General features: G+C 43.7%; 2 long non-coding RNA genes across 2 annotated transcripts; both read right to left on the bottom strand.

Moving 5' to 3' along the window:
* Positions 1–40,297: 40,297 nt before the first annotated feature.
* LOC133816539 (uncharacterized) lies at positions 40,298–40,930 on the bottom strand. The gene is made up of 3 exons (XR_009885313.1): positions 40,878–40,930; positions 40,574–40,763; positions 40,298–40,371 (listed from the first exon to the last, which is right to left on the bottom strand). It is a non-coding gene; the product is annotated as an uncharacterized LOC133816539 (long non-coding RNA).
* Positions 40,931–41,094: 164 nt separating this feature from the next.
* On the bottom strand, positions 41,095–42,623 carry LOC133816538 (uncharacterized). Its single transcript, XR_009885312.1, has 2 exons — positions 41,779–42,623; positions 41,095–41,146 (listed from the first exon to the last, which is right to left on the bottom strand). It is a non-coding gene; the product is annotated as an uncharacterized LOC133816538 (long non-coding RNA).
* Positions 42,624–72,089: the final 29,466 nt, after the last annotated feature.

Genomic DNA, 72,089 nt, shown 5'->3' with positions numbered 1-72,089 from the left:
CTAGAGGATCGTTATGCGGGAATTGGATATGGCTAGCATCTTCTTCAGTAAAACTGATTGGTTGTTTCTTCAATCATTGTTGCTTGGATAAACGTTGCTCCGGGAAAAAGTCAACTCCATTGTGAGATCTCAGCTCATTGATATACCTCTTTTGGGCATCTCTACTCGTGCCGGCCAGAAGAGGGCCTCCGGAGATGGTTGTTATCTTTCCCCTGTTATCAGAGGAGGGGTATCCTGATTCACCTGAGCTCCGGTCTGATTTGCTGGGGCCTCTAGAGCTAATGGAATGTTTTGTCCAGCGAGCTGACCAAGAGTTATTCGATTATGGGCATACTGAGCCAAAGGTCCAGCCCTGATGAGTGTCTCGATCTCATCCTTCAAGTGCTTGCAATCATCAGTGTTGTGACCGATGTTGTTGTGGAATCAAAAAAATTTCAAAGGATCTCTCTTCGCCCTTTGATTTTTTAAAGGCTCTGGATTTTTCCACGGAAGGCGAGCATAATTCTCCAGGAAAATGCGCTCTCTAGTATCCATGAGGTCGCCATAAGTCATATAGATCGACTTAAGCTTCTCCACGGGCTTGTTTTTCTTTAAACCGCTCTGGCCGCCCTCACCATTTCCCTTCCTCTTGTTTTTTCTCCTTGGTTATTCTGGGTAACAGTTTGAGTCGTAGCTGCAACATCCGTTACTGCTCCAACGGGCTGGGTAGGGACTTGGCTAGTTCCTGAGACTGAAGCTCATGCCTCTTCTAGGTTGATCCACCTTTGAGCCTTGTTTAGGAACTCATCTACGGTGTTGACCCCCTTTCTTTGGAGTTCTTGCCAAAGGTCGCCCCCAATAAGAAATCATGTCCTCATCGCCATGAGCCTAGAACTTTCATCGGTGTCTCTAACTCGCGCAGCAACATTGGCAAACCTACTCAGATATGCTTTCAGAGGCTCTCTGGGCTGTTGCTTTACATTCACAAGGGAGTCTGCCTTAATGCGAGCCACCTGAGAATCCCAGAATGCTCTCTTGAAATCAGCGGAGAAACTCTTCCACGAGCTGATAGAATGCTTTTTGTATTGCTTGAACCATTGTCTAGCCTGCCCGACCAGAGTCGAGGGGAATACCAGGCACCTCAGCTCGGGTCCAATATTGTGGGCCATCATCAAGGTTTTGAACATTCCCAAGTGGTCTGACGGATCTCCATCTCCATCAAATTTTGACAAATGGGGCATCCTGAAACCCGATGAGTATGCTGTTGCCGCGATGCTTGGGGCGAAAAGTTCGAGCTCATCCCCTGAGTCATATTCATCTTTTTCCTTCTTTGATAGGATTCTTTTCACCAGCTCCTCCATCTGGGCTAACCTTTCTAGGGTTTGGTCCTTGGTTCCCTGGTTGTTATGGGGCTATTCAACAGCTCCCATTCGGTTGTACGCGTTCGGTGGGTTATTGTCCCTCCAAGTTTGAGCTTGGTTTGGTGGGACATTCCCGTTATCACGTACTTCAGAAGGACCTCTCTCGTGGTGAGTGCCACTGACTTCATCGTGAGCTGGATTTCTCCTTTGTGAATTTAGTCGATCTCGTAGATCGGTCTGTGGATCGACCCGAAGGCTCTGAACCGAACTCAGCTGGTTTCTCAAATCTGCGCCAGACCTACAACTTAGATGGCCCTCAGTCCAATAACTTTCATTAGAGAAACTCAGAGCTTCCAGTTGAGGATGAGGATCGGGGATATTCCCGCGTGCCCGTGGGGCATAAGTAGGGGCAGCGGGAGGAGGATTTCTCCCGCTGTCCCCATAGGCAGGAACGTTTCACACAGAACGAGGTGGTGTTGGATGCCTTATGGGCGACGGGGGATGCCTAATTGGCGATCCAATTCTTGTCCCGTCAGGGTGAACCAAATTAGCCCGCGGTTTCTCTGCTCCTCCATTTCTAACTCTCTGCGTCTGGCGATCTGAATGTGACGCAGGGGGGTCGGCCGGAACATGCCGTCTTTGCGATTTTTCCCTAGACCTTCCACGTGGGTTTCCATGGGCATTTCCAGGCGCATTTGATGGTGGTACTAAACTTGGGGTGGAGGTCCTAACCGACCGGCTAACTTGCCGATGGCCTCTGGGAAGGGCATCAAACGGTGTTTCTTGGTGATCTTGTGCCATGGGCGCAGAACTCGGGGTCGAGACCTGTCTCACACTAATTATAATTATTACAATTTATTCTAAGGTATGCTCTAATCATCAGGTAAAATTGATCATGGATCCTCAGGGATAATTCGGACATGCGATGTCTGATCATGCACGATTATATTACGTGTCTGGGATTTCAGGGATACGCGGACATGTAATGTTTGACCATGCACGTCTATATAACGTACCCAGGTTTACAAAGATCCAAGGATGCGGTAGATCTCTATCGTTCCCCGAGCTGAGTGCAGCACCAGCTCGTATCTCGGATGCTATGCTTTATCAACGTTTTCAGTTCGTGCCTATTGCATTGTATTCACCAGCTCGTGTTATAGACCCGAGGAATCGTGCTACCTTTACAGAGGAAATATGGATTTGTGGATCATCTATTACAGTTCTTGGCTAGCTAGTTGTATCCAAGTTGGCTAAAAGACTCATGCTGAATTTTAGGACGTACAATATATATACATATATATATATGTTCAGAATTGAGTGTTTCCATCAGGGTAACTGGTTACCCATTCTCGTTTTCATATCTATATTTTTATTTCAAAATTTGGATGTTCCTATCAGAGTTACTGGTTACCTATTCAAGTTTTCATATATTTTTTTCCATATTTGGATGTTCTTACTAGGGTAACCAATTACACATTTACGTTTTCATCAAAAAAAAAAAAATTCTTCTGATTTAAATGTTCTCATTAGAGTAACTAGTTACTCATTCACGTTTTCATATCTACTTTTTTTCTTTCCAATTTTGGATGTTCTTATCAGGATTACTGGTTGCCCATTCAAGATTTGCATGTTCCCACTAGAGTAACCGGTTAACCATTTACGTTTTTATATTAGATTTGTTTTCTTCCATATTTGAATGTTCTCATCAGAGTAACTAGTTATCCATTCATGTTTTTATATCTATTTTTTTTCTTTCTAAATTTGGATGTTCCTCACTTTAAAAAGAAAAGGCGGGAAACATTTTATTAGAATTTTTCTACATATAGTAGAAAAAGTACAATAATAAATAGTAAAACAATTATGTAATATTAAAATATATGTGAAAAAAAAAAGAAAATGGAAGGAGAAAATAATAAGTAGAAAAAATAGAAGGAAAAAATAGAAAGAAAAAGAAAGAGAAAAAAAAAAGAACAAAGAAAAATTAATAAATATATATAAAAAACAAATTATGAAAGAAAAGAAAAAGATAAAGGAAAAAAAAGGAAAGAAAACAGAATAAATAAATAAAACAAATGATGAAAGAAAAAAATAAAGGAAAAAAAGGAAAGAAAAAAACGATAAAGGGAAGAAATGGCCGGAAAAAAAAGACGAAAAAAAAAGGAAAAAATTTGAAGAAAAATAAAGAAGGAATAACATGAAAAAATATAAAGGAAAAAAGTAATGAAAAAAAGAAAAAAAATTGGAAAAATAATAAAAAATGAAAGAAAAAAATAGAAAAAAAAAAAACAAGGGATATTTGCACCATAAATTCTTTATGTTTTCGCGTTGATGCACTTATATACCCAAACTTTTTTTTACGGTAAAAATACCCAACGTTAAATTTTTCTTGCATCTGTTACCACCAAGTCCATTAAGTGTTGATTGGGCTAACTAAGCTCGTAGGTGTCATCAGATTATTGGTCCAAGTTATATTTATTTTAAACAATAATTTGAATATTTTTTTAAAATAAAAATAATATTTTAAATTATAAAAATTAATTTAAATAATCAAATAAATAAATTTAAAAACAAAATTAAATCCTAATATATCTTTAATAATAATTTAAAAAGTTAAAATTTATTTAAATATCTTAATTAATTAAGAAAATTAAGTTATAACAAAAAATTAAAATCGGTAATATTCTCTTCCATAATTCTTCTTCTTCTACCCAGTCAATTCATACTCAAGTATTCAATCCTAAGACAAAACTAGATCCAAACTGAAGCATTCAAAACCCATAATCCTAAATCTATATAAAAATTCACAAAAAAAAAAATATAAACATAAAAAATCATTGTTTCAGACTCAGGTATAAAGAAAATTAAACAAACATTGTTGCACATCCTTGCCCAGACTAAATTTACCGACATATTTAGCACCCCTGAGCTGGAAGAGGGGTAGTGAAACACTCAGATAGGCCAGCAAGGCGATGGTGAGGATTGGAAACTTTACCCGGAATGCGCTCGATGCAGGAGGCGCTATCTGGGAGAGTGCCGAGCAAGGGCATGTTTCTTATGTGGGATGATTGGGCACCTCATGAGGGATTGCCCAAGGCTAAGCAAGAAAGAATCTAAGGGGGCGGGCAGCTTGACTCCAACTCGAGTGTTCGCTCTCACGCAGTCAAAGACTGAGACGGGTCCCTCGATAGTGAAAGATCAGCCTCCTAGTTCTGATTCTTATGATATGTTGATTGGTTCTGGTGCAATGTTTTTATTTGTTTGTCTTGTTGCATCTGGTAGAGGTATAGACTCAGTATGTAGACTACGTAATTATGTTGTGATGAGAATTTGGAACCCTATTGCCTACCGGGGAAACTGGTAACTTCTTAAGAGATGGGTCAGATCATTACCAGTGACAGTGGATGGTATAGAGTGTCAATTGATTTGATTAAGCTAGTCATGACCGACTTTGATATGACCTTGGGTATGGAATGGTTAGCATAGTATGGGGCAACAATAGATTGCAAATGGAAGATGGTAGCCTTTGAGCCTGAGGGTGAGGATCCCTTGAATTTATTGGCAATGTGCATGGACCCCGTATACCTATGATATATGTACTTAGAGCTAGAGACCTATTGCAGGTTGTGCATAGGATTCTTAGCTAGCATGGTAGATACCACTCAGGTTGTGCCAGTGGGACTAGGACAGACCAGATTGGTTTGTGAGTTTCTAGATGTGTTTCCAAAGGATCTACCAGGGTTACCTCCTCACCGGGAGATAAAGTGTGTGATTGAATTGGCGCCAGGGACAGAGCCATTGTCTAGGGTGCCTTATAGGATGGCTCCAGCTGAGATGAAGGAACTAAAGGTTCAATTACAATAATTACTAGACTTGGGTTTTATCAGGCCCAGTTTCTCGCCATGGGGTGCACCAGTTCTCTTCATGAGTTGGAGCATGAGCAACATCTGAGATTGGTTCTACAGAGACTGAGAGAACACAGGCTGTTTGCTAAATTCAAGAAATGTGAGTTCTAGTTGTCTCAGGTATCCTTTCTTGGACACATTGTCAGTAAGGAGGGGATTAAGGTAGATCCAGAAAAGATCGAAGCGGTCAGAGATTGGCCAAGGCCAAAGAATGCTTCTGAGGTTAGAAGTTTCCTTGGGTTGGCAGGTTACTACATGCGTTTCGTGGAAGGGTTCTCGAAGATTTCCATTGCTTTGACTGAGCTGACACGCAAGAGTCAGAAATTTGTGTGGTCAGATAAATGTGAGATCAGCTTCCAGGAACTGAAGCAGAGATTGATTACAGCTCCGATTCTGAGTCTTCCGGCAGACCATGAGAAGTTTGTGATTTACTGTGATGCTTCTCATCAGGGTTTGCGCTGTGTTTTGATGCAATCAGAGAAGGTAATTGCTTATGCTTCCCGTCAGTTGAAGGAGTATGAAAAGAGGTATCCCACTCATGATTTAGAGTTGGTGGCTGTGGTTTTTGCTTTGAAGATATGGAGGCATTATCTCTATGGAGAAAAGTACGAGATCTATACAGACCACAAGAGCCTGAAGTACTTCTTCACCCAGAAAGACCTGAACATGAGGCAAAGGCGTTGGCTAGAGTTGGTAAACGATTATGATTGCGAAATTCTGTATCATCCAGGAAAAGCCAACGTGGTAGCTGATGCTTTAAGCCGGAAGGGTCCGGGGCAGATTCATGGTATGAGGCTGATAGCCAGAGAGTTAGCAGATGATATGACCAGAGCTGGTATAGAGTTGCTGGTGGGCCAGTTGGCTAACATTACGCTACAGTCTACGCTGTTGGAGAGAATCAAAGAGGGTCAGTTGAGTGATCCACAGCTGATCAAGATTAGAGAGGATGTTCTGGCTGGAGCGTCCAGAGATTATTCAGTGTCTGAGACAGGCTTGTTGAGATACAAAGGGCAAATATGTGTTCCGTTAGACACTGCATTGAGGCGAGAGATTCTGGATGAATCTCATACTACACCCAACTCTTTTCATCCAGGCACCACGAAGATGTATCAGGATGTGAGATCGTTATATTGGTGGCCGGGGATGAAGAGAGATGTAGTAGAGTATGTGGCTAAGTGCTTGACATGTCAACAGGTCAAGGCTAAGCATCAGAGGCCGACAGGGTCATTACAGCCTCTGGATATCCCAGAGTGGAAGTGGGAAGACATCACAATGGATTTTGTGGTGGGCTTACCCAGGACTACTGGTCAGCATGATTCTATTTGGGTGATAGTGGATCGCTACACCAAGTCAGCTCACTTTCTGCCAGTGAGGAGTACATATACAGTTGATCAGTATGCAGATCTCTATGTGAGGGAGATCGTGCGCCTCCATGGAGCACCTAGGTCGATCGTGTCAGATCGGGACCCCACTTTTACTTCTAAGTTTTGGGGGAGTTTGCAGAAAGCCATGGGGACACAGTTGAAGTTTAGTACAGCTTATCATCCTCAGACAGATGGGCAATCTGAGAGGACGATCCAGATTTTAGAAGACATGCTGAGAGCATGTGTGCTGGACTTTGGTGGTTCTTGGAGTAAGTATCTGCCTTTGATAGAATTCTCCTACAATAATAGTTATCAATCTACCATTGGAGTTGCACCTTATGAGATGTTTTATGGTAGGAAGTGTAGATCTCCCATTCATTGGGATGATACAGGTGAAAGGAGATACTTAGGTCCTGAGACAGTTCAGAGGACCAGTAATGCTATTGAGAAGATTAGGGCAAGAATGCTCGCTTCTTAGAGTAGGCAGAAGAGCTATGCAGATCCCAAGCGCAGTAACGTGGAATTCTAGGTAGGAGACTATGTTTCCTCAGAGTCTCGCCATGGAAAGGGGTGAGAAGGTTTGGGAAGAAAGGCAAGTTGAGCCCTAGATTTGTAGGTCCATTTGAGATCCTAGAGAGGGTTGGTCGGTGGCTTACAGATTGCCCTTGCCTCCGGCGTTGTCTGCTGTGCATAATGTGTTCCATGTATTAGCTCTTCGGAGGTATGTATCTGATGTGAGTCATATTTTGAGTTATGAGGATTTGGAGCTTGAACCAGATCTCTCCTTTGAGGAGCAGCCAGTTCAGATACTTGACAGGAAAGATAAGGTCCTCAGGAATAAAATGATACCTTTGGTTAAGGTATTGTGGAGGAACAGCAAGGTCGAGGAAGCGACCTGGGAGCTGGAGTCAGATATGCAGAGTCAGTATCCCGAGCTGTTCAGGTAAATTTTGAGGACGAAATTTTAGTAAAGAGGGGATAGTTGTAATGCCCCGAATTCTCCGATATTGTTTAGTGGCGGTTTAGTAGGCCGGGAGGGTCGTAACTATTTAATTACGCCATTAAATGAATATATGCATGTTTACGTGAATTATATTATGATATAATGATATATGCATGCATGTGGGTTCACATTTGATATATTATGATGTTTTGATAATTTGGCCCATTAAGGGTAAATTTGTGTATTTGGGTGCATGATGTGATTTGTGAATGAGATTCCATTATTATGGAGATATATTCGAGCTATTCGGCATGAGACGGTCATATTTAATGGATTAGCGGTTCTGTTATAACGGGGTCAATTTTGGGGTAATAGGAATGTTTATTTGATGATAAATTGGGAATATTTGAGATCAGGGTGAAATTCTGGAAGTTTTGACTATAATGTCCCCGGGGGTGTTTTCGGGACCCCGAGCATTAGGTTTTATTTGAGGTTACTTAAGCTTGAAGTAGCTGTCAGATAGAACGTACGATAAGAAAACCTCTCGTTCTCCTCCGTTAGTTCATTTTTGTCACCCGATGCATATTTGAAGAAACCTTGAGTTCTAGGAGTCGGAATCGAGCGAGGATCGAGGCATAGCGATCCTAGGAAAGATTAGAAGCTTCTTGATCGAAGGATTTGACAGAAAACAACCTAATCGAAGGTAATCTAAGTTTAAAGTTTTGAGTTTTTAGAGTTTCTAAGCTTTGAATTGGACTTTGTGAATTGTTGAGTTTTTGATTCGTTTGAACCTTGGGTTTTGAGGTTTTTGATGCATTGGGAAGCTTGGGAACCTTGTTTTGATGATTGGGAAATGTTTAAGTATGATTTTGGAGGTTTTGAGAAGTTGAAAACGCGTTTGGGAATGGCCCAGGGTTGGGGGCCACGGCTCTGTTCTTGGGCGCCGCAGCCCTAGCTCGAGGTTGGGGGAGAGGTTCTGTTTGCGCTGGGCACCGCGGCCCTTGGGTTGGGCGCCACGGTGCTTGCCTCTGGAATTCCTGGGGGCCGCGGCTCAAGTGCAGGGTTGAGCCCATTTACATGTTTTCACCCCGGGATCATGGTTTTAGGCCTTGGGATCACTCTTACTACCCGGATTAGTGAGGATTGATGTCTCGGAGGCTAAATCTTGGTTTGAGGACCCTTGATTATCATGTTATTGACGGTATCCTATAATGTGTTATGATTAGGTAACCGCTAAAGGACTAAAGGCTAAACCGTTCTCAAGGGTCGTTCTTTTGTTCATTCTAGCTCGAATCAAAGGTAAGAAAACTGCACCCCAAATGTGACATGCATGGTTATTCATGAGGCATGTTGGTTGTAAAAATGTTGACATGAATTGAATGTGGAATACTTAGCAAATGTTGCTCACCTGCGCATGGTACTGACTCATTAGTCAGATTTGGCAACGGTGCTAGTGTCAACTGTGAAGCTGTGACTTATTAATCAGGTTCGGCAGTGGTACTAAGCACTGGTCACATTGCGCTGACTCATTAGTCAGGACGGCCTTAGCGTGTTCAACGCAAGCCAATAAAGATTAGATCTACTTGACTTTCTGCATTGAATGACTCAAAGAGCATTAATGCCGCACCCATCGACCTCAAGTTCGATGAGTATTATAAGCGCTTGAAGGCTAGTGGCTTACCTAGCAGCCACTCTTCCATTTGAATTAGTGACCTGCTTATCAGTCACTCAGTATGGTTTACCAGGACCTCAAAGTGATATTCACTCATCTGTTTGAAAGCTATGAGCTCTGTGTGATCATAATGATAATCATTTGATGATGTTTACATATAATGTTATGTTTTCTTGTTGGGCTTTGGCTCATGGGTGCTATGTGGTGCAGGTAAAGGAAAAGAAAAGGTCACCCAGCCTTGAGTGGAGAGCTGAGGTGGTGATGTGTACATATGCAGCCGCTTGACCACCACGGCCAAGGAGTTCTTAGAGGAACTAGGGGGTTTACCCTATTTTTGCCACTTAGGTCAACGGGGTTTGAAATTTTGGAACAGTAATGACCTTTTTGAGTTGTAAATAACTTGTAAATGTTCTTGTGGGCCCATGAACAGTTTTATGTATCAAATAAAACATATCCTTTCCTTTTTATTGGTTTTCACCTTAACCTGTTAATAACACTTAGAACACGTTTTTAACCAAAGGACTCAGGCAATGAGTCAAATTTCTGATTCACCGTTCACCGTAACTATTCTGGGGTAACCAGGGCATTACACTTGTCAGCAGGTCAAGGCAAAGCATCAGAGACCAGTAGGGCTATTGCAACCTCTAGATATCCTAGAGTTTAAGTGGGAGGACATCACGATGGATTTCGTGGTAGGGTTGCCTAGGATAGTGGGCCAACACGATTCAGTCTGGGTCATTGTGGATCGATATATGAAATCAGCTCACTTTCTACCAGTGATGAGTAATTACCCGGTTGAGCAGTATGCAAATCTTTATGTGAGAGAGATATTTAGCCTTCATGGGACTATGAGGTCTATTGTGTGTGATAGGGACCCTATCTTTACTTCCAAGTTTTGAGGAAGTTTACAGAGGGCGATGGGTACACAGCTGAAGTTCAGTACAACTTATCATCCTCAGACCGATGGTCAGTCTGAGAGGATTATCCAGATATTGGAGGACATGCTGAGAGCATGTGTATTGGACTTTGAAGGGTCATGGAGTCAATATTTGCCTGTGATAAAGTTTTCCTATAATAACAACTACCAGTCAACTATTGGAGTGGCACCTCATAAGAAGTTGTATGGTAGGAAGTGCAGATCACCCATTCACTGGGATGAGAATGGTGAGAGGAAATATTTGGGTCTTGAAGCAGTTCAAAGGATCACTGCGGCTATTGAGAAGATTAGATCTCGGATACTCGCGTCTCAGAGTAAACATAAGAGTTATTCAGACCCAAAACGGAGGAACGTGGAGTTCCAAGTGGGAGACTGTGTCTTCCTTAAGGTTTCACCACTGAGAGGGGGGAAGAGATTTTGGAAGAAGGGCAAGTTGAGCCCTAGGTTTGTGAAACCATTTGAGATCCTGGAGAAGATCAATCAGGTGGCCTATAGGTTGGCCTTACCCCCCTGCACGGTCTAGTTTGCACAACATATTTCATATTTCCATGCTGAGGAAGTATGTATCAGATGGTACTCATGTATTGAGTTATGAGGATCTGGAACTGGAGACAAATTTTTCCTATGAGGAGCTGTTAGGGTCATTTTAGGTTTGTTTTAGAGATCATTTTAGGTTGTGTTTTTAGTTATTTAGGATTGATTATCGCAGATTTACGCTTGTTTTCTTCTTGTTTCAGGTTTTAATGGTCAAGTACATAATATGGAGTGAAATGAGAATAAACATGTTAAATATGATGAATAAGATGGATTTAGTGTTGATTGTAGAGCTTCAGTGTGGAAAATACTACATTAAAGATGCTCAACACACGTCGTTTATGTTCTATAAGCAAGTCTGAGACTTTAAGCCGCATTTTTACTAGGATTTATTCACTTTCTGGAAACAATTTTAGAAATATACGTTTTAGATATTTCTCTTAGCTTTCCATAGCTTTTTTAATCATTCAATTTGGAGTTATATTGAAGGAGTTATGATCAAAATACGATGAGATGACGCTGTAGGTTGTTTGAAATGAGTTCAGTGTTTTTCTGTGCAAAACCAGCGCCCCAGCGCTGCCGAGAAACATAGACCATGATTTGATGCGGGTTATAGCACCTAAGCGCCACACACCAGCACCCCAGCGCTATCAGTTTTCCAGAAGCGTGTTTTTAGACTTAATTTCAGCGCCTCAGCGCTATCCCGTGGCGCCCCAGTGCTATCCAGTGGCGCCCCAGCGCTAGGGTCCGTACGGAAACACAATTTAAGGGAATTTTAAGGGATAATCTTGCTTTTTCATGAAAAAATGAATTAGGGTCTATAAAAGCTTCTTTAATGACGTTTTTAGAGGGGAGATCAGATTAAGCAAGGAGGCTAGAGAAGAAACAAAAACCTAGAGTTCTTTTTCTTTATCATTTGATTCTATGTTTATGTTTGATTTAGTCATGTTTATGAACTAAATTTCTGTTTAGGTTTTCTAATTGACTCTCTTGAAACTCTATTATGATTTAATGCATTTATCTATTTCTTCTTCATCTGAAATCTATTCAGTTTGTGTTTATTGTGTATGTGATTGATTGATCACCTTTTACATACGATTTATGAATTTGAATCAAAATCTGAAAAGTGAGATTTAAATATGCTAAAATTGAATATACATAGATTTCAATTTAGAACGAGAGTATCAAATTTGTTTATGTGATTTAGGGATGTATTCATTACTTCCTATTGTTTGAATTGACCATAGAAATATAGGGAATTCACATTAGGTCGAGTTTTCTATTTCTTAACTCGAATAGTTAACACTTTTGCATGTCTATCATTTCAGTGAGAAGAGTTTCAATAGTACTTGCATTAAAGAATAATAGAGTGGATAGTAGAGAAGATTAGGAATCCTAATTATTTTACAGTGAATTTAATCCTTGTGTTCTTGTTATTATTTGATTTCTGCAATTTTCATTTATTTCTGTTTTCTTGTTTTCAAAATTCACACATCCAGTTTTCATTAGTCAAATCGAAACTAAAAATGAATTACTTGGTAATTGATAAATCAGTCTCCGTGGGAACGATATCGGTCTTACCGAAATAAACTACAAAAGCGATTACGTATACTTGCGTAGCTTAAATTCTCGCAACAAGTTTTCGGCGCCGTTGCCGGAGACAAGGTCCTGAGGAACAAGACTATACCTTTAGTTAAGGGATTATGGAGGAACAGCAAGGTCGAGGAAGTGACATAGAAGCTGGAGGCAGATATGCAGACTCAGTATCCCGAGTTGTTCAGGTAAAATTTTGAGGACGAAATTTCTATAAGGAGAAGATAGTTATAACGTCCCAAATTACCTAATCAGGCTTAGGGCCTTGATTAGGGGGGTAGGAGGGCAAATTATGGAATTATATGTTTATGTGAGATATATTTGTGTGTAATTATGTGATGTATGTGAGAGACCACATTATTAGGTGGGTTTATTTGGGTTACTCGGCACGAGACGATCCCAGGGAGCAAGTTAACGGGAAAGTCACAACAGGACCCAATACCCGACTTGGGGCAAGTCAATGGGTATTTTGGGTAATTAGTACATTACCGGGTTATCGAGTAACAGGAGTAAATATTTGAGGATATATTTGGAGTTAGCGAGATTATGAGGGAATATCGGGGATTTTGACCATTATGCCCTCAGGGACGTTTTTGGTACCCCGAGCCTCAGGATTAGCTTAAGTTACTTGAACCTTAAGAAACAGAACACAAAAAACAAAAAACATTGTTAGCAGCTCTCCCAACCGACTCTCTCTCTCTCTCTCACTCTCTCTCAATTGTGAGTGAATTGCTTGAGAAAACTAAGGAGATTTTTGGCTGAAAGCTTGGGAATTAAAGGCTTGAACTTGGGATTGGATTTGTTGCAGCTAGGGGAATTTATTTTCCAGCTGAGGTAAGCTTTAGACTTTGTTTTTCCATTGGAATCTATTGTAGTTTGGCTGTTCTTGAGCTTTAGGACTCAAGGTTTTAAATTTGAGTTTTGGGTGAAATTTTGAGTGTATTGAGCTGGGGTTTTGTTGCTGGTATTATGTGGAATCTGTTCTGGGGATTGAATTGTTGTTCTAGGATTGATTTGGGGTGGTTTTTGGTTGAGTTTGGCTAAAGAAAAAATAGAGAATTCTGGGTTCATAGGGTCGAGCCGCGACCTTGTCCTTGGGGCATCGCGACCTATTCTAACCCAGGGCCAGACGGGGCTTCTGTTTCAGAGGCGCGTCGCGGCCCTATGGGGCAATTCGCAACCCGCGTCTTGTCCCCAGGTAGGGGTAGGGCTCGGTTCTAAGGGGCGCACCGTGGCCCTTAGGGGCAGGTCGCGGCCCGCCTGGGCAGCTTTGGCTACTGTAGGGTTTTAATGACGCGAATTCAAACCTAAGGGTTCGGGATTGATTCTACTACCCGGTTTAGTAGAATTCAAAGTCCCAGAGGCTAGGACTCGATCTGGAAGCCTTTATTTGCTTGTTATTGACTAGAACCTACATTATGGTTGTGACTAGGTTACCGCTAGGGGCTCGGAACCGGGATCGTGCTCGAGGGTCGTTCTTATTATTATGTTATACTCGGGCCTGAGGTAAGAAAATTGCACCCAATACGTGATATATGTGATTAGGGGTTGACCTGGTTATTGATTATAACTGTGAATAAGGCTCGACCCCTGGGAATGAGCGTGATTTAGGTTATGCTTAAATGCTCTGTGCCTGGATAATAGTTCGATGAATGCTTGCCTTGTTTGCATAGGTAGGGCTCGACCCCATTAAGGAATATAGTTATTACTGTGTTTGTATTTTTTTGGTTAAGATACCATGATTTATACATATGCATACTTGTATTATCTGAAGTATGCTTCTCAGTAGCTAGTTATCTAGTTGTTTAATGTGATTAGGAATAGGGCTCGGGACCTTGAGAAAGAACATGACTATGATTATGTCTGTGTTTAATTGATTAAGCATGTGTGAATGCTCTGCTTTGGGATAATTGTTAAAAGATGTGTGCTTGTATACATTATCTGATTGAAAAAGCCTTGGCTCATAAGTCAAGGGCGACAATAGCACGTTGAGCGCTAGTCAATATGGTTAGCCCTAACCGGGAGCGCATTATCTGCTTTTCCAACCCAATAGTCATGGAAAATCAAAGCGCCAGGTACGTTGGGCCAGCTCTAAGGCTGGTTATACAGGAGATAGGGCACGAGCCCCCGGGGTGACTCTTTAGTCCTAGATCCTAGGGCGCTGAGCCCCAGTATGACTTATCATTTATTTATTTAGGGCAGTGGGTGTAATGCCCCAAAATCCCTAATGTGGTTTAATGGTTGGATTAGTAGGCTGGGAGGGCCATAATTTATTTATTTTGCCATTAAATGATTATATGCATGTTTATGTTAATTATATTATTATATGATGATAAATGCATGCATGTGGGTCCACATTTCATTATAATGGCATTTTGGTAATTTGGCCTGTTGACTGCATAATTGTATATTTGCATGCATGTTGATGAATTATGAATGAGGCCACATTATAATGTGGATTTGTTCGAGCTATTCGACATGAGACGATCTTAGAGTGCAAGATAGCAGTTTGGTCATAACAGAGTTAATTTCAGAGCTCGGAGTGAGTCTCGGGATAATTTGCTGATTAGATCATTACCGGGAATTAAAGGGTAGTGGGGTTTGATTTATTAGTATTTGAGAATATTGGGAATAACGGGAATGGGAGAGCGTTAGTTATAATTAACAAAATAGGCGAGAAAGGATGATTTTGCCCTTGGTGGCTGTTAAGGGTTTTACTTAATGTAACGCCCCAACTCTAGGGACCGTTACAGTGTGCCTTGTAAACAGTGCTATACTCGCTAATCGAGTTATTTGGCCAAAATCGTGTAACTAAGTATGATTAGCGGTTTAGGGATTAAAAGTTTTGGATAAGATGTAACGTTTCACTAGAACGTTTAATATATATGCTGGGATCCCAAAATTATATTTTCAGAGTCTATTACAAGAAAATATTTACAACAAGCCATTCTAAGCGGCAAAACAGGGTTTAACCCTAGTTCCTCTTTAAACCTCGGACGTGGCGGACGAGCAGTTGCATATGTACACGTCATCACCTAAGCTCTCCAACTCAAGGATGGTCCAGCTTTCTTCTACCTTTACCTGCACCACACAGCACCCGTGAGCCGAATCCCAGCAAGAAAACCCAATACAACATGATATAATATCAACAGTGATTGTATTAATTATTCAGGGCCAACAGTCCAAACAAATAGGTGACTATCACAAAAGTCACATGTATGGGGACAGCACCCTTAGTCATGTGACGATAGGATCACCAGGGCTTAACAAATAAGTGAACATCTCACTAGCTTTAACAGGACAGGTTCTTGGGGATTAGTCACCAACATAACCTTCCTCCCGACTCTAGAGTCGTAACTGTGGAACAACGTTCCCTAGCCATGTGACAAACAGTCACTGGGGCCATATGCCCTGGCTCTGAATAACTGGTCTTAGACCAGACAAGCGCTTATAATTTCATCGACCTTAGGGTCGGTCCAGCGTTAATACCCCACATGAGTCATTTTTGCTGATATCGATTAGATCTAATCTTCATTTGGCTCGGCGTTCATAACGCTATGCCATTTATGACTCTTAGGTCAGTAAAACACAACCAGTGTTCAACTCATTGTGAACTTGACTAATAAGTCACAGTCTCACAGATGGATCTAACACCATTGCCGATTCTGACTAATAAGCCAGTGCCATACACAAGTAAGCCATGCCACCAAACATATACCACATGTCCAATATCCATATACAAGGTATTCAGCATGCTTACTTAACAAGTATTAGTACCATTAGGATCATGCATAAACACAGAGGCTCAAACTCTGAACAATATCATACTCAGTATATAAAGCATGTCCTAATCTCATGTTTCTCGTGCATCATATGCATTGTATTTAACAATCCAACATGCATCGATAATAGCCATGCATGTCACATTTAATAACCAACCAACATGTATCAAGAATATCCATGCATGTCACCTTTAATAATCAACCAACATGCATCAAGAATAGCCATGCATGTCACATATACACAGGGTGCAATTTTCTTACCTCCGGTTCGAGTGAGAAATAGAACAAGAACAACCCTTGAGAACGATCTATCCTTAATCCTTTAATGGTCACCTAGTCATAACCAAAACAATCTCCAATTAATGAAAATTACCAAAGATAGGGTCTTAACCTAAACCCCACTCTCGGGACCTCGAAACATGCCCACATCGTGAGTAGATTCGATCTCGGGCCTTAAGGATTGAAACCCCAAGCCAAAAACCCTTAAAAACACCCAAAACAGGGTTCTGAAGAAACAGGGTAGCGCTACAGTGCTTCCCTTCTAGCGCCCCAGTGCTCAAGATAAAACCACAACCGCCCTACTGAAGCCCTGTGTAGCGCTATAGCGCCCTCTGATGGGCGCTGTACGCTACCCCCAGACAGAGCCACCCCTGAAACTTCCTTCTTCGACTCCTTCAATTCTAACTCGATTCCAATGCTTCCAAATCCCATTTTTGGTGCCAAATGAACCCAAAAACCATCTCCACATGTCCTAGGTACCACAACCCCAAGAACCCTAGCCAAAACTCCAACCACATCCCAAGTTTTCAACCCAAAAACCAGCTGAAACTTAACTTAGAAAACAGAGCAAAAGCAAAAGTTCTAGTGGCTAGAAGCTCACCTCAATTTCAGCAACACACCCTCTTCAATGGTGGAGCATAACCCTAGCTTGGCTAAGCTTGGTTCCTTGGCTTAATTCCTCAAACTGAGCTCGAAAATCCTAAGAGAAAAGAGGAAGAAAATCTATCGGGAGAGAAGGAGGAGAGGCTCTGTTTTTGTTACTCTTCTACAGCCTTAATGGCTAATATATATCCTTTGAGGGGAAAGGACCTAAATACCCTTAGGTCTAAAATAAAACCTTAACAGCCACCAAGGGCAAAACCGTCCTTTCGCACCTATTTCATTAATCACAATTAACACCCTCCAACTCCCGCTATTCTCAATAACCTCAAACACCAATAATCCAAATCCCATTACCCTTTAATTCCCGGTAATGCTCTAATCATTAAATTCACCCTGAGACTCACCCTGAGCCTCGAACTTAAACCCGTTATGACTAGACCAAGCACCTACATCTCATGATCGTCTCATGCCGAATAGCTCGAGCCAATCCACCTTATAATGTGGCTATACTAATTAATCACAAGCATGCACCCAAAATACACAATTACGCCCACAGCGACCAAATTACTAAAATACCCTTATAATTATAAATACTCCCATATGCATGCATTTACCATCATATAATAATATAATTCACATAAACATGCATATGATCATTAAGTAGCATCATAACTCAATTATGGCCCTCCCGGCCTCTTAATCAAGGTCCTAACCCTTATCAGGAAATTCAGGGCATTACACTTAAGCCTAGGGATATTTTAGTCTTTTCACGTAAGGATAGATATAAACCATTGAAGGTTGTAGAAACTTGCAAAATAGAGCATAGTTTCCTTCTTCTTCCGATAGTTTTTCTTCTTCTTTTCTCTTTGAATTTTTTAGCTCCATTTGAGGAATCAAGCTAGGGAAGTGAACCTTGAGGGTCTAGGGTTGTGTTCCACCATTGAAGAGGGTTCCATACTAATCTTGAGGTAATTTTCTAGCCATTAGAACTCTGGATTTTTGCTCTGTTTTCATTTGGTTTTCAGCTTGAATTATAGATTCGATAATTGAGAATTGATGGGAGTTTTTGGAAAAAATTGATTGGGTTATGATGCCTAGGACTTGTATGTGTGGTTTTTGGGTTATTTTGGGAGTTTGGATGGAGTTTGGGATCAATTCTTGAAGGTTTAAATTAGTGAAATCGAAGAAGGGAAAAACCAGGGTAGTTCAGCCTGGTTGTAGCGCTATAGCGCTAGCCAAGGCAAACTTCCATGCTTGTAGCGCTATGGCGCTAGGGGGGCACTACCCTATTCTTCTAGATTCCTATTTTGAGCACTTCTGAGGGTTTTTGGCTCGGGGTTTCAATTCCTAAGGTTTGGGATCGAATCTACTAACCGTTTGGGCACGATTTGAGGTCCTGGGAGTGAGGTTTAGGTCATGAACCTTTCATTGCTCATTTTCATTGATGGGAGTTATATTTGGTTTTGACTAGGTGACCGCTAAGGAATCAAAGGTTCGATTGTTCTCGAGGGTCGCTCTTTTAACTTGTTTCTCTCTCGAACCAGAGGTAAGAAAACTGCACCCCATATGTGACATGCATGTTTATTAATGAGGCATGTTGAGTGTAATGCCCCTAATTAACTAATAAGGGTTAGGACCTTGATTAGGAGGCCGGGAGAGCCATAATTGATTTATTATGATATTAAATGACTATATGCATGTTAGTGTGAATTATATTATTATATGATGATAAATGCATGCATATGGGAGTATTTATAATTATAAGGGCATTTTGGTAATTTGGCCATTGTGGGCGTAATTGTGTATTTTGGTGCATGTTTGTGATTAATTAATATAGCCACATTATAAGGTGGATTGGTTCGAGCTATTCGGCATGAGACAATCATGAAATGCAAGTGTTCGGTCTGGTCATAATGGGTTTAAGCTCGGGGCTCGGGGTGAGTCTCGGGGTGATTTTAATGATTAGAGTGTTACCGGGAATTAAAGGGTAACGGGATATGATTTATTGGTGTTTGAGAATATTGAGAATAGTGGGAATTGGAGAGCGTTAATTATGATTAACGAGATAGGCAGGAAATGACAAATTTGCCCTTGGGAGCTTTAGAAACCCTTAATTGACCTAGGGGTATAATGGTCTTTTACCCCTAGGATAGATATAAACTCTTTAAGCTGTGAAGAAGAGGGAAAAATAGAGCAAGTTAGTGAAGCTTACCCGTACCTCCTCCTTCCTTCATCTTCTTTGTGATTTTTGAGCTCTTATTGAGGATTCTAGCTTGGGAAGTAGACCTTGGGAGTTTGGGAGAGTGTTCCACCATTGAAGAGCATCACAACCTGAGTTTGAGGTAAGTTTCCAGCCATTAGTTTTATGGTATACTCTATTTTGGCTTTAGTTTTCAGCTTGTGAATTCTTTGTGGAAAGTTGGAATTAATGGAAGTTTTGGTTGGTGTTAACTTAGGTTTTGATGAGGGTGTGATGTAGATGAAGTTTAGGGGCTGAATTGGATGTTTGGGTGATGTTTAGGATTGGTTTGGAAGGTTGGTTTCAAGGAAAAACGCAGGGGAGGAAATCTGGTTTTTGCTGAATTGCATAAAAGAGTCGCGGCATGGCTAGCGTGAGCCGCAGCCCACGTTGGGTGCTAAGGAAGAGTCGCCTCTGTCTGAGGGGCGGGCCTGGGCGCGGCTAGGGAGGGCCGCGGCCCTTAGAGGCATTTTTTGCCAGAAATGAGTTTTTGGCTTGGGAATGCTAGCCTTAGGCCTCGGGATCGATCCTACTACCCGGTTTAGTTTGGATTGATGTCCCGGAGGCTAGATATTGGTTTGGGAACCTATGTTGATCATTTTTATTAATGGTATCCCGTATTTGGTCATGACTAGGTGACCGCTAAAGGACTAAAAGTTGATCGTTCTCAAGGGTCGTTCTTTTATTCATTCTAGCTTGAATCTGAGGTAAGAAAACTGCACCCTGTGTATATATGACATGCATGGTTGTACTTGATGCATGCTGGATGTTTATATGTGATGCATGTAATGCACGAGAAACATGCGATTAGGACATGCTTTGTATATTGGATTTGATATTGTTCAGAGCTTGAGCCTCTGTGTTTATGCATGATCCTAATTGTACTAGTATTTGTTAAGTAAGCATGCTGAATGCCCTGTATTCGGATATTGGATATGTGATATATGTTTGGTGGCAATGCTTACTTGTTTATGGCACTGACTAGTCAGGGATACTGACCTAAGAGTCAGAAATGGCATAGCGTCATGAACGCCGAGCCAAATGAAGATTAGATCTAATCGATATCAGCATTGAATGACTCATATGGGGTATTAATGCTGGACCGACTCTAAGGTCGATGAAACTTATAAGCACTTGGCTAGTCTAGGACTAGTTACTCAGAGCCAGGGCCTAAGGCCTAGGTGACTGCTTGTCACATGGCTAGGGAACAATGTTCCATGGTGATGACTCTATGGTCATGAGGAAGGTTATGTTGGTGACTAGTCATCATGCACCTATCCTATCTAAGCTAGTGAAAGGATCACTTATTTACTCAATAGGTTATGCTGGTGACTATTTCACCAGATACCTATCTTGTTAAGCTAGTGAAAGGATCACTTATCTATAAGCTCCGGTGACCCTATCGTCACGTGGCTATTGGGAACGGAACCCACCTTAGTGACGGTACCATTGTCACTCTCCTATTTGTTTGGACTGAAATTCCTGGATGATTATTATGATCATTGGCTGATGTGTTATACTCAATGTTACGTGAACTCATTTGCCTGCTGGAATAGGGCTATTTCTGCCAGGCGTGTGCCTTATGATTTGATGACATGTTATTACTGTTCATGAGCATATTAAGTTTTCTTGCTGAGCTTCGGCTCACGGGTGCTATGTGGTGCAGGCAAAGGCAAAAGAAAGATGGACCATCCTTGAGTTAGAGAGCTTAGGTGATGAGGTGTACATATGCAGCTGCTCGACTACCACGGCCGAGGTTTGAAGAGGAACTAGGGTTAAACCTTGTTTTGCCGCTTAGATCGGCCTGTTGTAAATATTTTCTTGTAATAGACCTTTAAATTATATTTTGGGATCCCAATGTATAAATGTAAACGTTATAGTGAAACGTGACATCTTAACCAAAAATTTTAATCCCTAAACCGCTAATCATACTTCGTTTCACGATTTTGGCCAAATGACTCGATTAACGAGTTTCGCACTGTTTACAAGGCACACCGTAACAGTTGCTGGAGTTTAGGGCGTTACATTGAGTGATGTATATGTGGCCATTGATTTCATATCAAATGCTTAGAAAAACTTGCTTACTTGTGAATTACATTGACTCATTAGTCAGAATCGACAATGGTGTCGGTATTAACTGTGAAGCTGTGACTCATTAGTCAAGTTCGATAGTAGCACTGAGCACTGGTCGTATGGTATTGACTTATGAGTCAAAAACGGTATTAGCGTGTTTAACGCAAGCCGAAAATATTAGATCTAATCGACATAAGCATTATCGTCATGAGCATCAAATGCTTGACCGACCTTAAGTTCGATGAAAAACAAAAGTGTGTGTCTATTCTAATGGCTAGTTACTTAGAGCCAATGCCAGAAAGCCCAGGTGACTACATCGTCACATGGCTAAGGGTGTGGAGCCCAAGTTAGTGACTCACTCATCAGTCACTCATCTGGTTTAAGCTAGTGACTCGCTCATCAGTCACTCATCTGGTTTAAGTTAGTGACTCACTCATCAGTCACTCATCTGGCTTAAGTTAGTAACTCATTCATCAGTCACTCATCTGATTAGGGCTACACGCCCCAGCATGATTATTAGAATCTCGATATTATATGATTAGGGCTACAAGCCCCAGCATGGTTACTAGAATCTTGAAGTGATATTCACTCATCTATTTAGGGCTATAAGCCCAGTATGATTATCATAATCATCATTTGATATTGCATACGTGCAGTAATGAGTTTTCTTGTTGAGCCTTGGCCCACGGGTGCTATGTGGTGCCAGTAAAGGGAAAGAAAAGCTCACCCAGCCTTGACTGGAGAGCTTAGGTGGCGATGTGTACATATGCGGCCGCTTGACCACCAAGACCAAGGTGTTTCTCAGAGGAACTAGGGGTTAACCCTATTTTTGCCGCTTAGGTCAGTGAGTTGTAATTTTTACACTGTAATGACCATTTTGAGTTGTAAATAACTTGTAAACGCTTTTATGGGCCCATGTACAATTTTATGTTTTAAATAAAATATATATTTTCCTTTTGATCGAGCTTTTCACCTTAGCCTATTAATAACACCTAGATGCACGTTTATAACCAAATGACTCGATTAGCGAGTTAAGCATGGTTCAAAGTTCACAGTAACGGTCTTGGAATAACCAAGCATTACAGCGAGCCCCCATTATGACATGGTAGTCATTTATTTGTAATTATATGCATGCATGAGTAGGTTATTACTACTGGGCATGCTAGATATGCATCTAAAATATATATTTACTATTCATGCATATGTTTAAGTTTTCTTGTTGAGCCTTGGCTCACGGGTGCTATGTGGTGCAGGTAATGGAAAGGGAAAGCTAGACCTGCCATGAGTTGGAGAGCTTCGGTGGCGGCGTGTACATATGCGGCTTCTCAACCACCACGACTGAGGGTATCTTAGAGGAACTAGGGTTGTATCCCCTATTTTGCCGCTTAGGTCAGCTAGTTGTAACTTTTGAATTGCAATAGCCCTTTTAAACATCTGTTTGTGGTATTTTTGGATCCCATGTATGAACACAAATGCTTTTAATGAAAATTCAATGTTTCCTTTTGACCAAAAAAATTTAACCCTAACCCTTGTCATTAACCTTAGTTATACATTTATAACCAAAGGACTTGGTTAGCAAGATTGACGCTTGTTATTCCCATTTCCTGGAAGGACTTTGGGCCTTCGCCCTGGTCCACGGTTAGCAGATCGACTCGGCATTTGGGCCTGGCCCAGGGACCCTTAAATGGGCCCGTCTGGAGGGGTCCGGGACGTACCTCCGGGTTCGTCTTCATCTTGAACGGTCCCGGCGACGTCCAGAGCGCCCGGACCGTCGCGGCCTACGGGTCCCTATCCCGGAGCTTGGTATGGTCCGGGCCCGAGGTAAACGGAGCGGGCCAATGGTAAATGGACCTGGGTCACCTCCTCCCCAGTTGAAGGGCCAGGCGTCCGGGATCCTGAAACCGCCTCATTTCGCGTGGGCATTGTCCCCCACTTTTCGCTTGCAGAAGAGGTCGCCTCGGGATTGCCCACTGGAGTGTCAGGACTGCGCCGCCAAGTACCCTGACCGGTCTTGTCTCCTGAATCAGCCTCGTGACTTGAAGTGGTCAGAGCCAAAGTGTTGTTTTGTCGGGCGAAGGTTTGTGTCTCAGGTCAACCAGTTGGGCCTTAACTGGTTTAAATTTTGTGTATTGTATACCTTTTTGTATTGGGCCTCCACTAGAAGGGCCCCTTGTACCCATTTCTCTAAGGGGCCTGGGTCAGATCCGGCCCAGACCTGGTGTTCCCCTCAGCTTATAAATATAAGCTGTCGAACAACGCAGAGAAAGGAGGAGAAACTCTATTTAGATAGAGTCAGAAAACTCCATTGTAAAAGCTTCTTATAGCTTTAATATATAGACTCATGGACTAAGGCTAGTTAACACCCCAACCACGTAAAAAAACCTCGTGACGATCTTCTACTTTCATTACTATCATCAGTAACTATTGTTCATTAAGATAGTTGCCGAAAATCTCGGTTAACAGTTTGGTGCTTTCATTGAGAGCTGAAGGAAGCTAGCACCAACGTCAGGCCTTTTACTACGATGGTGAACACGCGTCACACCACCTTCGACCCTACCAACCCAGAGGAAGGTAACGGAGACCCGGTGCCTTCTCAGCACGTTCCTCAAGACCTGCCCAAAGACGTGCCTCCTCAGACATCTCACCAAGGTGAGTCGCAAGACTACGAGGGTGAGGCAGAGTACGAAGTAGAAAACGAAGAGGAGTACTAAGAGGAGGAGAATGAGGGGGAATATCATGATGAAGCCGCGGACCCCGGGGTCCCTCGCGACGATCAGCAAGACTCGGAGGTGACTAGACAGAGGCAGCAGATCCTGGATCAGGAAGCCAGGATGGCTGAATAGGCGAAGGCGCACAGCCGGGTGCAAGAGTCTCTGCGAGCCCTGCAAGCACTGATGGCCGCAACCAGAAGCGCAACGGCCCGCTCCCCAAACACAAGCCGGGGGCCCCAGGGGTGCCAGCCCGATCCATCCCCCAGAGCCTTTCCCTGACACGGCTCCAAGAGTCCCGGACAAGGAGCGACGGACGACCCAGAGAAAGACCACCCCCGTCGATAAAGCTGGGGCACGTTCACGACCGTTACCTAGGAAAGAAAAGGTGCGCCCTGTCCCAGGACGAGGCCACCCAATCGATCCGCAGGAAGAGCGGCCACAAAACGATCAGCCCCAGCACGCCCCAGGGGGGAACGGGCGGGAAATGTCTTTGCACCCAAGTGCCTCGGTCAACAAGAACCGCCGGGACCGGTCTCGCCGCGAGGATCGCCACGCTCTCAGCTCAGGGGACGACACTTCCCGGGTAGATCTACGTGACGGACTGAATGCCCGGAAGGAGCGGGCACGCAAGGAAAAAATCCTCCCTCGAGACGGCGACCTCAGGAACGACAATAACGACAGGAGGAACGAGAGAATCCCCCTGGACGACAGCACGGCCAAGCAGCTCATGGATCAAATGGACGCATTAAAAAAGGTCACTGATCGCTTGGTCCGCAAGCAGGAAGGCGCGGACACTGACTCTGACGAAGAGGATAAAGAGTCGTGCGCGAGGCACATCCTGGACGCCGTACTGCCCAAAGGGTTCAAGATGCCAAGCCTCACCGCCTATACTGGAAGCACAGATCCTAGGGACCACCTGTCCTGGTACAACCGACTCATGACCGTGGCCCACGTCAGCGACAACGGCAAATTCCTCTGCTTCTCCATCACGTTGGGTGGTCCCGCCGAAGAGTGGTGCAAAAGGCTTAAACCGGGGTCCATCCAAACACGGTCCGGGCTACAGTCGGCGTTCCGGAAGCAATTCGTGGCCGCCATGAGAATGGACATGCAAATCAGCGCCCTCGCCAATATTAAGCAACTACCCGCGGAGACATTGAGAGCCTATATCCAGCACTTCACTGAAGAAGCCTCCAAGACCAAGGTCGATGAAGGACAGCGCTTGGTGGCACTGCAGTCTGGGATCCGGGCCGGGTCCCCACTCTGGGACGACATGCAGCGCAATAAAGCCGCCACTTTGGAAGAATTCATCAGGAGGGCCCAAGGATTCATCAACTGGGAGGAGGTTCAAATCCAGGCCTTCGGGTGGCCCCTGGCTCCTCACCCCGTCCCCCAAACGATTCCGAGAGGTGCGGGACAGTTCCCTGCGCAGTCCTACGCCACGCCCCCCATAGTCCCGGGGACGGCCGTCACGCCCGGCATCAGTTACACACCTACGGTATACGGCCCTGCCGCTTCGGGATACGCTCCGGCCCAATCAACGCACTTCTCTGGTTATGGCGTCGCGCCGGCGGGGCACAGTATGGCCCCCATCGTGGCCCAGCAATCGCAGACCGGAGTAACCGAGGCAAGCGTGAATCCCTCCCGGGGGAAGCGGTCCGGCAAAGGCCAGAACCGGCCGGAGCTGGCCAAAAAAGGGAAAAGGGGATACGAGCCCCAATATTCAGAATACACTAACTTGGTGGACACCCGGGAAAACATCTACCTGGCTACGGAAAGAGCAGTCCACTACCGAAAGCCTAGCCCCATGTTTAAGGGGGGGAGGAATCCCAGAGATACCAGCAAACGGTGCGCCTATCACAAAGATGTGGGCCACACCACCGACGAGTGTCGACAGCTCAAAGATGAGATTGAGAACCTCATCAAGCTGGGGCACCTCCATCAGTGGGTCAGGATGCCTGCGAATGTCCCGGGTATGGCAACAAGCCCCGGACAATCCACGGAGCCGGTGACGACTCGTGCATACCCGCCCCAGGGAGGGTATGCACAGGGACCTCCGGCGCAGGCCCCTCAGGGGACCGTCGCCGCGCAGGCTCCCGGCCCCGGAATGCCCTATCCTTCCGGGGCAGCGCCCCCTCGAGTGGACGGGCACGTGGCGACCATATCGGGCGGGCCCCACCTAGGAGGACCTTCGAAGAATGACCAAAAGCGCTATCTGAGTGAGCTGGACCACGACCAAGAAGTTTGCGCCCTTGTCCAGGCCCCGGCTCAGCGCCCTAAACTGATGAACCTCCCCATCACGTTCACGGAGGACGACGCCCGCAACGTCCACTTTCCGCACCACGACCCGCTGGTCGTAGAAGCTCTGTCAACTTGTTGTTCAAACCCGCCTTTGCCGCCATTGGCCTAACGGAGGCTGATCTGGCGTCCTGCCCGACCCAAATCTACGGCTTCAACGGAGATGCACTTCTCCCCATGGGAAAAGTCCAGCTGCCAGTGACGCTGGGGGATGAGTTGCAGCGCTCGTTCAAGTTCTGCACCTTTGTTGTGGTGGATTGCCCCACCGCGTATAACGTCATCTTTGGCCGGCTCGCACTGGTCGAGTTCGAGGCCATCACCTCCATCTGCCACCTATGCATGAAGTTCCCGTGCAGCAACAGAGGAATAGGGACTGTCCGGGGAGACCAAAAAAGCGCTAGAAAGTGTTACCATGTCTCTGCCCGTCCCATATACATTGTCCGGGAAGAGCCCGTCGAGCCGGCCCTCCGCCCAGTTGAGCAAGTATTCCAGGAAGAGGACGATCTGGACCCGCGAATAAGAGATGAGCGTGTCCTGGAGCCAATGGACGAAATAGAAGAGGTATGCATCAGCGAAACCGACCCGGCCAAGGTCATCCAAGTGGGAAAGAGCCTGCCGGTGGACATTCGGGCCGCCATTATCGCCCGTGTTCAGGAAAACTAGGATCTTCTGGCATGGTCCCACTCCGATATGACCGGGATTGACCGTAATATCATCTGCCACGCGTTAAGTATTGACCCAGACGTGACCCCGGTCCGCCAGAAGCGCAGACCTTTGGGGACGGAAAGGGCCGAGGCCCTCAAGCTGGAGGTCGAGAAGTTGTCTTCCATCAACTTCATCCGCGAAGCCGTATACCCCGTATGGCTGGCCAACCCGGTCTTGGTGCCGAAACCTAACGGGACCTGGAGGACTTGCATCGACTTCACGGACCTCAACAAAGCGTGTCCGAAGGACTGTTTCCCGCTCCCTCGAATAGACCAAATGGTGGACGCTACGTCCGGTTACGAGATCTTGAGTTTCATGGACGCCTACTCGGGCTACAACCAGATCTCCATGCACGTGGCGGATCAGGAGCACACCAGTTTCCAAAACGACAAGGGCATCTATTGCTACATAGTCATGCCTTTCGGACTCAAAAATGCCGAAGCAACTTACCAGAGGCTCGTCAATCGAATGTTTCGGGACCAGCTAGGGCGAAACATGGAAGTATACATCGACGATATGCTGGTCAAGTCCAAGAAGTCGCGGAATCATTCGGAGGATTTGGCGGAGGCTTTCGCAGTTATCCGGAAGTACGGGATGAAGCTGAACCCTAAGAAGTGCACTTTCGGCGTAGCTTCCGGGAAGTTCCTAGGCTTCATAGTGAGCTTCCGAGGAATCGAAGCCAACCCAGAGATGATCAAGGCACTGATCGACATGGCCTCTCACCGGAAGCACAAGGACGTTCAAAGCCTGACGGGGCGAGTGGCCGCCCTGAGCCGTTTCGTTTCCAAGGCCATGGACAAGTGCGTCCCTTTTTTCAACGTCCTTCAGGGAAGCCAGCGGTTCGAGTGGTCACCCAAGTGCGAAGAAGCCTTCCAGAAGTTGAAAGAACACTTGGCCAAGGCCCCCATCCTGGCGAAGCCAGTCGAAGGTGAGCTTTTGTATCTATACCTGGCCATGACCGAGCATGCCATCAGCGCCGCGTTGGTCCGAGAAGAGGAAAGGACACAACTCCCGGTATACTACGTGAACAAGCGGTTACTAGACGCCGAATCTAGGTACCCGCTGATCGAAAAGCTGACTTTCTACCTGTTGATGGCATCCCGGAAGCTTCGGCTCTACTTCCAGGCTCACACCATAAAGGTCTTAACCAACCATCCCCTGCGGCAGGTGTTGCAGAAACCTGAGTCGTCGGGGAGACTCCTGAAGTGGGCAATGGAGCTGAGCCAGTTTGACATATCTTACGTGCCACGGGTGTCCATTAAGGGACAGGCCCTGGCCGATTTCATAGTCAAATGCTCCGGGATCCACCCGGAAAAGAGTGTCCCCGCGGCCCCCGCGACGCCCGTTTGGAAAGTCTTCGTGGACGGAGCCTCGAACGAGAACGGGGCCGGAGCCGGCATCAGCTTGGTGTCACCGTAGGGGCACCAGCTACAAAATGCCCTCCGTTTCCAGTTCAAAGCCTCGAACAACAAGGCGGAGCATGAAGTTGTCCTAGCCGGCCTGCGTCTGGCCCGGGAAGTAGGGGCAACGAACCTCGAAATTTACAGTGATTCCCAGCTGGTAGTCAGACAAATTTCGGGGGAGTATCAAACCAAGGGAGAACGAATGGCGGCATACGTGACTCAAATGAGGGAGATGCTCCAAGTGTTCGCTGTGCATTCCATCCGCCAGATTCCCCGGGAGAAGAACGTGTTCGCGGATACATTAGCGAAGCTGGCAACCGACGCAGAGGCCGAACTGGCCGGACTGGTTCCCGTCAACCATCTCCCTGTCCCAAGCATCAGGGCCCCCACCGTCAATACGGTCGACCACTCCACTTCCTGGATGGGGCCGCTGATCCGATACCTGTCCACTGGGGAAGTTCCGAACGATCGGGCCGCGGCCAGGAAACTCCTATACCAGGCCCACCAATACATCATGATGGACGGAAAACTCTATCGCCGGGGATTGTCTATGCCTTACCTCAGGTGTGTGTCCGGGACCGAGCTGGGAGCCATTATGCATGAGGTCCACTAAGGCTTTTGCGGAGATCACACGGCCGGGCCCAGTCTGTCCAAGAAGATTCTGCGCCAAGGATACTTCTGGCCCACCATGAAGAAAGACTGCATGAACTACGTCCGTAAGTGCGAGCAGTGCCAGAGGTACGCGAAGATCCCTTGGGCCCCCCCGACAGAGATAACCTTGATGAACAGCCCCTGGCCCTTCGCAGTGTGGGGAATCGATCTTGTGGGATCTCTCCCGACCGGGAAGGGAGGGGTAAAGTATTCCATTGTGGCCGTAGACTATTTCACGAAATGGGTCGAGGCGGAGCCCATGAGCACGATCACGTCCAAGAAGGCCTTAGATTTCGTCGTCAAGAGCATAGTGTGTCGATACGGCCTCCCCTACAAAATCGTGTCCGACAACGGGAAGCAGTTTGACAGCTTCCACTTCACGGATTTTTGCGAAAGACACGGTATAGTGAAGAGTTTCTCGGCAGTCGCCAAACCGCAAGCGAACGGGCAGACCGAAGCCGTGAACAAGATCCTAAAAGGGACGCTGAAGAAAAAGCTCTAGGCCTGTAAGAGCAAATGGCCTGAGGAACTCCCATGTGTATTATGGGCCTACCAGACGACCGAAAGGACGTCAACCGGGCACACCCCCTACTCAATGGTTTATGGATGCGAAGCCGTCATCCCAATTGAAACGACCGTCCTGTCCCATCGACGCGACACATATGATCCTACCCAGAACCACGCCTTGCTCTAGGAACCGCTGGATCTTATCGAGGAGATCCGGGAGGAGTCGCAAGTGCAGTTGAAGATGTACCAGGGCAAGATCGCGCGACATTTCAACTCCAAAGTCAAGAACCGCAAGTTCGAAACCGGCGATCTAGTCCTGCGGAGGGTATTCCCCGCCACTCAGGATCCGGGAGTAGGGGTTCTGGGCCCTAATTGGGAAGGGTCGTATGAGATCCAGCACGAGGTCTGCCCCAGAACGTACCGCTTGAAGCGGCTCGATGGTTCCGAGGTTCCGCGAGCCTGGAATGCGAAGCATCTCCGCAAATACTACCAATAGTCCTAGGGCTTGTCCCAGTTTAGTATTTACGTTGTAAGAAATGTACGCCTCAGGGCTAATTCCCTTTTGAACAATGAAAACGACGTGTGTAAAATGTCGTAAAGGGCTGTCGTCACCAAGAAAATGTATGCCTCAGGGCGAATTTCTTTCCGTCTCCGCTCACTTGCGGGGGGTATCATCCCAGGCACATTCGAAAAAGAGGGACCGAGCCCAAGGCCGGTCCCACCCCGGATGAACGACGTCCGGGGATATTAAAAAAGAGGACCGAGCCCAAGGCCGGTCCCACCCCGGACGAACGATGTCCGGGGGTATATAATAAAAGGGACCAAGCCCAAGGCCGGTCCCACCCCGGACGAACGACGTCTGGGGATATTAAAAAAGAGGACCAAGCCCAGGGCTGGTCCCACCCCTGACGAACGATGTCCGGGGGTATATAATAAAAGGGACCAAGCCCAAGGCTCGTCCTGCCCAGGACGAACGATGTCCGGGGGTATATAATAAAAGGGACCGAGCCCAAGGCCGGTTCCACCCCGGACGAATGATGTCTGGGGGTATATAATAAAAGGGACCGAGCCCAAGGCCGGTCCCACCCCGGACGAACGACGTCCGGGGATATTAAAAAAGAGGAGCGAGCCCAAGGCCGGTCCCACCCCGGACGAACGATGTCCGGTGGTATATAATAAAAGGGACCGAGCCCAAGGCCGGTCCTATCCCGAACGAACGACGTCCGGGGATATTAAAAAAGAGGACCGAGCCCAAGGCTGATCCCACCCCGGACGAACGATGTCCGGGGGTATATAATAAAAGGGACCGAGCCCAAGGCCGGTCCCACCCCGGACGAACGATGTCCAGGGGTATATAATAAAAGGGACCAAGCACAAGGCTCGTCCCGCCCCAGACGAACGATGTCCGGGGGTATATAATAAAAGGGATCGAGCCCAAGGCTGGTCCCACCCCGGACGAACGACGTCCGGGGATATTAAAAAAGAGGACCGAGCCCAAGGCCGGTCCCACCCCGGACGAACGATGTCCGGGGGTATATAATAAAAGGGACCAAGCCCAAGGCTCGTCCCGCCCCGGACGAAACGATGTCCACGCCAAGGTTAGACTTGGAAAATTTAGTTGGGCATGGTCCCCGCCGTTGGAACCAGAACTAAACCCCCTGCAATCAGTTAGTCACGGCAATAAAGTTCTACTGAACGGTGAAAGAAAGCTTCCATAACAATCAAAGTGGCAGTGTTTTAAATTTAATTACAACCCAAAGACACTAACAATAGTACAAAGCTGGGGCTCGGGCCTACAGCGCATCCGCCCGGAGATCCGCATCCTCCCTCTCCTTGGCCTCATACTCGGCACGCTTCGATTCAGGATCAGGGAAGACAAGGAGGTTCATGTTCTTATCCTTGCACCAGGCCATATAGATGGCCTCATCAAAGGAGACATCCACTAGGTTTTCGGCCTCCTCCTTCTCCTGACGGGTCGTTTCATGCGCCGCCTTCTCCTGAAGCAGGGAATCACCCAGTTCGCAGACTCGGGCTTTTCAGGATCCGGATCTCCTCCTTGTCCAGGACTGACTATGCCGCGGCCGTCTCTAAGAGAGTCGCCCTTTCGTCGGCAACTTTTGTCTTCCGGGACAACTCCTCTTCCAACCCAGTCTTGGCACGGCTAATCTCCCCGCGCTCCGCCTTAGCACGGGCCACTTCTTCCTGGAGGTGGGCCGTCTCCCTGCCAAGGGTCTCCTTGACGGCCTCCCTCTGGTTCATGGCCGCCTCAAGCTCCAACTTGGTCGTCTCCATCTTTATCGCAAGTTTGGCCACCAAGTCAGCACTCCTCTGAGACAGCACATCGACCTGGAGCAAACAAAAGTTAGAAAACAAAATCGCCACTAACAAATGACGAAGGAATATGAGATGAAAATTACCGTGGTGGCCTGACGGAGGAGGGCCTGTGAGATGAACAGCACGTCCGGATTGGCTATCGTGGCGTACCTCTTCAGCTGGAGGTTGGACATAGTGCTCCCGACCTGATCCAGCAGATCAGCGGCCATGGGGGCGACGTCCTGGCCCAGCTTGGGACGGAAGCCCGCCTCGGCAGGTAACCGGTCCACAATCAGCTGAGGAGCGATGAATTTGGCAGGACGATCCGAAAACTCGACCTGACGACGGATTGTCAGGGCCTTGTAAGCGTCGTCCCTCCAGCATCGGCCGTTCTCCCAGGTCCGGTTGATCAGCCGGGACTGTTCGTCCCGCAGGGCGGACTCCCCCTCCTCAAGAAGAGTTGGGCGAAGGGGAAGAGCAGGCGGAGCAGGGATCTCTTTCGCGGTTAGCCTACTCTCCCCATGTGACTCCTCGACTGTTTCCGACAACGTCGTCCGAGGCCTCTTCCCGAGTTCGCCTTCCCTGGCGTCCTCTTCCGGGCCCCTCTTTCCTGAGCTCCGGCTTACGGCTTCGCCCGCCTCCAAATCAATCACCGGGGGCTGGTCCGAAGGGATGTCTGCAGCCGGCTCCACGGCCTGGAAGGGGACCACTGCCAGAGCCTCGCCGGAACAGGGTACTAACCCGGGTGTTTCACTGGTGGGGAGGGGCTCCAAGCCCACCACGACGTTTAACCTCCTGGCCGCCTTCTTGGCCGACCTTTCCTTGATGAGCCTCCTCATCTTGCTGGCCGGGTTAGACATATCGGAATCCTCTGCAAAAGTACAGGAAAAAGGAGTTAGTGTGATAAGTCAGACAAGAAAACACAGCAGTAAAAAAGGAACAGCCCGGGACAAACCTAGGCCCCGGACGAGACTCAATTCCCTTAAAGCGAAGGAGTGTATCCGGTCTCCTACGTCATCCGGGGTTAGAAACCCCCCATACTGAAGGAACCCGGACAGGAACATGAAAATCCCTGATCCTACAGGGACGGGAGATGAAGGCCTCATCTCCCCATCAGCCCCAAACGTGGGGCCCGGCGGCTCTAGCCTATCCCTAGCTAAGTCCCCGAATTGGGGGGCATAAGTTAAGATTAAAGGGGAGTTACCTCGCCCCGATACACTAGCCCCGGGAGTCCCGGCGTTTGGTAGGGCGTCTTCGAAAAGCTCCTCCAGCTCTTCCGAGGCGGCCTCTTCCGCCGGAAGCTGATTCTTCTTGTGCTGGGCTGCCGTGGCCCGCGCCGCTCTCACCACCTCGGCGATGTGGTCGAGAGCCAGCTGCTCCCGGACCTCGTTGTCCTTCTCGCACGGGATGCCCTGGAAGCTCGGGACGACAATGGTCTGGGTGGCTGCCAGCAACCCTATTAGCCGGAGGTTTCTATCAGTGACATAACCCCCAACGTCCAGCTCCTTCGAAGTCAGCTTGGCATAGAACCTCCTCCTTTCCAGGAGAAACGCGGTAAGGGGGGTTTGAATGAAGGGACCTTCGACCCAGAAGATACGATAAGAGGGAAGCAAAAGACGAATAAAAAAGAGGGTCCGGGGGAATACTTACCCACTCGCTGGAAGTCTAGCAGCAGCGTGGGGTTCTTGTCGATAAGGAACCCGGATGTCATGAACCAGTAATGCCTGACATCCGGAGGGTGCTTCTAGGTGCTGGTAGGAGCGGGGTAGCCACTCCGCGGCTGCAGCCTGTAAAAGCCGTCCAAGCTCTTGTTTTTAACATTGACTTGCGGCACCAACTTGTAAAAGTACAAGACTTCTGCCGGAGTGGGCTCCGTGATCTCCTTCGTGATGCAAAACACCTTCCACCCAGCAAGCAGACGGTACACTTGCGGCAGCAGTTGGAAAGGTGCGATCCCCACATAAGTCAGGAACCGCACGAAGTAGCCATGAAGCGGGAGCGTAGCTCCCGCGCTGATATGTTCGGCGCTCGATGCCCCGAATCCATCCACGGACGTATGCGCCCGTTCCTTTAGCCTAGCCATGCGATTGTGGAAGAGGCCCGGAGTCGATTCGATGCCCAGCTTCGTTTCCAGGAGCAGCATCATCCGGTAGTTCCAAAACGAGTTGGCCGTTACGTCCATTTCCCACCTGTTGCCTGTGGGCGTCTTGGCTCCGGGAGCGACTACAGGGGCCCTATTGACCTTTTCTTCGGAATGGAGTGTAACGCCCGTGGCCATGATTGACGATCTGGGAACAGAGAAAGAAAGACCAAGCAGTCAGTACCTATACCCAAAAAAGTCGGTCGAGGTACAGGGAGTCTCCTAAGGACTGCTTGGAGTCCCGTCGGACCAGGCCCGGGATCCCGAAAGTCCCCGGGACCCTGATCGGGAGAGAAGGCTATTAAGGTCCACCCCTTGTCTGGGAAGCATCCGAGCACGGTGCCACCCAAACCAGGCAGCCTCCCTAACAAATTCTAAAGTGGCGTCGGCCGCTTAGGTTGGTGGCCGTCCGACCGTAAGGATGGCAGAACTTCGTTCTTGAAGTGGCACAGCCGATGCAATAATTCTTCAACTGGACAAACCCAAGAAACGTCGTCAGGTTGAGGAACGAAGGTTGAGGCCCTGGGAAACAGGCGGTGGCGCAGAACTAGCAAGCGGCGGAGTAGTTCGTCGGCGAGGTCGGACATGCAAAGCTCTAACAAGCGTTCGGGTTTTTTTTCTTAAGCTGGTTCGAAAATGGAAAAGTGTCGAATGTTGTTCTCTAGGAGTCTTTATATCAGCCCCCAAATTCTGGCCCACGATCCAACGGTCAGGTGCCTCTTCATCCGACGATCAAGAATCGCGCAGGGGGCATTTATGAGTACTTTTGGTGTGGATCCTCGACGCCTCCAATCCGACGGTCCAGGAGTGGCGGATGCCAAAGGACGTCCCATCCTACGGTCCACCTCGCTCCATGGACATTAATGATGACTCCCCCCCCCCCCCATGCGGATGGGACGCCTCGTGACATGCGCTGACACCCTAGTCTAGGCCTAGCGGCCTTTGGGAGGCCTAGGCGACTCTTCGAGGCCCATGCAACAATAACATAGCGACACGTGTGTCGCTTTTGCCTAAAGCGGGCCAAAGGTAAATGTCCCCGGATCACGGTAAACGAACCGGGTTAATCCACCTGCCGCTGCCACGGCCCTCCGGCCAAGTCTCCTGGCCCGGACAGGAACTGGGGAGACAACTTGGCGAGCGCCGCGAGGGTGGTGCAACCCTCCTCCCGGCTAGCCCGGGTGAAGGCTTGGGGGATAAATGTTATCCCCATTTCCTGGAAGGACTTTGGGCCTTCACCCTGGCCCACGGTCAGGAGACCGACTCGGCATTTGGGCCTGGCCCAGGGACCCTTAAATGGGCCCGTCTGGAGGGGTCCGGGACGTACCTCCGGGTTCGTCTTCATCTTGAACGGTCCCGGCGACGTCCAGAGCGCCCGGACCGTCGCGGCCTACGGGTCCCTATCCCGGAGCTTGGTATGGTCCGGGCCCGAGGTAAACGGAGCGGGCCAATGGTAAATGGACCTGGGTCACCTCCTCCCCAGTTGAAGGGCCAGGCGTCCAGGATCCTGAAACCGCCTCATTTCGCGTGGGCATTGTCCCCCACTTTTCGCCTGCAGAAGAGGTCGCCTCGGGATTGCCCACTGGAGTGTCAGGACTGCGCAGCCAAGTACCCTGACCGGTCTTGTCTCCTGAATTAGCCTCGTGGCTCGAAGTGGTCAGAGCCAAAGTGTCGTTTTGTCGGGCGAATGTTTGTGTCTCAGGTCAACCAGTTGGGCCTTAACTGGTTTAAATTTTGTGTATTGTATACCTTTTTGTATTGGACCTCCACTAGAAAGGCCCCTTGTACCCATTTCTCTGAGGAGCCCGGGTCAGATCCGGCCCAGACCCGGTGTTCCCCTCAGCTTATAAATATAAGCTGTCGAACAACGCAGAGAAAGGAGGAGAAACTCTGTTCAGATAGAGTCAGAAAACTCCATTGTAAAAGCTTCTTATAGCTCTAATATATAGACTCGTGGACTAAGGCTAGTTAACGCCCCAACCACGTAAAAAAACCTCGTGACGATCTTCTACTTTCATTACTATCATCAGTAACTATTGTTCATTAAGATAGTTGCCGAAAATCTCGGTTAACAACGCTATTTAAAGTACACAGTGTAATGGTCTTGGATTAGGAGAAGGTTACAGACGACTTCTACTTCATTTACCAAGTTCTGTCGCGTGTCCATCCTAGATGAAATTTGACGTTGTTGCTCGACCCAGCCCAACATTGTTCCTTGACAACCTCTCCTAAGTCGAGGGCGACGCCGATGGTGATTGCTTGAGTCCGCCTTAGATCTTAATCAACGAAAGACGAAGATAAGAACGAAGAAGAAGAGACGAAGGAAGAAAAAAACATTTAAGCTTTAATTTTTATTTTCAATCATATTTTTTTATTTGATATATTTTTTTAATTTTAAATTATTTTTTTATTATTTAAAATCTAGTTTAATTAAATTTTTATAATTTAGAATAAATTAATAAATTTTTAATTAAAAATATAATGTGGACCAATTATATGACAACAGTTGGCCCAATCAGCATTTATCAGACTTTGTGGTAACGAATGCAAGAAAAATATAACATTTGGTATTTTTACGTTAAAAAAAAGTTTAGGTATATAAGTGTATAAATATGAAAACATAAGGTATTTATGCCGTAAATATCCCAAAAAATAAAACAAAACTACCCTCAAAATAAAAAAAAATAAAACATATCTATCATTAGATCTATGACATAATTATTTATTTTTTCAAATTTATGAGAAAGAAAATCTCATAATTATGAACTTCCAAATAAAAAAAGCCATAAAAAAGTGGAAAAGTCAAATGTCTATATTTTTTTAAATCAACATAAAAAAGCCATAAATATGAAAAATTCTCTTAAACGTAGGGGTGACAATTCAGGTCATGAGATGACAACACACACGAACAAGACACAAATTATTGCGGGTTAGTGTCATGAAAAATTGGTGCGGGTTGAAATTGGGTTGAACCCACATGACACAATTTTTTGGGTTGGGTTAGAATCAACCTGTGTGACACGAATTGATTCGCTTAAATTCAGTATATTTTGAAAATTATTGATTTACTGTTAAAATATTATTTACTTTCCATAAAAAATAAATCCTAAGTAGAAATAAAACTCCTTAAAATAATATAGCCACTACAAGAAAAAATGCTTTTAATAAGACCAAAAATGTGTTATCAAAACATACCATACACTTTTTGACGTGTTAAGACCGACTATGTTATCGTAGGTCAGGGTACTTTACATAACACTTTATCATTGTTATACAAATGTGTTATTATACTGTCAACGATAACACACTTTCTGTGTTATTTTAATAAATAGATAAGTGTTTAATTATATTATTTATAGTTGATTATATAACACATTTCAATACTTATAAATTTGTGTTATACTACACTTTAGTATAACACATTTTTTGTGTTATATAATGAAGTTTGCATAACAAAATTCTTTACTTATAAAAAGTGTTATTGTAATAGATATTATAACACATTTTTCGTATTATTTTAATATTTAGATAAGTTTAATTTCTCATTATATATTCATTTATATAACACTAATTTATTCTATTATATTTTTATTTTTTATTTATATAATTAAAATTAGCTTTCTTATATATACTAGCATCATCAAATGAACTTAATTTTCAAATAATAAAAAATAAAGACATTCAACATTGTATTAACAATCCACAAATTAGTTTAAAACATTCCACACTGTCATCAACAACAAAATATTCTTTAAGTATTCAAGTAGTCTTAAATATTCAACATATTGAAAAATTACTACTTTCAGCACAAAATATTCTACAGCTGCCCAACACAAAGCCTTCAAAATTAAGTATCATTTTCTATTTTTCTTGTCACATCTGCAAAATAAACAAAGAAATATTTTATTGTTATTATCTAGCATCACAAATTACTTCAAGAAAAATGCTATGGAAATTATTTCCAAGAGAGGACACCAGCATATATCATATCATCATATCTAACCATATACTTAGTTAAGAAAAGAAAAAACAACTTTCTTCAATTAAGGTGTCTGTCAATTTAGTATATATCCTTGTTAACACTTGACCAGGAAGAAACTTGGGCCAAAGAACCTTTCCAATTTAATGCATTTAAGCTAAACTGAGTTTTCATGGTCTTACTCTCATCAACTAAAGGGAATAGATTTAATGCATCTCTAGACAAGACAGGTTCTGTTATCTGAGCTTCTAAACATCATCATGGAAGATGGATCTCAAGTAATAAATTCAATGGCCAGCAATAAATGGAAAGCTTAAATGTGTTCCTAATTCTTACACAAGTTTGCATAATCATCAAGAACACCCCCCTTGTGCACTCCAAAAATAATAAATAATCAACAATTAAGAAATTATAAATAAAAAATCATTAAAAAATAATAAAATACATCAAGAACATCGCCCTTGCCAATTCCAAAAATGATAAATAATAACCAAATGAACAATAAAAAAAAGTAATAAAAGACAGGCCAAAACTACAATTGTGTGACATTGGTCATGCTTGGTAATTTATATAAATATTATATATATAAAAATAAAAATTCGAAAGGAAGTTATCTGTCAGACTTCAGTCTAGCTTAAGACTTGCAAATGACTAAACAACAATCAATTAGAGTGACATATGTAGGATCATGCCTCCGTGAAAACCAAAAAGGTGGTAGGAAAGGTCACATCCAAGTGAGATGAAAAATCAATAGTTATTGCTTCATCTCGTATGCCAAGAATGAAAAAATGATCCTAAAGAAAGACAGAAGCCTTGGTGATTTATTAATCTATTACAGAAGATGAGGCCCTATGGTCAGTGTGGTCACTACAAGATACTTTCTTCCTTCATATATGGTCAGCGGTCAGACCTCATGGGAGCAAACTATGGGGCTGCCACACAACCTAACCTTCATGGGTAGTACGGTTTCCTTTTCACCCCAAAAAAATAAAAGGAATAAATTAATTAATGTTTCCATTTGACAATGCACAGGCTTCGGATGGAAAATAAAATTTTTAAATAAGTAACAAATCATCCTATTTGTCAACCTTCTTCTCAAGAATTAAAACATTCTCTAAAAATGACATGGTCATCTGAAAACCTCACTTGTCACAATAGACCTTCCCTAATTTCTACATTAAATATAATAGTTAAAAATGGTGGAAAAGAAAGCATATAATACACAAACACAGAATATTGAATGTATGAATATTGAAACAGATAGATACCATTACAAACTCAACAAAGGCAATACGAGTAGAATGATGATAGTCCCCAAGTAGCCTTAGGCGATAAACCTGCATTAGAATATATGTTTATAAATGCAGCCCCTCACAAATGGTATCAAGGATTTTAGAATTATAAAAGAAAGAGAAAGTGTTGGCAAAAGCACCAACCTCTCCATAGACTGATTCAAAAAAGAGTTTAACATCAGCTTGAGCAACCTACATAAGACAAACCGAATAAACGTGTAAGAAGTTCCATAGATAATTGCTCTAGGTCATTTTCAACTACAGACTATAAGAAAATCACCTTTTTGTCAATATTTTTGTACAATAAATGGTTCTTGCACACATATCGCGTTCATCGTCAGTCTACAATGAAAAACAGTACTCAATTGATAGATTATAAAATGGAAATGACTGATGCATTCCAGAGTTAAAAAAAAAAGGCAATAGTCATAACAGCAATGCTCTATACCCTTGGCAAAAATGTTGGGTTAACTGGTGCAATAGCTGTCTTAGAGGACAGTACTCTAACAGGGTAAAATCCAAGCATTGTCCCTGCGAGACTCAAAGCAGCCCTTGGAAATGTGCTAGATCAGCATACCCGATTCGCTCATTCTCATCTGCAGCAATTACAATAGGCGAGAATGGTTGCAGCAAGATTGCCTTTGTACCTGTCTCAAATCTTGTATCCCACCGAGCAATTTGAATATTAGGCTTGCTTACAGCTGACCAACAACACAGAAAACAACAAAACAAAAACATTACAACCCCAGATAAATCACTATATATTCAAGAAAAAGATTAAATTATAGAACATCAAACTATAAAATAATAACCCACAAGAATGCTGGCATTTTGCTATGTGCTCCAAGGCAAACTTTTCTCTTTCCTCTCTTTTAGCTAATATTTCTTCACTATCATCTGCCACTGTGAGAAGTGGCTTTGAAAAGTTCCCACAACTCCAATTATAGATAGTAGATTGAGGAAGATATTGGACCAATCTGAGATGGAACAACACTACTTGGACTTCTTATATGAGCCAAAGAAGGTAAGGAACTCAAAGGAGACCCAATATGCTTCCAATATGCTGCAGCAATTGACTTGAGATGATTGTTGTGACCAAAGGAAAATCTCCCTAGAGCTGCCAGGATGGAAAAGAAATCAAACTTCATTAGCTCAGTTAACAAATTACAATACTGCCCCGGGAGGAGCAGGTTTGTTTGAGCAGCCTCAGGAGTATGAACAAGCTGCCAATATAATGCCTAGTAACCTGATGCAAACGACTTCTTAGAACTAAACAAGTCAACAAATGAATAGGCAATTTTTTATGATAAACTACATACCAACAGCAACCTCTGCTCTGACTAATGGACTTCCATCTGAAGCTACGCTAAATAGGCTTTTAATAATACTAATTTCTGCTCTAATTTTTTCATCATTATCACATTCTTCATCTCCTCCAACACCATCTCTACACAAGTTAGAGCCCACATCAAGAAGGGTACCCAATGCAAAAACAGCAGAAGCCCTAACCTGAAAATAGGACACAAGTATTAAGATCAATCTATATGTATAAATAGAAATACTCCCATCTTTATATATATATATATAAACAAAAGTATAATAATTGATATATGAAAGGTGAACCTCTGGTTGAGGAGCAGAGAGCAAAGGAGCATATATAGCTAGAGCGTCTCTCGTAAACCCATTATTTGAGCCTCAGGAAAATCTTCCCATAGCTTTCCCAGACAGAGACAAAGCCACTGAAAAAATATGGGTTCAGTTTGTGCGTCACTTGGGGTTGAAACTTGAAGGTGCCTCAAGAAAACTTGGATCAAACCTGCTTCAGTACAGCTCATTGAGATGACGCCTAACGTACGACCATGGAAGCATCCGCAGCATGATACGATGATAGCCTACACAATGGTCAGTGTGAATAAGAGATATTTTCTAATGAAAAAGGAAAAAAGGTATGAATTAGAAACAAAATTTTAGTTTGTCCCCAGAATGTTGCGTAAACAAACTAGAAGGATAGTTTTAGGCATAACCAAATAAAATTCTTATCAGTTACATAAATGCATATAGGAGGAGAACACAATATCTTAATGCTAACATGATAAGGATCTGCAAGATAATATCTAAACAAAAACTAGAAGGTTCTTCAGATCAGCAGCAGATAGTTTTTCTTCAATATTCTTCAATTAGCATATTCAAGTTTGATTGCCGATTGTTTGTAATGAGCAGACAACAGAAAAATCCATAACTAAATGAGTTTAAGAAAAGAACAATGCAAAGAGAATACTATGCTCCACACAACATCTAAGATGAGCAGCAGTTACAAAGCATTCTTCTTATCCTTGAAAAATACATTAGCAAGGGCATTGAAATAATAGCTTAACCCAATCATTGTTTACAAAGGCCAGTAAATATTTTGAGCTGAACTTAGTGCCTCAATTTGTAAATCTCATCAGTTTAAGCAGCAATTAAAATAACTAAGACATAGAGAGATGACCTTGTATGTGTTAAATATAATCTCCCTGAACTTTACCTTATCTTTCGAAATTTTCTTCTTCTCGTAACCCCATTTCCTGGCCAACTTCAGAGCTGTTTCTACACCTTCAACACCAGTGTTCATAGGCAGCACCATGTCATATCCGAACATTTCTATTAGACGCTCAACAAATATTGAAAATTTATCATTATGGAATGCTCGAGAGCTAAGGGTGAGCCTTTCTGCCTGTTCTTGTAATGCTTTCATGATTTTTGGATGACAATGTCCCTACAGCAAGAAGTTATGAAATCAAAACCCATAAAAGCTCATATGAAAAACACAAACAGAATTTTTGATATAAAAGCTCATATCAAAAATCAATCAATAGAAACAAAAACAAAAAAAATCGATAACCCAAATTAAAAAGACATGTCTAGAATCCCCTAAATCCAATAACAAAGCTAAAAGATCTCAAAATCACAATCAAAACCTTGGCTTACCAGAATTTGGACTTGGTGCTGAACTCATTGGTGGCCCAAAGCTTCATCAGACTCGGTAGGGAGAGCCCTTCCCACAACCTGGTACTGGTGGAACTGCAACAAAGAACCATTAATAAAAATAAAATTTAAAAAAAAAACACACACACACACACAGAAAGTTATCACTTTTCTCTAAAATGAATTATATACATATATATATATATCTCACAAAGATAAATGGAGGCACGAGTGCTCTTGCCATGGACGTCGTTCATAGTGGTGGGGAGGCTCTCCGTTCATTGTGGATGGCGAATCAAGGTCAAACAGCCTCGAAAACCCATGGACGCCGGCGAGCTCATTTCGTCTCCTCCTATCACTTGAAAGCCCAATCCTTGGTTGGGCTTTGTTCGTCTTGGAGGCTTCTACTCGCAGGGAAGAAATTAGCCTTGAACCTACGATGGCGGCGTACGGACTTGGAGGCTTCTGCTCGCAGGGAAGAACAACGACGAAGGATCGCGGGGATGGAGTTTCGACGGTGTCTGGTCTTCCTGGTCCGGTGCTTGAACGGTGGCGACAATCGGTGGGTATCCATTCGGGGTTGGCAGAGAGCAAACGAAAGAGAAAGGGAGAAAGGGAGAAGATCGGCTATGGAGGGAGAGAGAAAGAGATTTGGGGATTATACTTTTTTTATTTACTTATTTTATAAATAAAATTTGATTATATTCAGATAAAACAAATTTGATTATATTCAATTGGGACCGTGTGAAATTTTTGGGGGGCTGGGGAAAAGTTAGGCGCCAAAAGATTAAGTCCCACCTACACCTATACACTTATTTACCTATTATAATACTTTTTTAAAAGTGTTAAATTTTTGTGTTATGGAAATGGGTTTTTGTTGTAGTGCATAACTTATTCACACTTAAATAATTAATGAATTTTAAGAATTTTATTCATTTTGTTTATATTTTGTGATAAATTATTTAATTCATCATTTTTGTTATTTGAAACTTTATATATTTTTATATAGTATATTATTAAGGTGAGTCAAATAGATTAATATAATTAGAAAATGTAAAAAAAAAAAAATCAAATATGTGATACTAATCATGTCGATCAACATGTAGTCTAGGATAAATCTAGTCGATACGTGAACACAATGAGTCGACATGCGAACATGATATGTTGAGTTAGGGTTAAATTTCTTGATACGAAACATAAATGAATTGGGTTAAGATTGACTATTTGGACATGCTAACCTGCTATGACACAAATACGACCATGGTACGATGACTATAAATTGCCAACCCTACTCAAATGAACTAAAAACTCTCATTTCAATTGGAAGACCTAAGAATCTCGTTACAAATTAAATGTATGAGAAAAGAAGTATATATTTATGTCAATACTTAATTTATATAATTGAAAAGAAAAATCAAACTAGGATACTTGGGTCAAACCAGATGTGATCGAGAAGGTGTCGTTCAACCAGTGACCGATCGAAAATCAATGTAGTGAAAGAAATTGGAGTGATTTTTCCGAGAAATCGAGTCTAATTCAATTCAAATATTAATTAATAATTAGTAAAGAATTGAATGGAATAAGTTGTCGTTTCCTGTAGATGCTTTGTATTCACCTTTGTCGTATCCAGTAACATTCTAGTAATGTTTCATGATATTAAAGTATATAATTAGTAAAGAATTAATCTCACCTTGGCTTTGTATTTTATTTTTTAACGTGTGTGCATGAATATAATATTATTATTCCAAAGGACACATATCGAAGAAAAATGTGACATACAATAACATATATCTCCCTATTAATTACTATGCGACTCGACGAATAATTGATCAACTATATGTTAGTAACATTTCAATTATTGATCTAAGTAGACAAAACCAAATATTAAAATAAAACAATATTCTATAATTGACTTCACGATCTTGTGTTCTTTGGAAAAATATTAATAATTATCTATAATATTATAACCAATTAACATTTATGGATCTCGTTGGTTATTTTTTTGCGCGTCCATAGTTATAATTTTAAATTTTTTACGACGGTGTATATAGTAATTATTTAGTTTATCGTACAAAATTTTGAAAAATTTTAAATAATTTATAATATCTAAAATATGGTTCGAACAACTTATTGCATGTGATTTTTTTTAATACACGTGAAAACAACTTATTTTAAATTATTCAGAATTTCTCAAAATTTTGTAAGATTGTCTAAATAAGTACAATATATACTAGGATAAATACTCATTTGATACCTTGTGTTTTATCGAATTACAGACTTGGTATCCCATGTTTTCAATAATGCTCATCTGGTGCACTGCAATTTAAAATCGTACATATTTGGTACTCTAAACTCAATTTTGATAACTAAAACTTTCTCAATATGACCAAATTGTCCCCAATTAAATGTAATTAAGTAATAAAATTTAAATTTGAAACACATATAATTGAGGTTAGTTTGATCATATTGATAAAATTTTACTGATTAAATTTGAATTCAGGATACCAAATATGTACGATTTCAAATTACAGGGTATCAGATGAGCATTATTGAAAACATAGGATACCAAATTTGTATTTCGATAAAATATAAAATACCAAATAAGCATTTACCATATAATATACTATCATAATTTCTTTTAAAAAATTATGTTACACCCAGATTTCGAGCCTTAAGAATTGTGATCTCGAAAGCTGGATTCGTCAGGAATGAGCTCGTAATGTCTGGAACACGTGTCCGCAACCTAGGCACCGAACCTACAAAGTAGGGGCAACCTCGAAAATGGTAGCCTCGAAACCCTCACAAGCTCAAAAGACAGACATCGAAGTTTGTCTATTCTCGGATGACCTCGGATCATGGGTTCCGAGCCTGACATAAGTGTGAGCTCAAAGCCACATGATCTCGGGGAAAATGCTATAACTCGAAAGTCATTAAGAGACTTGGGTGGACACGAAACTGACGATGTAGATTGATAACTTTGAATATCTTAGTGAATCATTTTAGAGAGACGCAGTCTACATTCATTGTTGTAAATCCCCTATAATAAAAGGGTATTTATTATTCAGTTATACGTTCCCTGGTCTTTAGGGAACGTTTCCTTGTATATAGGAGTTATAGGCTTTTAATGCCATTAAATTTATTTATATATACAGAATAACTTCCCGAAATGTGTGGGATAGTTTTCTGAAATCTCCTCTATAAATAGAGATGATTTGCACCATTGAAAATGACCGAATTCTTGTAATCTTGAGAGAAACTCTGGAGAATTCATTCTTAAAGAATTTCCAGAAATCATCTTAAGTTCTAATAACAAAGACTCGTGGACTAGGCAGAGTTAACTGCTGAACCACCTAAAAAATCTTGTTTGTCTTATTGTATTTTTCCGGCCATAAACATTTATTGTTTTCGTGTTCTTTATTCACTGTTGACGAAAAACGGCGTCAACAGTTTGGTGCTTTCATTGAGAACCTTAAGCATTCAGTCCCTGAACAAGTTATGGCCACTAACGATCAAAATGTTCCTGAAGAAAACTATCCGAGACGCCCTGGGAAACAACCAATGGTAAACCCGGATGCTGAAGAGAGAAGTGAATCCTCCGATTCTCGGGGACCACCCGCACCACCAAGGGATGAGGATATGTATTACAATCATGAACGGTAAGTTCCCATTGTGGAACTTGAAAACCGGCAGCTGAAACAATAGTTGGCAGAAGCCAACAAGCGGAATGAGGAGTTAGCAAGGATAGCTGCGGAGGCGCAGGCGGCTCAGCCCCCGCCTCCGCGCGAAAACCAAGCTCCTCCTCCGAGGGACGTGCATGTTCCTCCCCGCAGGCCTCGTGGGCGTCCACGAAAGAATGCTGCCACAAGAAGGCCGGAACAACCTCCGGCACCAGTAGATCCTTCCGCTCCCTCGAGACCCCAGAGAAGTACCCGAGCTAGGGCCCCGGTTAATCCACCCGCGGGTGTACCTGCGGGAACTGAGAACAACCAAGCCCCTGCAGAGGCTCAAACTCAAGTCCCTGGGAACACATAGAATGCAACCAACCCATCTCGGGCAAACTCCAGACCATCCAGGCCGCGAAATGGGTGGCAGCCACCGCCACCCATACGGTTCCCTCCATCGCCTATAAGATATCCTTAACCTCCTCGCAGGAATGCTCAACCAGTTCGAGATGAGGACGAAAGATGTGCGGGGAGGAGACAAGGGAACAGAGAAGCTTTCCGGGAGCGAAGAGGCGCCCTATCTGAAAAAAGTCAAACGTCCCGGTCTCGCACGACAGAAACGAGGCGGCACGAAAAAGATCCATCTCGAAATAATCATGCGACAAGTCTTGCTAGTGACAACTCTGGAAATACCAGATCAGTCAGTATGCATGATTGAGGTCGGAAGAATACTGGGAGCCACAGGAATCGCTCCGACCTGCGGGAACATTTGAATCAGAATCGAGGTAATGTTAACCCGACGAACCAGGACTTGAAAGATCGCTTAAATAGGCGTAAAGACCCCTTGCGGAGGCGTGAACCTGGAATTGTGATTGACGACAACCAATCCCAGACAAGACCCCTCGCGGACCCAGTCCAGGAAAGAATCGATCAGTTAGAAAAGGCCTTCAAGCTTTTGAAAAATGAGCAAGGTCAAGATCGATATGAAGATTCTAATGAGGAGCTTGAACTGTTTGCTCCCCATATTTCTAATACTCCATTTCCCCAAGGATTTCGGATCCCTCACGTCCCAACGTTTGAGGGAAAGTCCGATCCGTACAGCCATTTGAGTACATTCAATACCATAATGAGAGCAAGTAACGTAGGTTACGAACTCAGATGCATGTTATTTCCAGCATCGTTGACAGGACCAGCCAAAAGCTGGTTTGAAAAATATAGAAGACACTCAATAACTTCTTGGGATCAGCTGTCTAAAGACTTCAAGAAGCAGTTCAGAGCCATGATGGGGGTTAGGCCAGAGGCATCAACTCTAACTAACGTTCGGCAGCAGCCAGGTGAGACATCGAAAAGTTACCTTACAAGGTTCAACTTGGAAGTTGCTCGAGCTCGAAATGTGGATGATAGTGGTCATCTAATGGCTGTCCAAGATGGAGTAATGCCAGGAAGTGCTCTCTGGGACGACATGCAGAGAAAACCAGTGAGGTCCCTAACTGAGTTTAACAAACGAGCACAGAGGTTTGTCAATGTAGAGGAGGCAAGGACGACACTTAATGCGACTTCCCAGCCCTTAACTACAATGATAAACGTAAACTCTGCCTCAACTTCGACGGACCCACCAGCTTCAAAGCCTGCTACGGAAAACCCTTCCAAGAGAAAAAAGAACGAAGGCAGTAACCCCGAGGCCGAGGGAGGAAAGAAAAAGAAGGGGGAGAGATATTTCTCCGTGTACAGAGTGTACACCGAGCTCAACAAGTCTCGGGAGAACATATACCTAGCTAATGAAAACCAGGTCCCCTTCAGGCGTCCAGACCCAATGAGAAATCAGAAGTCCAAGAGGGACTCCAGCAAATATTGCCGATTTCACAGAGACACCGGGCATACTACCGATGAATGTCGACAGCTGAAAGATGAGATCAAAGGATTGATCTCGAGAGGTTATTTCAGACAGTATGTCAAAAACCAAAATGCTAATCAGGCGACTATGAGCCAGAGGGCAGCCGCGCCACGGCCCACACAAAACAACAATTCCCAAGCCAGGGAAGAAGATAGGCCCTCGCCGATCGATGGAGAAGACGTGATAACCATCTCGAGAGGGCCTCATCTCGCTGGAGTGGGCAGAAATGCCCAAAAGAAATATGTGAACGAGCTAAAGACTGGGGACGGTTCTCCTTATGAACCCGAACCTAGAGCTCCAAAAAGTCAAAAGATTGAATCCCAACCAATAACCTTCACTGAGGACGACGCGTCCCATGTTCAGTTTCCTCACCATGATCCACTGGTCATCACCCTCCAGATAGCAAATAAAAGAGTCCACCGAGTTCTCATTGACAATGGGAGCTCAGTTAACATTCTCTATAAAGGAACCCTTGAAAAGATGGGACTCTCCCTTCGCGACCTGAAAGCATGTGCGACTACGCTATACGGCTTTTCAGGAGAAGGAACCGCCTGCATGGGATCCATCAAACTCCCCGTCACCTTGGGAGACTACCCAGTCTCAACAACCAAGATGATGGAGTTCGTAGTAGTGGATCTACCTTCAACCTACAATGTGCTGCTTGGGAGACCCGCCCTGGTTGGGCTGGGGGCAGTCTCGTCCGTAAGGCATCTGGCCATTAAGTTCCCGACCCCTAGTGACGTCGGGACGTTGAAGGGAGATCAGTTAGCTGGAAGGGAATGCTACAGCATTTCCTTAAGAGGAAAGAAACAGACAAGCGCACAAGCACTCTTCATTGTTCAGAGTAAAGATGGGACGGTCTTGGAGATTGATGAAGAAATCGATCCAAGGGTTGAGGAGAAGGTTGAATTCGAACCCTTAGAAGAGCTCGAAGAGATTCAGCTCGAAGAGTCCGATCCCTCGAAAAAGGTAAAGGTTGGAAAACACCTCCAGGAAGAAACCAAATAGCAACTAATTTGCTTTTTGAAGAGAAACCAGGATGTCTTCGCATGGTCACATTACATGGTAGGAATAAGTCTGAACATAGCAAGCCACGCGCTAAATATTGATAAAATCTTCCCTCCGAAGCAACAAAAGCGAAGACAGCTGGATGACGACAGGAAGAAGGCACTGAAGGAGGAGGTCGATAGGTTAAAAGCAAACCGATTCATTAGGGACGCTTTTTACCCTGACTGGGTAGCCAATCCAGTATTGGTCCCAAAACCTAATGGGACGTGGCAAACCTGTATTGAATATTTGGACCTCAACAAAGCCTGTCCGAAGGACTGTTTTCCCTTACCGAGGATTGACCAGCTCATGGATGCCACGGCAGGGCATGGACTGAGGATATAACCAGATTCCAATGCATTCCCCTGACCAGGAACATACAAGCTTCAAACGGATAAGGGGCTATACTGTTATAATGTCATGCCATTCGGGCTCAAAAATGTTGGGGCCACATACCAGCGGCTCGTGAATATGATGTTTTCAGAACAGATAGGGAACAACATGGAAGTTTATGTTGATGACATGCTTGTCAAGTCTCAACTTAACAATAACCATGTTGATGACCTCGAAGAGTGCTTTGGCGTGCTCCGGAAGTATAACATGAAACTAAATCCTCAAAAGTGCTCCTTCGGGGTATCATCAGGAAAATTCCTGGGTTTCATTGTAAACGCTCGTGGAATAGAAGCTAACCCAGACAAGATCCAGGCCCTAATCGACATGCCCTCACCTCGAAGACACAAAGATTTCCAAAGCTTGACCGACAGGATGGCGGCACTAAGTAGGTTTATTTCGAAATCTACAAACCGTTGCTTTCCATTTTTCAACCTTTTGAGGGGAGGCATGAAATTTGAATGGACGGAAGAGTGCGAACTGGCCTTCCAGGAGCTTAAGAAGCACCTCGCAGAGCCTCCCATCTTATCAAAGCCTGTCACGGGCGAAGTACTATATTTGTATCTCGCCACTACCGAACATGCAATAAGTGCAGTGCTCGTGCCAGAAGAAGACAAGGTACAAAGGCTCGTATATTACATCAGCAAGAGATTACTGGGGGCAGAGTCAAGATACCCCTTGATGGAAAAGCTAGCTCTCAGCTTAATTCATTCGTCTCGAAAACTTCGACCCTACTTTTAGGCACACCCCATCCATGTATTGACTGATCAACCACTTAGGCAAGTCCTGTCTAAACTGGAGGCTTCGGGTCGACTTCTTAAATGGGCGGTTGAACTCGGACAATTCGAGGTCACCTACCACCCGAGGACGACCATTAGGGCACAGGCATTGGCAGACTTTATAGTAGAGTGTACTGGCATGACCAACGATGAAGTTTTAACCCCGGCCCACGAGCTGTGGAAACTTTACGTCGATGGGTCATCTAATGAAAATGGATCGGGGGCAGGGGTCATTTTGATTACTCCCGCAGGGAGCAGATTTCATTCTGCCTTAAGATTCGACTTCAATGCATCGAATAACGAGGCCGAATACGAGGCTTTACTGGCGGGACTTTGTATAGCCAAAACGCTCAAAGCTAAAGCAATACATTGCTACAGCGACTCCCATCTTGTGGTTAATCAAATCTTGGGAGAATACCAGGCTCGTGGCACAAAAATGGCAGCTTACTTAGAGAAGGAAAAAACCGCATTGGAACATTTCGAGTTTTATGCGATCGAACAGGTTCCCCGAGAGAAAAACTCAAATGCAGATGCCTTAGCTCGGCTCGCTACTTCTGTCGAGAATGATGAGCTAAACGTTGTGCCAATAGAACACCTCTCAGCACCTAGCATTAACGAGCCGGAGGAGGAAGACGTGTGTATGATTGAGTCCGAACCTACCTGGATGACCCCGATAGTCGAATATCTCGAGACCAGAGTCCTTCCAAAAGATCGGAACCAGGCTCGAAAGTTAATGTATCAACTTCCCCGTTACACCATTTTGGACGGAAAGCTGTATAGAAGGGGATATTCCATGCCATTACTTCGGTGTGTGACTCCACCCGAAGCCAAAAAGATCATTGAAGAAATTCATGAAGGGTGGGCTAACACCCAGATTTTGAGCCTTAAGAATTGTGATCTCGAAAGCTGGATTCGTCAGGAATGGGCTCGTAATGTCTGGAACACGTGTCCGCAACCTAGGCACCGAACCTACAAAATAGGGGCAACCTCGAAAATGGTAGCCTCGAAACCCTCACAAGCTCGAAAGGCAAACATCGAAGTACGTCTATTCTCGGATGACCTCGGATCATAGGTTCCGAGCCTGACATAAGTGTGAGCTCGAAGCCACATGTTCTCAGGGAAAATGCTACAACTCGAAAGTCATTAAGAGACCTGGGTGGACACGACACTGACGATGTAAATTGATAACTTTGAATATCTTAGTGAATCATTTTAGAGAGATGCAGTCTACATTCATTGTTGTAAATCCCCTCTAATAAATGGGTATTTATTATTCAGTTATACGTTCTCTGGTCTTCAGGGGACGTTTCCTTGTATATAGGAGTTACAGGCTTTTAATGTCATTAAATTTATTTACATATACAGAATAACTTCCCGAAATGTATGGGATAGTATTCTGAAATCTCCACTATAAATAAAGAAGATTTGCACCATTGAAAATGACCGAATTCTTGTAATCTTGAGAGAAACTCTAGAGAATTCATTCTTGAAGAATTTCCAGAAATCATCTTAAGTTCTAATAACAAAGACTCGTGGACTAGGCAGAGTTAACTGCTGAACCACGTAAAAAATCATGTTTGTCTTATTATATTTTTCCGGCCATAACCATTTATTGTTTTCGTGCTCTTTATTCACTGTTAACAAAAAACGGCGTCAACAAATTATAACTATCTACGTATAGAAACCACTACCAGTGTGGGGTATAGGTATAACACAAAATATATAAATTTTCCTAACATTTATATGCTCTTATGTGATATTTTAAAATTGATCTGTATTTATTTTTGTATTCGATTAGTCGAGAAGTCAAACAAAAATAATTGTATCGTGTCCATTGATGAAAAGTTATGAGCACCACAAATTCATATCATCAAGAATAAAATTAAGAGGAATGATGTTGCATGCTATCTAAATAATATTTGAGTTAAAAAAATCAAAATCATGGAAGACAAATTCATACAAAGAGCAAAACTAAGAAATAAGAAAATAACGATTTGTTATAAATGTGGAATTTGATCAACAAAAAATTAAAAAATAAATGTATACTAATAAGAGAAGAAAAAGGAATCAAAATGGGCAACTAATTGTTTTATTAGTTAATTCTTAAAGCACTTGAATCTTTCTTAGAGAATTAATTAAAAAAAAAGGTAATAGCTTTCATCTAGAAGTAACATAACATAAGATAACATTTTTATTTTTATTTTATGATGATATAATAACTATGATGGATAAGATGTGCTCTATGGACACCTAGAATCATAAGTACCAAAGATGAAGGAGTTAATTGGGTTGTTGAAAGATAATCATGAAGAGAGATTCTTCACATTGTATAAAGACGGTCAAATCAAATTAATGTAGTACTTGTTTTATAAATGAGTCTGATAATGACAGTAACCATGTGTTTGGGTAAGTGTCATTAGTGCTATAACATTAGGATAATTTTATTAGTTTCGTGTTACAGTCGGTGGTGTTTTTTTTAGTTTTTATTTATTATATAAATATATGACAATAAATATAAATTGTATAATAAAAAGAATACAATTTTTCTGAAAAATGGGGTGCTTTTTTTGGCTCTCTCTCTCTGCTAATTGATTTGGCATTTTATAACAATGGCGGAAGTTCCAAAACCTGTCTCATATGTAACTGCAACTGCAAGAAATACAACCAAATTTGTTTTTATATATATATACACAAATAGTAATAATAGCAATAGAAGAAGAGGAAGAGTACAACTAAAGTTCAAAATGACACTTTTGGACCATAACTTCGTTTTCATTCAACTTATGGTCCACTCTTATGTGGTGCACAAATCAATGATAACACAAACAAATGTGGCAAAAATAAGCTATGTTAATTATTGAAGTGAAATTTGCTACATTAATTTTTTTTATGTAGTTTATTTTGTTGCATATAAATCTTTATATAAATTTTTTGTGGTAAAAGTCTATGTCGTGACACACTTGGTACGGACGTTGGCTCTTCAACCATTAAGTATGTCAAGTTATACACGTGTTAACACCTGATTGACAATAAATTTCACTTTTGAGAAATTTGCAGCATAAATATCTATGTAGTTTATTTTGTTGCACTTTAATGCCTAAGTAAACTTTTGTTGCAAAAAAATTAATAAAATAATTTATTCACCTCAAAAAATTACTAAAATTTAATTAACAAATTATTGATCTTAAAAAAAATTAAATTCATCTTAAAAATTGATTAAATTCTTAATTTTTTTAAGATGATTTTTTTATTATTTCTGTTTTAAGTAACATTTCAATAAGTTGTTAATTAAAATCTAACAATAAAAAATTAATAAAATCTAATTATCAAATTATTGAAATGTTAATTAAAACAAAAACAATAAAAAATTCATCTTAAAAATTTATTAAATTCTTAGTTTTTTTAAATGAATTATTTATTGTTCTTGTTTTAATTAACATTATAATAATTTGTTAATTATATTTAAATAATTTTTTGAGGTGAATAAATTATTTTATTTTATTTTTGGCAACAAAAAATTTAAAACAAAAACAAAAAAAAATTCATCTTAAAATTTTATTAAATTCTTAGTTTTGTTTAAATGAATTGTTTGTTGTTCTTATTTTAATTAACATTTCAATAATTTGTTAATTATATTTAAATAATTGTTTGAGGTGAATAAATTATTTTATTTAATTTTTTGCAACAAAAAATTTACTTTGGCATTAAAGTGCAATAAAATGAGCTACATAGGTATTTATGCCACAAAATTTTCAAAAGAGAATTTTATCGCCAATAGGGTACTGTCATGTGTACCATTTGACACACTTAACGGTTGAGGGACTAACGTCCACACCAAATGTGTAACGACAGAGGTTTTTGCCGCAAAAAAATTTACATAGGAATTTAAGTGCAACAAAATGAACTACATAGGTATTAATGCTGCAACTTTCCCATTATTGAAAAGAAAAAAAAAATTATGTTCAACACAAATTTATTATAAATATCTATGAGTAAAAAATAATTTAAATAAGATTAAATACAATTAAATAATAAGTTAAAATTAGATATATATATTATTTTAGCCCTTTTAAATTTAAGCAAAATATCACCTTTGGTTTCGATTTATTATTATTTAAAAGAAATAATCTTTAATTTTTCAATTCAACTAAATACAGACTTTTGACCTTATTTTTTTTAAGAAAAAAACTGATTAAATACTCTAATATATTTTAAATCTGTTTTTATCTTTTATTATTTATGAAAAAAAAATTAAAAAATAATTTTTAATTAATTTTAACATAAAAAAAATAATAAAGAGAGAGAAAGTGATTTTCTTTTATGCTGGATTTTATTTCTTTTACTTTTCTAATTTATAGGTTTCCAATTAATTAAAAATGATTTGAATTAATTTTTAAGAAAATATTGTTGTTGACCCAAGATTTGGCCAACTGACACGGAGTCAAAATGTAATTGATATGGACGAATGTATAGAGAAGAACGCAATGACAAAAGTAAATAAAACACGGTAATTTATAGTGGTTCGGCCCCAGGATCTGGTAATCGTGTCTTTTCAGTTCCCCAGAAACGATTTTGACGGCCATCACGTTTCCCCAAACATTGAAAAAGGAAAACTAATGATCACACTTTTTTAATATCAGAGACAAACTTATATAAGACCGTCGGAGCCTCTTCTTTCTTTTTACGCACGCCATTATCTTTGCAGAAAACCCTAAAAACCAGAGCTTTCATCATCTCCGGAGACCGTTTTCCTGCACTTCCAAGACTCAGACCGCGGACTCTTTAATCTCCGAAGACCTTTCTTCCACCTTCACGATCACTTTTCTTGGTGAGTTTTCGAAACCCCATGCTTCTAATTTCTCGTGATGCATGCTTCTGGTGGTATACTGTTTAAGTCTTTCTGTTTCTGGTTTAAAATGCTTGTAGGCAGAATGTTTTGTAGGCGTAGTAGAGTTACGAGTTAGTTTAAAAACCCAGGATCATGCTTTTTAGGACGTAAAACCGAAGTAACATTTCGATTTTTAAGCCAGTTGAAAAATAAATTTTTCCCGCCCTAAGGGGAGTTGAAAAAGCTTTTACAGAAAAACTTTTTACTTTCACCCTTTGATCCACTTTTCAAACTGTTCGTGTAGAAAAACTAGCTTTTTGATAGAATGTTGTTGTATAAAAGCCTAACTTTTATACTCGACCAGCATTATTCTAAAAAGCTTTTTAGAGTTCTATTTCCTCACCTCCCCATTCTTCTGTTTGCAGACTTTAATGCTAGATTTGTGGGGAGGTGAAAGACCCATCGACGACGACCTTCTTGCCCAGCTGCTCGAGGGGGAAGAACAACCAGCTGTTCGTGTCCACGAGATTCCTTTCTCGCGGCCCTCTTCCAGACCACATCCTTCCTCTCCAAAGGCCCGTTCCAAGTCTTCTGGCAAGAAAAGGCCCGAGTCTGAAAGCAACACTACTCCTCCTGCCCAGCCTGATTCGCAGGCTAGGGCTCCCTCGACCAGCGGTCGAGAAAATCTTGTTCCTGACCCTAATATCCAAACTAGGGCTCGTCCTCGTCATCGGAATCCGCCTGATGTCGAGTGGTATACTCCCCCAGCCAGTTCGGTGACCCTTCGAATGGTTGCCAACTGCTTCAGGAAATTCCCCCTTACGGGGGTAACCATTATACGTCCCACCGCGGACCAGAGGGCTAACCGTCCGGGAGGGGCGAACAGTGCCTGGTCCCGGTATCACATTGAGGCGGGAGCTTATCTCCCTCTTCATCCCTTCTTTGTGGGGGTGGCCAATTATTTCGGTGTTTCTCCCTTCCAAATAACCCCAAACGGATATAGAATGCTAGCCGTACTCTATGTCCTGTACAAACTTAACAAATGGCCAGAACCTTCACCTCACGAGGTCAACTATCTTTTTGACCTCAAGTCCAACCCACAGCACAACGGGACGGGCTTTTTCCACTTCTGCCACCAGGAGACCGGCCGGACGTTCTTGAGTGGTACTACCCATATATCAAACGTGGGGCACTACAACAAGGAGTACTTCTTTACTCCGAACATAACCAGTGACAACTTGGCCTTCGCGAGAGGAGGTATAAACTTGTCTTCGTCTGGTCGATACTTTAACATAGAGTGTTTCCTTTCATTTTTTCTCAAACTTAATCTGTTTTTCAGGCCCTTGGTTACGTCCGACCCCAACACCAAACATGGTGTCGAGGTCTAACACTCTGGCCAGGATGTCTGATGCAGCAAAATGTGTCAAGACCCTGATACTCGAAAAGAACTTAAGGTCGTCTGGCCTCCTGGCTCCTCGCCATGAAAATAGAGGGCCCGTGGTGGATGAAGCCACTGCCGAGGGGGTTCCCGAGCAGCAACCTCCTGTGCCTCCTCCTAGGAGGAGGCCAACAGGAGTTACGATCAGGGAACCTACGGGTAGCCCTTCCACAGAAAGGCCTTCTGCTCCCCAAGGCAAGGGGAAAGAAAAGGCCAAAGAACCCATTGTTGACTTGGGATAATCTTCCGATGATAATGGTAAAGTTATTTCACTTTTAAATGGTTTGCCGATTCCCTGTCACTTGTTTGACGGGGATGGTAACTTTACATATGCTCCAAACTTAGGGTCAGACTTCTTCATGCCAGATAATGAGTATATGACTAATAGAGTTAATAGTGTAGCGACCAGTAGTTGTAGCTCGGGTATTTACTTTGTTACCTCCTTTCAATTGTCTAACTTACTCTCACCTGCCTCCTTTTTATAAACTTGCTATGTTTATCTTCATGCAGATATGTCAACTCCCAACATTTTTGACATGTAACAGGCCGAGGAGGAAGAGGAAGTTCCTCAACTCCAACGGAAGCCTAAGAAGAGAACTGGTGAATCCAGTCGAGGCCCTCCAGCCAAGAAGGGTCGATCAGAAGATCCTCCTCAGGGTACGCCTACTGGGCAAAGTCCTGCGCCAACTGGGCGAACTCCTACTCCTCCTCCAGCTTCTTCTGAACAGCAAACTACTCCTGTTCGGCCTAATCCTCCAGCTACGCCTGCCAGGGAGCATCTTTCTCGTGAAGAGGCTCATGGGGCCAATCTCATGAGCCGTGCCATCCGATCTGCCAGGGACCGCCTCGATCGCATTGTCAAAGGCGAGCGTGTTAGGGTTGAAATGGTTCAAGCTGAAGAGCTGCCAGTCGACCAGATCATGAACAGGGCTCTGAACGAAATCTCCAGCGTAAGTGTTTCTTTATTCTTCGAGTCTTTAGTTTTTTAGTCCTTGTGATAAGTTCTAACTCATTTTTCTTCGTGCACAGGCCTTACTTTCTGCCATTGCTGCTCATACCCGAGCCCAGGCTTACATCGAGCAGGCCGAGGCGAAAGCCATCGAGAGGTATCAGGTGAAGGCGGCCGAGGAGCTTTCGGCTGCTGAGGCTAAGCATACTAAGGAGTTGGAGGCAGTGATCCGAGAGAGGGATGCAGTGGTGACTAAGCTGTCCGAGGCTGGAGCTGCAAAGGAAGCAGCGGTCAAGTTGAGGCAAGAGTACCGGGAGTTCAACAAAACCCATCTCCGCGAAATCAAGCATCTGGGGGAGGTACTCAAGACCAAGGATGAGGCTATTCTCTCCCTCGAGGGCAAAGTGAAGCAGTTGGAGCTTGACAACTCCAAGAATCTGGAAAAGTATAAGAGGACAACACTCCGATGTTTCTACAATTTCTGGAAACACAATCAGGGTGCTGACTTTAGCTACCTTTCAGAGGAAGTCAGAGCTACGGAGCTGGCCCGATGTGCTGCCCAACTGGCCGAAGAGGAGGCAAGAGCCGCGACCCCTGCCACTCCAAGCGTCGCTGGTTTGGAAGAAGAAGATGTTGTTGAGGACGTGACTAACCAGGATGCTGCCCAGGATCCTCCAGCCCCGAGTGCCTCTTGAATTCTTCTCATTTGTTTTTTCTTCTTTTTTGGATATACGACCCAAGGGTCGTGATGTAAAGACAGTAGTTTCTTTTTTAAATTTTGCTGCACGGGCAGCAAATCTTTTTACTTGAATAGTTACACCCAAGCTGCGATGCTTGCGGTGTAAAAGCTTAAATCTTGATGCTATAATATTTATAACATTTGTCCGTATGACCGAACTTAGCATAGTACTTTGCCATGATTTAACAAACACAAATTTTGAAAAATACTCTAAGTACTGTCGCATGCTTTCACTTATTTTGTTCATGTGTTTACATACCTTGGGAAGTATGCTTTGCTATCGATGTGCCTTATATGCCCCCCAAGTGATCGAGGAGCTTTAGGTCCTTGGTCACTTGCCTTGACCATAACCTGCTCGAACATTCCTGTTCGTAGTAAAACTGATACTTGTAATACAGCAAAACAACACACGTAATGAACAAATACTTGTAAATATAAATTCACAAAGGTTGGCAAGAATGACTGGCTGAGCACAGTCCCTTATAATCTCGTATTAAAAATAGACTAAACATGTCTTTACGAGTGATTCTGAAATAGAATCTTACATATACGAGCAGTTAGCCATACAACGTGGCTAACTCTCTTTGCAAAACTTGTAAAAATTAAAAAGAGAAATTTAAACAAGCCAGTCCTTTAAGAAGGGTTGTTCATTGATAATACTTGCGCGGGTGTTCTCCATTCCAATAGCGCGGAACGAGATCTCCGTTTAAGCGTGCAAGTTTGTAGGTGCCTGGGTGAAGGACTTCTTCAATCTGGTAAGGTCCTTCCCAGTTAGGTCCGAGCACTCCAGCAGTGGGGTCGCGGGTATTTAAGAAAACTCGTCGTAGCACCAAATCTCTGACGTTGAATTTTCTTTCTTTAACTTTGGAGTTAAAGTACCGGGCGACTTTTTTCTGGTAAGCAGCAACTCGGAGTTGAGATTTTTCTCGCATCTCGTCGATCGAGTCTAGGGACTCCATCATCAGCTGGCTGTTCACGTCCTGGTCGTAAGTCAAACACCGATGTGAGGGGGGATCTAACTCGACAGGTTACATTGCCTCATATCCGTAGGCTAGGGAAAATGGGGTATGCCCTGTTGCTGTTCGGTGGGATGTTCTGTACGACCAGAGGACTTCAGGCAGTTGTTCTGGCCACGCTCCTTTGGCTTCTTCAAGTTTTTTCTTCAGGGTGTCCTTAAGAGTTTTGTTCACGGCTTTGACTTGCCCATTCGCTTGGGGATGTGCGACTGAAGATAAACTTTTAATGACTCCATGCCTTTCGCAGAAATCGGTGAATAAATCACTGTCAAATTGGGTCCCGTTGTCTGAAACTATCTTCCTGGGCAATCCATATCGGCATACAATGTTCTTGATGATGAAGTCAAGAACTTTTTTGGTCGTAATGGTTGCGAGTGGTTCAGCTTCGGCCCATTTTGTGAAGTAATCGACTACCACAACTGTGTACTTTACTCCTCCTTTCCCTTTTGGCAGGGATCCAATCAAATCTATCCCCCATACTGCGAAGGGCCATGGGCTCTGCATCTATTTTAGTTCATTCGGAGCTGCTCGTGGGATCTTGGAGAACCTCTGACATTTGTCGCATCTTCGTACATACTCCATTGAATCCTCGTTCATTGTTGGCCAGAAGTAACCTTGTCTTAGAACCTTTTTTGCCAAACTCTGCCCCCCAGCATGATCTCCGCAGAAGCCTTCATGCACCTCCCTCATGAGTTCCTTAGCTTTTTCTGGTGTAACGCACCTGAGCAGTGGCATTGAATATCCTCTTCGATACATAACACCATCGACCAGTATGTACCTAGCGGCTCGCCTTTGCAGAGTTCTGGCTTTGTTTCTATCTGTTGGTAGTGCACCATTTGTTAGATACTCCAAGTAAGGCGCCATCCATGTATCTTCCATTCGAATTTCCATACTGGACTCAGTTGCTTGTATACATGGCTTGCTTAATCTTTCCACTGGCACAATGTTCAAAGTGTCAGCGTCCTTCGTGCTCGCGAGTTTAGCTAAGGCGTCTGCATTCAAATTTTGGTCTCTCAGGATTTGCTGGAGGGTGTACTTTGTAAACTGGGCTAGCAAATCCTTCGTTTTATTCAGGTAGGCCATCATCTTCAATCCTCGTGCTTGATATTCTCCTAGGACTTGATTTACGACTAGCTGAGAGTCACTGTAAATATCAAGCGTCTTTATGCTCATATCTTTGGCCATTCTCAATCTAGCTAGGAGCGCTTCGTATGATCCTCTGTAACAGTATAAGCCCGTATCGGTCCGAAAGCTGGTGTGATCCTCGTCAGGGGGATGCATGCTGATCTGGTTGTAGCCTGAATACGCATCCATGAACGAGAGGATCTCATGTCCTGCAGTTGCATCGACCAGCTGGTCGATTCTTGGGAGCGGGAAGCAGTCCTTTGGGCAAGCTTTATTGAGGTCCGTAAAATCCACACAGGTCCGCCATTTTCCGTTAGGCTTGGGGACCAGGACCGGATTGGAGACCCACGACGAATAAAACGCCACCCTGATAAATCCGTTCTCCCTAAGTCTTTCGACTTCTTCTTTCAAGGCCCTTGATCTTTCTTTATCGAGCAGCCTTCTCTTTTGTTGCACGGGTGGAAAGGTTTTATCTATGTTTAGGACATGCCTGATTACTGCAGGATCTATCCCAACCATGTCTTTGTGCGTCCAGGGGAAAACCTCCTGGTTCTTTTGCAAGAATTCCACCAGTGCTTGCTTTATGGTAGGCTCTAAGTTCTTCCCAACCTTTACGACTCTGGTCGGGTCTTTTTTGTCGAGTTGGACCTCCTCCAGGTCCTCGACGGGTCCAACATTTTCTTCAAAATCCCCAAAGCGAGGATCCAAATCTCCATCCTCACTTTGGGAAACACCCTATTTGGTGACTTCACCACCGGATTGGGCTTGCGTGTCTATTGCCATCTGCAATCGATCTGGGGTAGTGCTCCTCGATGTCCCACTTTTTGCCTTTGTGATCGAGGCGTTGTAGCACTCCCTGGCTTCCCTTTGGTTTCCTAAGACGCGTCCTACCCCCGCGTCCATTGGGAATTTCATGGCTAGGTTCCATATAGAGATGACAGCCCGTAGATCAACTAGTATGGGCCTTCCAATAACGGCGTTGTATGCCGAAGGGAAATCGACCACTGCAAAAGTGGTGAGTAATGTCCTTGTTGCGGGTGCTGTACCTGTCGTTACTGGAAGCTTGATCATTCCAGCAGGGGCGAGTCCTTCTCCAGAGAAGCCGTATATGGTTTGATTGCAGGGCTCCAAGTCTTTTACGGACAACTTCATGCGTTCCAGTGTTGACTTATACAGGATGTTCACTGAACTTCCTGTATCGACCAGAACTCTTTTTACCATCATATTAGCCATCTGGATGTCCACGACCAGCGGATCGGAATGTGGGAACCGGACGTGTTGGGAATCGCCATCAGAGAAGGTTATCTCACCCTTCTCTGAGCAAGCCTTTTTCTGTGCACGGTCCTCCACAGTCATCATCTCGATGTCCTGGTCGTGACGTAGAGTTCGAGCGTATCGTTCTCTGGCCTTTCCGCTATTTCCCGCGAGGTGCGGGCCTCCACAGATGGTTAAGAGTGTTCCGGCCATGGGGGCAGGCTGTAATGGGGGCGAGCGTTGGCGTGTAAACGCCTGCTCGTTGCCACCTGGAGCTTCTCGTTGGGAAGTTCCCGAGGCCCGTACGTATCTTCTCAAGTGTCCTTGTCTAATAAGGAACTCGATTTCATCTTTTAACTGGTTGCATTCATTAGTGTCATGTCCGTAGTCGTTATGGTAACGACAGAATTTGGTGGTGTCTCTTTTCGAAATGTCTTTTCGAATGGGTCCCGGTTTCTTGTAAGGCACACTAGAGCTTGTGGCCTGATAAACCTCTCCCCGAGACTCGACGAGGGCAGTGTAGTTAGTGAACCTAGGTTCATAACGATTACCCTTGGCTCGTTTGTTGTCGAAGGTGGAAGGCTCGTTATACGGCCGTTTCCCACCATTTTTGCCATTACTGTTGCCGTTTTCGTGGCCTTTGTCGTTGCCATTAGGTTTGGAACCATTGGCAGCTTTGGCAGGTTCGGCAGCCTTCTTACCCTTGTTCGAGGGTTTTCCATCGTCAGCATGGCTTCCTCGAGCTTGATGTATCGATCAGCTCGGTCCAGAAACTCCTGGGTTGTTTTAACTCCTTCCTTTCGGAGACTCTTCCAGAGGGGAGAGAAACGCTTTACCCCTGCGGTAATGGCCATCATCTTGCCTTCGTCTCCTACTGTTTTTGCTCCAGCTACCGCTCGCATAAAGCGCTAGACGTAATCCTTCACTGACTCTCCGTCCTGCTGGCGAATCTCGACCAGCTGGTTTGCTTCGGTTGGGTGCACACGACCCGCATAGAACTGTCCGTAGAACTCCCTTATGAACATTTCCCAAGAAACTATGCTTGCAGGGGGGAACTTAAAGAACCACTCTTGCGCTGCTTCAGAAAGTGTTGCAGGGAAGATCCTGCACCGAGCGTCTTCGGACACTTTCTGAATGTCCATCTGAATCTTAAATTTATTCACATGCGAGACTGGATCCCCATATCCATCAAAGTTCGGGAGCGTAGGCATTTTGAACTTGCTGGGAGTTTCGGCGTTGGCTATCCTCTGGACGAAAGGAGTACCTTTCCTCCTGTCGTGGTCGATGTAAGAAGTCCTTCCTCCGACCAGCTGCTGCACAGCCTGATTGAGTGCGTCTATCTGGGCTTGCACTGCGGTAGGAATAGCGGTGGCCTCTGTGGCTGGGGGGATGTTCTCACCGTGTCTCTCGCGACGATCATTGAGTACATCTCTCAGGTCCTCTTCTCTTCTTCGCTGCTCGCTACCTCCGAGCCGGTTGAAGACATTATTTTGTCTGGGCTTCCCCCCAGCATCATGTCTATTTGGCTGGTCACCTTGAGGTACTTGGCTCCTGCCTTTACCTCTTTCTCCATTCCTCCCACCAGCATTTCCCTTGCCTGAGTCGGCCTCATTGTACCCGTGGCCATCTCTGAACCTTGATTGGCTGTGGTGAGACTGACTGTTCCCTCTATTCCCGTCTCTGGCAGAAACGCCCCGAGCGTTAGAGGGTGGCCTGCGCTGGTTGCGGTGTCCCCGTGCATCGTCATGCCGTGGGGGTCCACAGACCACAGAGCCTAGCTCCGAGTCCCTCCTGTTACCAGGAGGGTAGTGACCTCTGTTCGCTTGGTTTGGCCCATCATTCTCATGGCGCCTAGTACTACGAGGCTGACGCTCGGCCCTATTCTGCCTTTGCTGCGGGGGATTACCCCGAGCAGCTTGGGATGGTGGATTTGCGTCAGGGTCCAACGAGACATCGTCATGGGGCGTCTGCGGCTGCTCGGGCCTTTGCAAACTTGAAGGCTGAATTGGTGGGCTAGGATTGGGACCCTTCTGGGGTGGACCATTCGCGGGTTGGTCAGGCTGCGAGGCAGGTGCGGCCTGATTTCTAGCCAACAGCAGGGCTGCTTCGAGGGCGGCCATGGCTTCGGTCTGGCGGCGATCCACCTCCGCCTTTCTCTCGCTCAGCTCCGCACGCTGTCGATCAATCTCCTGCTGTTGCCGCACCATAACTTCTGCGGCAGTCTCTTGATTGGCCCCCAGACTAGCCAGTTCTTCCTGCAACGCGCCCAGGGTGCTCTTCAGCGTCGCATCGTCCATTTCCTCCTCTTCAAAATCTAGTTGCGGCTCATCTTCCGCCATGCTTGCAGGGGGAGGAGGAGGTGGTGGATTCGATGGTGCAGCGGCGGTTGCCTGCCCAGTTTTCCTTCCTGCTTTCGCCATTGGTTTTCTTAACAGCAACAAATCAATCTCTCAATGAAAGCACCAGAATGTTGACCCAAGATTTGGCCAACTGACACGGAGTCAAAATGTAATTGATATGGACGAATGTATAGAGAAGAACGCAATGACAAAAGTAAATAAAACACGGTAATTTATAGTGGTTCGGCCCCAGGATCTGGTAATGACCTACGTCCACTTAGAATAATATTGATATAAGATCAGAATGGTGATCAAAGAACCAAGGTTCAATGAGTTTCACACTCTTCTCAAGAACAATACAGATTTACTTGGAGAATTACTATTGCTTCCTCTGATTCCAAAGTCCAAGAAAAAGCCCCCTTTCCTTGAGCTATCTCTTCTTATTTATAGGCTCAAGGAGGGTTACAAGAGATTGTTACAGATATTCTTCCCTGAATAATCGGGTATCCAGAAGATTGTATGAGATTAATTCGGGATTCATAAAGATCTTCCCATAAATGTTGCCTTGTATGCGGAACTACCGACCAGACTGGTCGCGGGTAAGATAGGCTTGCCCTGCTTCTACTATGTCTTCTGGTCGATACTCTAGCAGACGCTTCCAGGTATCAGCCACGTGTCAAGATATTATTTGCCACATCACCAATGCTAATTTATTGGATAACAATTGTATTAATAATACAAATTTCAAAAATATTTTTTTTTTCAGCAAAAAATACTTTCAATATATTAAGGCACTAAAGTTGAGGGCATTCAAATTAATATCTTTTTTATATAAAAAGTGTGTAGATAATGAAAATTCTTAGTTTAAACGATTTGTTTTGTTAACTTTAACGGAATATTCAAAACATGTATTTGAATATATCTTTAAAACTAATTAAAAATAGATATTTATTAATTATGTTAATATAAATTCAAATTTAAATTCAAATGTTATAAAATATCATTATTATAATAATATATAATATAAGAATAAATATTTAATAATTATCTTAATATAAATTTAAATGTTATAAAATATTATTATGATAATAATATATAATCTTAATTTTTTACTAATTATATATATATTAATATGAATTCAAATATTATAAAATACTATTATGATAATATTTAATACAAGATTATATATTTAATACTTATATTAATATTAATTTAAATATTGTAAATTATTATTATAATAATAATATATAATTTTTTATTATCATTTATGTTTAAAAAGATTACCATATTATATATATCATAAACAATGTTTTTGTTTAATTTTTAATTTAATATGTATATGTTATTTTATATATATATAATATTTTTTATTTATTTAAAATATATATGATAATAATATAAATTTAATAAATTTTATAAATAAAATTAAAAAAAATCCGTGTTTTATTGTTTGTATCTAGTGTATATATATATATATATGACAATTCTTCTATAGGGGCTTCACTTTAAGCCCTATTGGTAATGAAAACCTGGTCCCCTTCAGGCGTCCAGACCCCATGAGAAATCAGAAGTCCAAGAGGGACTCCAGCAAATATTGTCTATTTCACAGAGACACCGGGCACATTACTGATGAGTGCCGACAGTTGAAAGACGAGATCGAAGGATTGATCTCGAGAGGCTATTTCAGACAATATGTCAAAAACCAAAATACTAATCAGGCGTCTACAAGCCAGAGGGCAGCTGCGCCACAACCTGCACAAAACAACAATTCCCGAGCCAGGGAAGAAGATAGGCCCCCTCCAATTGATGGAGAAGACGTGATAACCATCTCGGGTGGACCTCATCTTGCAGGAGTGGGCAATAATGCCCAAAAACGATATGTGAACGAGCTAAAGACTGGGGACGAGTCTCCTTATGAACACGAACCTAGAGCTCCAAAAAGCCAAAAGATTGAGTCTCAACCAATAACCTTTACTGAGGACGACGCGTCCCATGTTCAGTTTCCTCACCATGACCCACTGGTCATCACTCTCCAGCTTGTGAATAAGAGAGTTCACCGAGTTCTCATAGACAATGGGAGCTCATTGAACATTCTCTATAAGGCCACCTTAGAGAAAATGGGACTCACTCTTCGCGACTTGAAAGCATGTGCGACAACACTGTACGGTTTTTCAGGAGAAGGGACCGCTTGCATGGGGTCCATCGAACTCCCCGTAACCTTGGGAGACTACCCAGTCTCAACAACCAAGATGATGGAGTTCATAGTAGTAGACCTACCTTCGACCTACAACGTGCTGCTCGGAAGACCCCCCCTAGTAGGGCTGGGGGCAGTCTCGTCTGTAAGGCATCTGGCCATTAAGTTACCAACTTCTAGTGGCATCGGGACGTTGAAGGGAGACCAGTTGGCTGGAAGGGAATGCTATAGCATTTCCATGAGAGGAAAGAAATAGACGAGCGCACAGGCACTCGTCATTATTCAAAAAAAGGATGGGACGATCTTGGAGATAGATGAAGAAATCGACCCAAGGGTGGAGGAGAAAGCTGACCTCGAACCATTAGAAGAGCTCGAAGAGTCAGATCCTTCCAAAACGGTAAAGGTCGGGAAACATCTCTAGGAAGAAACTAAATAGCAATTAATTTGCTTCTTGAAGAAAAACCAGGATGTCTTCGTGTGGTCACACTCGGACATGGTAGGAATAAGTCCAAATATTGTGAGCCACACGTTAAATATCGATAAAAGCTTCCCACCGAAGCAGCAAAAGCGAAGATAGCTGGATGACGATAGAAAGAAGGCACTGAAAGAGGAAGTCGACAGGTTAAAAGCAAACTGATTCATTAGGGATGCTTTCTACCCCGACTGGGTAGCCAATCCGGTACTGGTCCCAAAGCCTAATGGGACGTGGCGAACCTGCATTGACTATTCGGACCTCAACAAGGCTTGTCCAAAGGACTGTTTTCCCTTACCAAGGATTGACCAGCTTGTGGATGCCACGGTAGGGCATGGACTGATGTCGTTCATGGATGCCTATTCTGGATATAACCAGATTTCCATGCATGCCCCTGACCAGGAACATACGAGCTTTATAACAGACAAATGACTATATTGTTATAATGTCATGCCATTCGGGCTCAAAAATGATGGGGCTACATACCAGCGGCTCGTGAACATGATGTTTTCGGAGAAAATAGGGAACAATATGGAAGTTTATGTTGATGACATGTTACTCAAGTCCCAACTTAACAATAACCATGTTGATGATCTCGAAGAATGCTTTGCCGTGCTCCGGAAGTATAACATGAAGCTTAACCCTTAGAAATGCTCCTTTGGGGTATCATCAGGAAAATTCCTGGATTTCATTGTAAACGCTCGTGGAATAGAAGCCAACCCAGACAAGATCCAGGCCCTGATCGACATGCCCTCACCTCGAAGCACAAAGATGTCCAAAGTTTGACCGGCAGGATGGTGGCACTAAGTAGGTTTATCTCGAAATCTACAGACCGTTGTCTTCTGTTTTTCAACCTATTAAGGGGAGGCAAGAAATTTGAATGGATGGAAGAGTGCGAGCTGGCCTTCCAGGAGCTTAAATAGCACCTCGCAGAACCCCCTATCTTATCAAAACCTATTACGGGAGAAGTGCTATATTTATATCTTGCCACTACCGAGCACGCGATAAGTGCAGTGCTCGTGCGAGAGGAAGAGAAGGTGTAGAGGCCCGTATATTACATCAGTAAAAGATTACTGGGGGCAGAGTCAAGATACCCCTTGATGGAAAAGCTAGCTCTCAGCTTAATTCATTCATCTCGAAAACTTCGACCCTACTTTCAGGCGCACCCCATCCATGAATTAACTGATCAACCACTGAGACAAGTCTTGTCTAAGCCAGAAGCTTCAGGTCGACTTCTTAAATGGGTGGTTGAACTCGGGCAATTCGAGATCACCTACCATCCAAGGACGACCATTAGGGCACAAGCCTTGGCAGACTTTATAGTGGAATGTACTGGCATGACCAACAATGAAGTTATAACCCCGTCCCATGAGCTGTGGAAACTTTACGTTGATGGGTCATCGAATGAAAATGGATCGGGGGCAGGGGTCATTTTGATCACTCCCGCAGGAAGCAGATTTCATTCTGCCTTAAGATTCAACTTCAACGCATCGAATAACTAGGCCGCTTTACTGGCAGGACTTCGTATAGCCAAAGAACTCAAAGCTAAAGCAATACATTGCTACAACGACTCCCAGCTAGTGGTTAACCAAATTCTGGGAGAGTACCAGGCTCGTGGCACGAAAATGGCAGCTTACATAGAAAAGGCAAAGTCAGCATTGGAACATTTCGAGTTTTACGCGATCGAACAGGTTCCCCGATAGCAAAACTTGAATGCAGATGTCGTAGCTCGACTCGCTACTTCCACCGAGAATGATGAGCTAAATGTTGTGCCAATTGAACATCTCTCGGCTCCTAGTATTAACGAGCCAGAGCAGGAAGACGTATGTATGATTGATTCCGAGCCTACTTGGATGACTCTAATAGTCGTATATCACGAGACTGGCATCATTCTGAAAGATCGAAACCAGGCTCAAAAATTGATGTATCAAGTCCCCTGTTATACCATTTTGGATGGAAGGTTGTATAGAAAGGGATATTCCATGCCATTACTTCGGTGTATGACTCCACCCGAAGCCAAGAAAATCATTGAAGAAATTCACGAAGGGTTCTGTGGAGACCATACTGGGGGGCATAGCCTGTCCAAGAAAATCATACGCCAAGGTTATTTCTGGTCTACCATCAAGTCGGATTCTTTCGAATACGTAAAGAAGTGTGATAAGTGCCAACGATTCGCCACGATTCCTCGAGCTCCACCATCCGAGCTGACCATGATGACTTCCCCATGGCCATTTGCGGTATGGGGAATCGACCTCATAGGCTCTCTCCCAACTGGCAAGGGCGGAGTGAAGTATGTTGTAGTTGTCGTAGACTACTTCACAAAGTGGACAGAAGCAGAACCATTAGCAACTATAACCTCCAAAAAAGTCCTCGACTTTGTGGTAAAGAACATTGTATGCCGATATGGGATGCCGAGGAAAATTGTGTCTGACAACGGAACCCAGTTCGATAGCGATCTGTTCACCAACTTTTGCGAAAAAATGGAATAATAAAGAGTTTTTCGTCAGTAGCTCATCCCCAGGTGAATGGTCAGGTCGAAGCTGTAAACAAAACTCTCAAGAGTTCGCTGAAGAAGAAGTTGGAAGAAGCAAAAGGACGATGGCCCGAAGAATTTCCCCAAGTCCTATGGGGATATGGGACTACGACCCGAACATCAACATGACATACCCCGTTCTCTCTGGCGTACTGTTGTGAGGCTATGTTGCCAGTCGAGGTCGAAATTCCTACAATTCGAGCCCACGCTTATGACCAAGACTCGAACCACACTTAGCTCGAAGAAACCCTAGACCTGATCGAAGAAAGAAGAAACAAAGCTCAGCTAAGGAATGCTGCATACAAACAGCGAGCTACCAGGTACTTCAACAAGAGGGTTCGAGATCGAAAATTCGGCGTGGGAGATCTGGTGCTAAGGCGTGTATTTTTGGCAACATGAGATCCAGCAGCTGGCGTGCTCGAGCCAAATTGGGAAGGACCCTACCAGATAGAGTCAGTCATCCGGCCCGGTGCCTACAAGTTAGCGAGATTGGATGGGAGCCTAGTACCGCGAGCATGGAATGGCGAACACCTAAGACCTTACTATCAATAGTGTAGGAAGGATGTTGCCTGTAACCATGCCTATTTATCTGTACTGTTTTGCCTACTTTTGGATTTTGTCAAATAAAGATTTATTTCGTCTTATATGGCTTATTTTTGCAATCTCTCTTAATCTAATAACCTATGGTCACATTCATAGGATATTAAGGGGGCATCATTAGTATATATAAATACCACCAGCTTGAAAAATAAAGTAACATATACGAAATACATACAAGTGTTTGGAGATTAACCAAATGCGCGAGCTAAGATAGTTTGGATATAACTGAATTATCAAAAAACATACAAGTGTTTGGATATAACAAAATGTGCGAGCTTAGACAGTTTGGACGTAACCAAATTATCAAAAGATAAAAATGTTTGGATGTAACCAAATATGCGAACTAGATTAAAAATATAAGTGTATGGATTACAAACCAAACACGACCTTAATAGGTTTGGAGCGAACCAGCTAAAACTAATCGACGATAAGTTGGAACATAAACCCACTTCGAGTTAAGTCGAGATCGAGGCTGGAGTATCTTATAAAACAATAGTTTCGAACTCATAACCTCAGAGAGATAACCGAGGACGAGAAAAAGTAACTAAAAAATAAGATATAACTAAACCGTTTGCATTACACACCATACAAGTACTTTCGGGTTCATGGTTAAAGTAATATCCGACCTTGACAAATAACGAGATCGGAAGCGGATAATTCAAGCAAACTGTGCATGAATGCATTGAACCTCGAGCCTAAATCCAAACTATGTTTGTACGAATAAACAAGCATACATGATTCTTTAATATAAATGTGCAAAATATTTCAAATCAAGAAATGTAAAGCATATATATTAAAAGAATGCCAAAAAGAAAAATTAATTGTATCAGCCCTACGGGCATAAATTAAAACAATTACAAAAATAAAGGGATGCAGCCCCAAGGTGAAATTCAAGCAGGAGCAGTCTCCTTAGCCTTCTCAGCACCAACAGCACTAGACTCTCCAGGACGAATAGCATGACTATCCTTCTGAGCAGCCTCCCGAGCAGCCTCCTCCGCCTCAAGCCGAGCATTCCACTTATCTATGAGCTTCACCTCAAGAGGACCTAGGAAGCTGGTATCGAGGTCGTCATTGTTGGCCCATATTCTGTACATGGCCAGATCAACCGCCTGGTCCTTCTTCTCTTTATACTCGGCAAGGAGGCGAGCCTTTTCACTCTCAATTATATCAAAAGTGGAGGCCTTGTCTTCTTCGAGCTTGATATTAACCTCCTTGATCCGAGCGTTCTCCTTTTCAAGCTCCGCGAGCCTAGCATTCTACTTCTCAAGCTCGGATGTCTTGACCTTAAGCTCCTCGGCTCCAGCCTCAAACTTTTCCTTTGTTGCCTTTAGTTCATCACTCAGTTTGAGCTGGAGATCCTTCTCCTCCTGAGCATAGGATTTGCTCGAATGGATCTCGTTATTCAAATTATAGTTGAGCTTAGCAGAGACAGCAAGAGCCTGGCATACAAAGAAATCAACATTAGCATACGGACCGTCTATAAATATAGCTAGAAGCGAAAAGAAAAGTTACCGCGGCGGTAAGCTCGACACTCTTTTCGTAGAGTGTATTGCAGTCTTGGGCGTTGTTCAAAAATTGCCAGTGAGGAGCATCAAAACCGCTAAAGCTCTGGCCCACTCGGGACAAGATGTCCGAGCCCAGCGTAGCCCCATGGGACCCAGCAGCATTGTCAACTACATACTCCTCAACATGAGTAGAAACCGACAACTTGTGGGTTAGGGAAGCAGAGGGTTTTTTAGGAGGTGGACCGAGCGTCGAGTGAACCAGGATGGGAGGTTGGGGCTCGACCATGGTGGATGCCCCGACCTGTGGAGTCGGCCCCACAGCGGAGCTCGTGGCAGGCGGAGCTGGTGGAGGAGGTGTCTTTTCAGTCCTCTTATGGACCTTGGCAGGCCGGTCAGTCTTTCGCGACCCCCTGGGGCGCTTGCTCCTTTTGGCTTCGCCACTCTCGAGAATATTGTCAAGATCGGAGTCCATCTCACCTACACAGTCACACCACAATATGAGTTATCAAAAAAGAAAAAATATATAAAGTAACTCAGCATCACGCAAATATACAAAGTGATGAAAAGGCGAGTGGAGAGAAACCTAATTGGAACTCTCCTCCAAGCTTGAGCTCGGAGACCATGAAATTCCCCCATCTTCAGAAGAGGCGGGGGGAGTACCTTCCCTATAGGTGGACATCAACCTCGAAAGGTCCCTATAGTCATTGGTCCCATATTGGATGGCTATTCCATCCCATACCTCATTCAGGCTATACATAGTGTCGTATTTCCCGAGCCAGCTATCGAACCTATGAACTCGTTCATCTACCCAAGTCCATATATAAAAATGGTCCCTATCGTCCTCACACAATACTAACCTATCGGGTTTATGTTTTAATAGGGTGGGGGACCACATTTTTTAGCTTATGATGACTGTACCTTGATCATCCGAGCTCGAGGCTTCATCGTTGGCCTTGTTCCCTGATTGCGAGCTCCTTCGACGAGCTGGAGGCGGGGGCCTCACCTCTCTCCTTGGGGGGAGGATGCCTGTTGGCAAGGGCACGAGCTCCCAGCGATCATATTGTTTGTTGGACCAATCTGAGGTGGACTGGCCATCTCCCAAGAGCC

This window comes from Humulus lupulus, chromosome 2 (genome assembly GCF_963169125.1).
Source record: "Humulus lupulus chromosome 2, drHumLupu1.1, whole genome shotgun sequence".
Classification (NCBI taxonomy): Eukaryota; Viridiplantae; Streptophyta; class Magnoliopsida; order Rosales; family Cannabaceae; genus Humulus; species Humulus lupulus.
The sequence above is the reverse complement of the archived record's forward strand: the minus strand, read 5'-3'. Positions and strand labels throughout refer to the sequence as shown.